The sequence below is a fragment of the Delphinus delphis genome, chromosome 2 (genome assembly GCF_949987515.2).
Source record: "Delphinus delphis chromosome 2, mDelDel1.2, whole genome shotgun sequence".
Lineage (NCBI taxonomy): Eukaryota > Metazoa > Chordata > Mammalia > Artiodactyla > Delphinidae > Delphinus > Delphinus delphis.
The window spans coordinates 169881347-169953435 of NC_082684.1; the positions used below are offsets into that span (position 1 = coordinate 169881347).

The window sequence follows — 72089 nt, forward strand, 5'->3', positions numbered from 1 at the left end:
GCCTGCAGCAAGTGCTTCTAGAGCCGTGCTGTCCAATAAATACGGTAACACTCCGTGGTGCGTTTTGAGTGCCTGGAATGTCCCGGCTGAGATGTGCTCTCTGTAAAAAATGCACTGGATTTTGAATACTTAAAATGAAAAAAGAATGTAAAATATCTTTGTGATTTTTCTATTGATTCATCTTGCAATAGAATATTTTGGATATGTTGCGTTACATAAAATATATCATTTAATCTCTTTACTTTTTTTTTTAATATGGCCACCTGACCATTTAAAATGACATAGGTTGCTCACAGCCTATTTCTACTGGACAGCTCGGCTCTCTATGATGCCCCAGTCCCCAGAGCCACAGACACAGGCATTCAAGTACTTACATGAGTGTTCCACAGACGCTTCAAATCGAGCATGTTCCAGACCAAAGCAATTCTTTCCTTCCAACCCTGCCCCCTCTCGCCCGCCCATCAGCTCCCCCTCTATTTGCCATCTTGGTGGATGGACCGGTATCTGCTGCACTGCACATGCTAGAACCCTGGTAGTCATCCCCAGCTCCTCCCTTTCCATTTCCAGTCTTCACTGTTACCTGTCAGTTCTACCGCCTTGATATTGTTCACATCCAAACCCTCCACTCCCCTCCCACAGTCCCTGTCTCTGTTCATGTCTCATCTCTCCCCTCAACTATTGTGGAAGTCTCCTAATTTACGGGCTTTCTGCTGTGATTTTCACCGGTCTCTGTTCAGTCCAAAGTGATTAATGCTACGGGAATGATATTGATCCAAGGCAACCCTGATCATGTTCTTTCTTTCCCTGCTCAAAACCTTTAGGCGGTTTCAATGCCTCTGGCTCCATTTCTCAAAGTATGGTACTCACTCATGGGTGTACGTGATTTTAGGGTGTACAGGGAAGAACATTTTATAGTTACATACACATCTTAACACACACTGGAAAGATATAACTAACATATAAAACCTGTGATTCTGTGGGCATTATTCTTTAGGACAAAAAGTGAGTCAACTTAAAGTTGTTTTTTTTTAGAATATTTGCTTTGTTTAATTAACTAATTTATTTTAAAGGATAATTCCCAAGGTTTATTTATTTATTTGGGCTGCACCCGGTCTTAGTTGCGGCACGCAGGATCTTTTTTAAGTTGAGGCATGTGGACTCTTATTACTTGCGGCATGCATGCGGGATCTAGTTCCCCAAGCAGGGATCCAACTGGGCCCCCTGCATTGGGAGCATGGAGTCTTTCCCACTGGACCACCAGGGAAGTCCCTAAAGAACGTTTTAAAGAAAAAATAGCACAGTCTAAAGTAATGGCATTGGCCAAGTAAATGCATTTCAGATACATTTCAGACTCAATTTGGTTTAAAAACAAAAAACTTCACGATCCAGCTTCTACTTTTCCTCTCTCATATGATCTCTAGAAGGTACCCTCTTCCTGTACTTCAGCCATGCAACCATGCTGGATGCTTACAGATCTCCAGGCTCACCTTCTCTTTCTACATTTAGCCTCTCGGCAGGCACTAGTCCTTTGCTTGTACCACCTTTTCTCCCCTTCTGGCAAATAAGAACTAACCCTATAAAATTCCCCTCCAAGAGTCTTCTCTCTGAAGAGTTGTCTGGCTGCTCCAGGGAGAGCTCCATCTCTGGTAGACAGCAGAGTGGTCCCCAGAGATACTCACATCCTAATCACCTGTGACTGTGTTACCTTACCTGGCAAAACAGACTTTGCAGATGTGGTTAAGGATTTTTTTTTTTTTTTTTTTTTGGCCGTGCCACACAGCATGCGGGACCTTACTTCCCTGACCAAGGATCGAACACATGACCCCTGCAGTGGAAGCGCAGAGTCTTAACCACTGGACCACCAGGCAAGTCCCATTAAGGATTTGTTTTGTTTTGTTTTGTTTTTTACAGTATGCGGGCCTCTCACTGTTGTGGCCTCTCCCGTTGCGGAGCGTACGCTCAGCGGCCATGGCTCACGGGGCCCAGCCGCCCTGCGGCATGTGGGATCTTCCCAGACCGGGGCACGAACCCGCGTCCCCTGCATCGGCAGGCGGACTCTCAACCACTGCGCCACCAGGGAAGCCCAAGGATTTTTTTTTTTTTTTTTTTTTTCTTTTTTTTTTGCGGTACGCGGGCCTCTAACCGCCACGGCCTCTCCCGCCGAGGAGCACAGGCTCCGGACGCGCAGGCTCAGCGGCCATGGCTCACGGGCCCAGCCGCTCCGCGGCATGTGGGATCTTCCCGGACCGGGGCATGAACCCGCGTCCCCCGCATCGGCAGGGGGACTCTCAACCACTGCGCCACCAGGGAAGCCCCCAAGGATTTTTTTTTTTTGATGAGATTTTCCTGGGTTATCTGGATGGACCAATGTAACACCAGGATCCTTATACGGGAAAAAAGGGAGGCAAGAGAGCCTGAAGAGTTGTGACAAAGGAAGCAGAGGTCGCAGTGATATGGGGCCACAAACCAAGCAACGTGCGCAGCTTCCAGAAGCTGGAAAAGGCAAGGAAATGGATTCTCCCCTGAGCGCCCTGAGGGAACCAGCTGCGCCTTCCTACTTTGGTCCTTATCGTAGAACTCATCCCCCTGATTTGCAATGATTCCATGTACCTAATCTCTCCTCCACACCTCCCCCCACCCCCCCCCCGCTCCCCCCTCCCACTAAAAGCCACGAGCTCCTGGGGAGACTGAATACCTTTGCCCCCCAGTGCCTAGGGCATTCTCTGGCCTGTGGTAGGAGTGACAGGAGAGAGTTACTCTTGAATTGGGGGACGAAAATTCTAAGAAGGTAGGAGGAGTCAACATTGTCACGTGCTACAGAAAATCGACATAAGGGCCAAAAATAAATCATTGGATTTAGTGGCCTTGGGGTACTTGAGTGCAGGTGGAAGACGGGGTGTAGGGGGCCGAGGAGTGAGTGTGGGTCGGCAAGTGCAGATAATGAGTATAGACTCTTTTAAGAGTCTTTGAAGAGTCTATACTGTGCCTCTTTTAAGAAGCGTGCTGTAGAAGGGGCAGAAGAAGAGAGACATTTACTTGAGGGGGAGAAGGGGGTTGTTTTTTAGAACCTGAGAAGCTTTGAACAGGTGCGTAAAGCAAAGCAAAGGAGACTAAAGATGTAGGAATGAGGAAGGGTAGCTGGTAGAACAAGGTCCTGGAAGGAGGGGAGAGGCGAGGCATTCTGGCAGCTGGATGGAGACAGGAGAGGAAGCAGGTACGGATGCTCCGGTAGCTAAGTTTAGTGGGTGGATTGTACAGTGTTTGTTCTGCTTTCCTCATGGGCTGTCAGTTCCACGCAGGCAAGGACCATGGCTGTGGGTTCAACACAGTGACAACAGTTAACACTTCAAATCGCTTGCTGTGTGCACGCCAGGCAGGCTTCTGAGAGCGCGGCATAGACAAATTCACTTAATCCTCATAACAACCGGATGAAGTAGGTACCATTATTATCCATTTACAGGTGAGGAAATAGAGGCACAGAGACGGTGAGTAACTTGTCCAAAGTCACAGTGGCAGAAAGTGGAGGGCTTGGATTTGAACCGGGGCCATCTGTCTCCCAAGTCCACACTCAAAGATGCAGGCACTCACTAAGTAGTTGTCAAGTGACTGAGAACGCACTTGACATGCTCCGCCCGCAAATCGCAGGATGGTTTACCCTCCTGCAGCTACCTTCCCCCTCCCCCAAGTGGGGTGTTGTCCAACTGCACTGTCCTCTCACACAAATGAGGGCTGACCAGAAGGGTCACAGTCTGCTGGACCAGGGTTGAGGTCACACAGATGCCTGAGATACTGTCCCTGACGCTCCACCTCGAGGCAGGGACTCCAAATGTTCGGTTCCATTAGGATGACACCTTCTGGACACCTTGCTCTCCCCTCTCCCTCTTTCTCAGCCCAGGCCAGACTAGGATCCACTAGGCCATCCCTTGCTCCCCAGCAGGGTACAGGAGTGTTCCTTCCGCACCGCCCATCACCCCCTGCAGGCCTGGCTTTGCAGCCCTAGAACTGTCTGCTAGCAGGGCTTAAGGCCTGGGGGCGAGTGTCAGAACCCCGACGGAAGGTAGGTTTCTGTGGGGGGCGAAGGGGGGCAGAAATTCAGATCCAGAAGCAGGAGTCCCGGAGGTAATAAATTCAGAGGCTGGAAAGGGAAGATGGGGCCTTGGCAGCTCTCATGGGAAAGCAAAGTAGCGCCTGTGCCTGGAACCACTCACTGTCGACCCCCTCACAGGCAGCATCGTCCTGGTGGGCAGGTTCTAGAACGGAACAAGATCCCTAAGGCAGATTTTAGCTGCATCCGGATCTTTTGGGGGCATTCTCTGTTTTCCCCTAGGCCTCTATCTAGGCTTATTCTTTTTTTTTTTTTGCACGCGAGCTTGTGGGCTTTCTCTAGTTGTGGTGAGCGGGAGCTACTCTTTGTTGCGGTGCGCGAGCTTCTCATTGCAGTGGCTTCTTTTGTTGCAGAGCATGGGCTCTAAGCGCGCGGGCTTCAGTAGTTGTGTCACACAGGCTCAGTAGTTGTGGCGCACGGGCTCTAGGGCGCAGGCTCAGTAGTTGTGGCGCACGGGCTTAGTTGCTCCGTGGCATGTGGGATCTTCCCGGACCAGGGCTCGAACCTGGGACCCCTGAATTGGCAGGTGGGTTCTTAACCCGTGTCCTACCAAGGAAGTCCCTAGTAACTACACATCTTTCTAGATCAATCTAACTCTCTCAAGGGCTAAGGCTGAAGATCCCTGTCTATATAAGAGAAACTGGCTCTTTTTTCACACTATGAAATTTTCCAGTGATCCAAATCCCAGTAAAAATGGTAACAGCTTACAGGCCAATCAGTTTTTTTTTTCTTGAGTGACATAAACATGCTTTCTCCCTGTTTTTAAATGTCATTTCTCTCATTTCACCATTCTTTTTTTTTTTAACATTTATTTGGCTGTGAAGGATCTTTGTTGCTGCATGCAGGATCTCTTTTTTTTTTTTTTAGTTGTGGCACATGGGATCTTTATTACCTCATGCGCGATCTTTTTTTTTCTTTTTAGTTGCAGCGTGGGATCTTTAGTTGTGGCATGCGGGATCTAGTTCCCTGACCAGGGATCAAACCCAGCCCCCTGCATTGGGAGCGTGGAGCTCTAGCCACTGGACACCAAGGAAGTCCCTCATTCCATCCTTCTTGCCTGAAAAGTCAGGTGAACAATAAGCCTTATCTTTGAGCAGCTATTAGTTTGCAGGCGCTGTGCTCAGTGTTGGGACTCTGTGAACAGGTCAAGATCCCAATCAATGAAAGAGAATTGCTGTAATACCAAGTGCTAAGTCAAGGTCTCAGCGATTTCTTTTTTCTTTTTTCTTTTTTCTTTTTTGGAGAGGAAGGGCAGGGGGAGATCTATGAACCTTCTGAAATTACGTGCAAAATTGTACCTACTTGTGCATTTCTGGGAAGAGAGTTCCTAGCTTTTATCAGCTCCCCGGAGGGGTCTGTGACCCCCCCCCAAACTGAGTAATATGGTGGCAAGTGCTGGGGGAGAACAGAATCTGAATTGAGAGGAGCAATTGGAAATATAGGGAGTGCATTATTATTCCATTAGTTCATTAATGCTACAGTCATTACAATAATCATTTATTTTCTTCAGTGGTCTTTTACAATCTTTGGTAAAAACCATAGCTTTTTTGGCAAGAAACAAAGGTCACAAGAAATTAGAGTCATGGTGTTTGAAGTGAATCGGTTATTTCAAAAGGAAGGAAGCTCGTTGGAGTAGACCCCATAGTTAAGAAGTCCCCTGCAGGCCCCCTGGAGGGTCTCCCCTCTCCCCACCAAGCCTGGGGCTCCCCCTGAGACCCACTTCCTGCAGCACCCCGCATGCATGGCTCTGAGTGTGATCGGCCGAGGAGGGTACTCTCCACTGAAATACAATTAACAATATGATGCTCTCCGAAATTCTGGCTCTGCACCACCCAAAATTTAGCCACATTCCACAAGATCCCACTATGCTGTGGTGTTGTCCCTGGTGAATCCCATTTTTCTTAAGCACAAAAGTGATTAATTTGGTGCTATAAAGTGAAGATTTCATTGTTTGCACCCCGAGAGTAGCAAAGGCTACAAAATTAATTAAGTTTTCCCTTTGTCTCTGATACATGAGAGATAATACGGAGGGAAGTAAAACCAGTTTATTTTCTTCAACTGCATTTTCACATTCCCTCTCTCTTCCTGTCTCCACTGATTAAAATGAGTGAGGTTTTGCACATAATTTCCAAAAATGCATAGATTACTGCCCCCCCCGCCCCGCTCCCCCTAAATCCTGAGACCTTGAGAGCCATCCACGCCTGATTCATTTTCCAGTTTTTCCCTCCACCATTCCATTCCCTCTTCCATTAAGGAAAGCTGCTCTTGCCTTCTAGCCAGAGATCCTATCCCAGCCATTTCCAGCTTCCTGCCCTTCAGGGCTTGGTTCTGCAATATAATAAATGAAGGGTCTTGGTTACTTGGTTCGGGTGCATTTCTTCCCGCTTTTCTGAATTACATGTAATTGGCTCTCCCCTGTCCCCTAGTGTCTAAGTCATATTGTAATGAACGATGAGTGTCAGAAGCCCAATTCTCCCTAGTATTTGGTGGGGGAGGAGAAAAGAGAGGAAGAATGAGGAAGGGGAGAAGCAGAGAACACAGGTAGAGATGACATGTCTGTGCAGATATAAGATTCAGGCTTCCTGTCTATTTCCTGCTCTCACAATTGGTTAAACAAAAATTGGCTCCAGAACCAAGCCCTAAGTGGACCAGAGTTCACTGTTCTGCCAGCAGAGGAGCAGCTATTTATTCACATTCTTTGTTCCCCATACTTAATCCGTGGCTGACTTCGCCCTTTGCTCCCAAATACACCATCTCCCTTAATTATCTCCTCTGCTGTGAGGCTGCTTGGGAAGAGAATCACAGATGGAGTCCATCCCACCCGAGGGTTCCTGTCCTTGTCTGGCACTCGCTCTGTGTTGCAACGTGTGAGGCTTGCGTTGGACACGGCTCAGAGGTGGACCCGGCCTCGGGGCCTCCAGACACGAAACTAGACATACAGGATACAAGTGAGGAATAATAAATAAATAACGGCAGAGGCAGAAATCGGTTTTAGTTTAAGTTTCTCAGGGCGCCCACATCTGGAATGCAGGGACCATGTCTGGTTTTGGATGTGGTTCAGGTTTGGCCCTCCTTGGCTTGAATTTCTCTGAGCTGAGCCAGTCTACCTGGCTGCGGTGGTACTGTTTTCTTCAAAGAGAGTGAGCAGACATGTTTCCATTTCCATGCTTGGTGACCGGGTCCAAACAACACGTGGGTGGTTGTACTGGATGAGCCTTAAGATCCTTTTCTACCTGGAGGTTCTGTGATTCATTTAAAATGGGGGTGCACCCCTGACAGTCTGTTGGTGGTGATTTCCTCTGCTGGGTCTGGCTTCCTGTTGATTCTACTTTACCGAATATTGCCAAATCCATTCATTATTTTCCTCCACCGGTTCTTCCTAAGTTCATATTTCAGTTGCCTGAATGACTTGCAATGGCCTCTGCTATGGACTGAATGTTTGTATCCCCCTAAAATTCATATGGTGCAGCCCTAATCCTCAATGTGATGGTATTGGGAGATGGGGACTTTGGGAGGTAATTAGGTTTAGATTCGGTCATGTGTGTGGGGCCCCTATGATGGGATTAGTCCCCTTATAAGAAGAGAAAGAGACCAGAGCCTTCCCCCTCTGTGATGTGAAGATACAGCAAGAAGGTGGCCATCTACAAGTAGGAAGAGGGTTCTCCCCAGATGCTGAATCTGCCAGTACTGTGATCTTGGACTTCCCAGCATCCAGAACTGAGAGAAATAGATATTTGTAGTTTAAGCCACCCAGTCTATTGTATTTTGTTATAGTGTCCCAAACTAAGACAGTCCCCAAACTGATGTCTCTGCTTCCACACTGTGGTCCCAACCCTCATACACATTAAAATGCATGTTAAAATGCATAGATTTAATAAATTAATGCTTTCCCACACATACTCACACACAAAAAAATCAACACTTATCAAAGAAATTATAAGAGTTTCTCTTTATGTCCTCAGAACAAGAAGGTGCTCTTAAATAAGTTGCTAAAAGCATCAAGTAAAAAGAAAAAAAAAATGATAAATTTGGCTATATTGAAATTAAAACTTATGTGGAATAAAAAAGATACTTACACCAAGAGGCAAGCCACAGACTGGGAGTAGATATTTGTAACTCATAATAACAAAGGAACACTTTCTAAAGTATGTAAAGAACTCCTATGAATCAACAAGAAAAAACAAACCAATAGAAAAAGTGGTAAAGGTATGAACAGGGAATTCAGAAAAGGGGACATTTGTGTTGCTAATAAATACGTGAAAAGATGTTCAACCTAACCAGAAATCAGGCGAATGCCAATGAAGGGCTTCCCTGGTGGTCCAGTGGTTAAGAATCCGCCTTCCAATTCAAGGGACATGGGTTCAATCCCTGTGGGGAACTAAGATCCCACATGCTATGGGGCAACTAAGCCCACGCACCACAACTACTGAGCTCAGGCACCTCGACTAGAGAGAGCCCACGTGCCGCAAACTACAGGGCCCACGCTCCCTGGAACCCGTGCGCCACAACTAGAGAGAAAACACCTGTGCGCCACAACTAGAGAGAAGCCCAGGCTCTGCAACGAAGAGACTGCGCGCCGCAACGAAAAATCCTGAGCGCCAAAACTAAGACACGACGCAGCCAAAAAAATAAAATACATAAATATTTTTAAAAAACTGCGTGCGTAGCTTGGTTTCACTTAAAAAAAGAAGGAATGCAAATGAAAATGTGACCCCATTTTATATCCACCAGATTGGCAAAAATTAAAAGTCCAGTGAGACTAAACGTTGTCAGGAATGTGGGGAAATTGGGGTTGTCTTATGCTAATGGCAGGAATAGAAATTAGTAAAGCCATTTTGGGGATGGATTGAATGCTCTCTAGTAAAGATGGATATATCCTCTGATTCTTATTAATTCCTCTCCCAGGGGGATGTATGTACAAAGAAAGAGTCATATATCAGGATATTTGTAATAGCTGCAAGTTGGAAATAATTTAAATTTCCATCAAAAAGGAGGTGGGGTAATAAAGGTTGCACAGTCCTATACTGGAACGCTATTATAGCAGTTACAATGATAGAACAAGTCAATGTATCCAGTTGAAGGACCGTGAAAACATGATGTTAAGGGAATTAGTGTTTGATGGGTATGGAGTTTTAATTCAGGAAGAGGAAAAAGTTCCAGAGATGGGTGGGCTGGTGATATTTGCCCAACAAAATGAATGTAGTTAATGCCATTGAACTGTATACTTAAAATGGTAAATTTTAAGTTATATCTATTTTACCACAATTTAAGGGGAAAAAAAACCCCATAATGAACAGAATTAGGCGCACCATGAAATGCATTGTATGATGTGCTCATGACATTTAAAAATATTAAAGAATCATAACTAACTAAATAAAGCATTAAACATATTGAATATGTATATATATGATCCGTTCATAAAGATGTGAAGGAATCACGGAATGCAAGATAGGCTTACCTGCTGGGAGGGAGAGGAGGAAAGTCTGAGGTCGTAGCTGTGGTAGAACTCTATCTGTGACATTTTATTAAAAACAAAAAATCTAAGAAAACTCATTAAATGTTAAAACAAAATAGGTGTTACACCCGTCTCGACATTGTTCCGTCTGAAGACGGGGGCGGTCTCTCCGTCTGTGATCGGGCTTTTATGTGTCACGTGCTCTCTGGCCTTGCATCTGTTCAGGACCAGCTCTTAGCCTTATATTTCTGGAGGTCCTTTTATGTCTCAGGCACATTGCTAGGCGCTGGGAACTCCATGATGAACAGCACAGGCATGGGTGCTACTCTTAGCATTTTCCTCCCAGGAATGTTCTTGCACAACGGTTTTCAGAGAGAGGCCCCTGGATTAGCAGTATCAGCCTCGCCTCGGAACTTACTGGAAATGCAACTTTGGGGGCACCACCCCAGACCTGTTAACTCAGGTGCTATGGGGGTGGGGCCCCATATGGGGTGCTTTCACGAGCCCTCCAGGCGATGCTGGTGCACGCTCAAATTTGGAAATCATTGCTCTTATATAAAGAAGAGAATGCTATCTCCTTTGTACACCCCATCTGAGGTGGAGGTAGGCAGGGGGTGTCCCAAAGTGTTCCAGAGGTGAACGGTTGCATACACCACCCCGGTTCTGGTGCCCGCTTTCATCACGGTTGCATACACCACCCCGGTTCTGGTGCCCGCTGCCCTGGGGCGCTTGGGACTCCCTCCCCTGTCCCCTCCCCACGCTCAGCCTTGGGGCTTGCCTGGTTTCCTAGTCAGACTCAGCCTCCACGGACCCTCCCTCGAAGCTGCTCACACCAGGTCCTCTGTCTACGTACGTCCAAACTCCTGGGGCCGACCGAGTTCAAGTCATTTTCCCAGAAGTACTACAGCGCCCAAGGGCAAGTTGGACACAGTTGGATACCTGGGTACCGGAGTGTCTGTGCTCCACGGGCCCACGGACACTCCATCCCAGCTCCTGCCTGGTCAAGATATCCGACTCCTCTCCTTAGTTTCACATTTAAGACCCTCAGTGACTTGACCCCATGTGCCTTTCTCTCTCTCCCTCCTGAAAGAAGACTCTGGAAAAAACAGCACTTTTCCTTTCTCATAGAAGATATTCACACTTTCCTGTCTCAGAGGCTTGTATTTTCTTTTATTTTGTTTGGATTTCTTCTGTCTGGAGTAGACTCTTTTCATATATGACAACTCCACTCTCCCCACTTCAACCCCCATACGTACTTACCATTTCAGAGCAGGCTCAAATGCCATTTCCTCCCTCTCTAGCTGAAGGCGATTGCTTCTTCCTTTGTGCTCTCCTAGTCCAAGGCTTTATCGGCTTCTGTAACCTGCCATTTCTCTCTCCCATTTCATTTTGTATTACAGTGTTTTATGTATTTGTCTTATTAAATCATGAACTTAACTTATTGTCTTATTCAGACATCTGAGTCGAGACGATTCCTTTAAGGATGCTGAGCACACTTTCAAGCTCAGGTGATATCAATAAGGGTATTGTTCCAAAGTGTCTAAGACGTGGTCTTCTGTCCTCAAATTACTGGAGGACTAGAGGGGGAGCCAGATACCTTGTTTATGCAAGGCGACAGAGTTCAGGACAGGGTGATGTGTTTGCCTGGAGGAGAGAGACACTGATTCTGCCTGTGAAGGCGTTGGAAGCGGGATGGGTTGATGGAGAAGTTCTGCCTGGAAGCTGTCAGAGTGAGGAGATCTCATTACAAGAAAGTGTAAGACGATGGGAGGCTGAAACAGGGCAAAGATGTCCTCTCCATTTTCGAGGAGACGAGACAGAAAGGCATAGATGGCAAAGAAGAGGGGTAAGTACAGTTTCACAGAAACCAAGGGAAGAGTATGTTTCTGTAGGAATGGAGTTAGAATCAGCACCAAAAGTTAAGTAGAGAGATGCCTTTGATACAAGGTCATCCTTACTGCCAGACTTTTTCTGCGGTACGCGGGCCTCTCACTGCTGTGCCTTCTCCCGTTGCAGAGCACAGGCTCCGGACGTGCAGGCTCAGCGGCCATGGCTCACGGGCCCAGCCGCTCCGCGGCATGTGGGATCCTCCCGGACCAGGGCACGAACCCGCGTCCCCTGCATCGGCAGGCAGACTCTCAACCACTGCGCCACCAGGGAAGCCCTACTACCAGACTTTGCAGGAACTACAGGAGGGACCTAACCTGAGAACAAAGGTAATTGCCTTGCAGGATCTCCCGTGGAAACTGAAGGCAACTCTTTGAATTTAAGGTTTGGTTTCTATTTGAACTTCCTTATTTGCAGGATTTAGAGTGGTGTTTTTTCAATCTACGGACTGTAGGTATATTTAAGATATACATTTTTCCCTTTAGAAAGAGTCTATAGTAATTAAGTTGAGAAGCGCTGAATTACAATTTTCCTCCCAGTGTGTTTTGCGCAGTCTCAGTCTGGCCGGTAGGAGGCAGCATAACCTCATGCTCTGAGTCAGGATCCTTGTTGCTGGAGGCGGCTCTGGCCCAGGGAAGGAGGCTTCCCTCCGTTCTGTGCTTCCGTTTCCTTCTTTACCTCCTGAAAAAGGTAGGAATTAACTAACAGCCAAACATTTTCAAAACGTTAAATGATCTGGGGGTGCCGGGTAGAAATCACAGCTGAATATAGTCCCAATCCCTCTCTGACTTGGCCCTGAAATCTGAAAAGCTCAAAGCTTGTCACAAGGGAGTCTTGTTCCTATTTCTGCAAACGGAAACTCTGGTATGTAAATTCACAAAAGACAAGGATGTCCAGTGTGTAGATGTAAGTAAACTAAAATAAACATCACAGCAAACTTCCACCTGTAGGTATGAAAAAGTGGAAAAGCAAGGGTTTTTCTGGCCGTTTCCATTTCCATTTTGTTACTTTAATGCTCTAAAATTGTTTAAAACAATTATATTACTTTTGAATATATTAAAGCAGTCATTTGTCTATTGCAAACACTGTATATTACTATCTGAAAGAGCTGAAATATTAGGTCTGATGTATTATATTTGCAAGTCCCTCCACTTCCCAGAGGCAGCAAAGCATAGTGGAGACGCATACCAGCCCCTCCCTCCAGCTGTGTGACCTCAGAGAGGTGGTCCAACCTCTCTGATCTTCCCAGCACCTATGAAATTGGACAGGTCATAATAGTACCAACTGGGTAAGCTTGTTGGTGAACATGAAACAAGAGCCTGGCACATAGTGGACATTCAGTAGATATTTCAGGAAATTATTAGTGGCTGGATATTTGGTCCCTAATCTAGAATATGACGTGAGGCATTGGATTGGGTACCTTCCAGATATCAGGTTCTATGGGATATGGTGAAATGATAAAATGTATTTTCATTTTGGTTTTGTTAAAACCACCCTCACGTTAAACACCTACAGAAAAGTTACTCTGCTGATCTTTTTTTTTTTTTTTTTTTTGTGGTACGCGGGCCTCTCACTGTTATGGCCTCTCCCATTGCGGAGCACAGGCTCCGGACGCGCAGGCTCAGCGGCCATGGCTCATGGGCCCAGCCGCTCCGCGGCATGTGGGATCCTCCCAGACCGGGGCACGAACCCGCGTTCCCTGCATTGGCAGGCGTACTCTCAACCACTGCGCCAGCAGGGAAGCCCTACTCTGCCGCTCTTGACCATGTTAAAGCGGTCAGGATCACGCGCTACATCCTCAAAAGGCCTCAACTGCTTTTTCTGTCCCCATAAATGAATTTCTTTGGGAGGTGCACTTCTGGGCTGAGCACTGCAGCTACTGTCATTCACTAAACAGGATTCCAAGCCACTCATGGGAATTAATGGACATGATTATGTTTGGGGGACCTGCGAAGGAGAATCAGTATGTAACTAGAACAAGAGCCATGTGAAAAATGGTTGTGTGGTCATATGTGTTTGGAAACCCTGCATACTACAGTCTCCTCCTAGAGATTCACCATGGGCTGCCATGGATTAAAAGCTCCAGGCAGCTCTGTCCAATAGAAATGGCATATGAGCCGCAGGTGCAACTTAAAATTTTCTAGCAGCCACGTGAAAAAAGGAAAAAAGGAACAGATGAAATCGATTTTAATAATATATTTTATTGAACCCCATTTACCCAAAATAGTACCATTTCAACCTGTAACCAATATTTTAAAAGAATTTAAATTATCTCAGTCTTTGATAGATGACATGTATTTTAACACCTAGCGCACTTCTCAGTTGGGATTAGTCACGTCTCAGTTGGGATTAGTCACGTCTCAAGTGCTCTGGGACCACACGGAGCTAGCAGTTACGTTATAGTATGACTCAGGCTCAGAGAATCCGTGCTTGGAGGGAACCCCAATAGAACCTGAAAAGGCCCCAAGAAGTTACAGGGAAAATAATGGAAAAGAATAGAAGGCGCATTTAGGTTACCTTAAAAGCCAAGATCTTAGAAGAGAGACTGTCCAGAAAAGGCTTAAATGACAACAACTTAAGTTAGGGTTAAAAACTGACCAATCTCAGCATTTTTCTTAAAACCCCTGGCGGAGATGGGCCGAGGCACCTACGGTCCAGATGAGGAGGTGGTATGGTCTTGTGTTTACTGACCGCTCTGAATTCTCCTTTAATCTTGTGCTCCTCTGCTTCTGGGTGTCTATAGGTGGAGGCTGGACGGTGTTGCGTGATTTTTTAAACATCTTCAAATCACGTACGTTAGCAGCAGCCCCTTCTCAAACTCTTCAGCAAGAGGCAATTTTTGTTCCCCGTCTCATCCCACTTTTGTGCTCCCAACCTTTTCACTGTGTCTGCGAGCTTCACTCCCCATCCTGACTCCCCCGACTTCGTCTCATCTTTGGGCCAGCTCTCTTCCCCCAGACAGAAGAAGCCACAGACTTGAAATATTTGGTCCCCTCCTGACCTGTTGTGAAATACTTCCTCTCACGTGCCTCTTAAAAAAAAAAAACGTTTTATGATCCCGCGTATTCATCCACGTGGTTCTTTATCAGTGCCGCATAATTGTACCATGAACCGCAGCCATAAGTTAAAGACCTTCTCTAAACTCTCAGTGATTGCCCTGGACCGTAGTGTAGGAGGGAAGATGGCAGAAGTTTAATCAGAGACTAGGAGTCTTTCAGGAGAACATCCAGCCTACCTCAGGACTCATCCAAAGGCTGCTTGCTTTTCCCTCCCAAGCTTTTCGCTTGATCCAAGGTCTGTTAACAATTTGAAAGTCAAATCCCCCTCTCGGGTTACGGAATGGGTATCTCCTTTTGTCGTGAAAGGGGGTGTGTAATTATTCCGTCCAGGTTCAGACACCTGATCCCAGCTGGTAGATCCCCCAAGGACACTCCTTCAGCACTAAGCTCCCAAGTTACCTTCTCAAGTGGGCAGTGCCACGAAACCAAAGCGGCCATCCGATTGCCCCTCCTGGAAGGCAGCAAACATCTGCTGGGCTCCAAGGACCGTGTTTTATGTAAACACACCCAGCTCACTCCATCATCTGGAGACGTGTGTGGAGAGACAGGCAGTTGAGCCGGGACCACATGCTTTCGATAATCTTTTGGCAAAGTGAGTGTTTCCCGAAGCCAGGATTTGTCATTATCCTTTCTCTTTCTTAGCTGTGAGAAAAATAGATACATTTTTTGTTGGTTGCACTTTTTGAAAGTCACTTGTCTGTGTTTTGGTGCCCGAAATGACTTCCAAGGCTATGAATGTCGATTTTGGTTACTTTCCCTCCCGTGGTTGAGGTTGCTTTCCTTCTACAGCGGGAGAGGAAAGATGGGCAGGAAAGATGACCTAAAATGACCAAGACAGATTGTAGTTTAGGGCAGAGGGCCCATTCCCCTGTCTGGGCCTGTCTACACCTCCAGCCTGGGCGCCTGCAACTTCCTGCTGCTTCACCCTCATCCTCCCAGCTAACGTTTGCTCTCAGGAGCTGATGAAGGTGATTTATACCTTAGCTTCAGGGTTTTTTTTGTTGTTGTTGCTGTTATCATACATATATCATAAAATCCACTCCTTTTAAGTGTTTTGTTAGTATATTCCAACAGTGTGCGACTATTACCGCTAATTCCAGAACATTTCCATCATCCCTAAAAGAAACTCTGTGTTGAACAGTCATTCCCCTCAGCCCCAGCGCTAAGCTACATTCTGTCTCTAGAGATAGGCCTCTTCTGGACATTTCCTATAAAAGGAATCCTACAGTATGCGAGTTTTGTGTCTGGCTTCTTTCACTTAGAAGAACGTTTTCAAGGTTCGTCTATGGTGCAGCATGAATCAGTACTTCATTCCTTTTTATGGCTGAAGAATATTCTGTGTTCCTCCCTTGGTTTATCCACTCATCCGTTGATGGACATTTGTGTTGTTTCCACCTTGCGGCTAATATGAATAATACTGTCGTGAACATTCCTGTACAGGTTTTTGTGTGGATATAAATGTTTTCATTATATCCTTTGGATATATCCTTTGGAGTGGAATTGCTGGGTCGTGTGGGAACTATGGTTAACTTTTTGAGGGACTGCCAACTGTTCTCCAAGTTGGCTGCGCCGTTTCACACTCCACCAGCAATATCCGAGGGAGCCACTTGTCCACATCTGCAGCAATGCTGGTCACCGTCTGCCTTTATGCTCGTGGTCATAAGTGTGGATGTGAAGTCCTATCTCACTGTGGTTTTTTTTTTTTTTTTTTCCCGTACACGGGCCTCTCACTGTTGTGGCCTCTCCCGTTGCGGAGCACAGGCTCCAGACGCGCAGGCTCAGCGGCCATGGCTCACGGGCCCAGCCGCTCCGCGGCATGTGGGATCTTCCCGGACCGGGGCACGAACCCGCGTCCCCTGCATCGGCAGGTGGACTCTCAACCACTGCGCCACCAGGGAAGCCCCCTAGCATAGTATTTTGAGGTTCATCCGTTTGCAGGTTGCCTCAGTACTTCATTCCTTTTCATAGCTGAATAATATTCTGTTGTGTTGCCCTCCTAATTTTTTAAAACAAAGTTCAGCTTAATTACCTATATCCATAAACGAGTAGACCAGCAGTCTCTCCCAGCCCTTCCCAGGGTTATGTGACCACAGCCTGACGGGCGGAATATTACACTAACAGGATTGGACCTCTTCATCACTGTGGTCAAAGCTGACTCTACTTAATCAGATAATGTAAGCTGTTCCAATTTAATTCCACTCAAATAACATCATGAAATTTGGGCACTAGGAAGGATTAGTGGCAGAAGAAAATAAATATGAGTGAAGCTTCTGAACAGACTTGATTCCGGCTGGAGGCATGTCCCACCCCGCTGGTCCGCCAACCTGTCACCATCATCAAACTCACAGCCTGCATGCTCTTCCAGTGGGGAAAACACTCCCTGCCCTAGAGCTATTCGGACTCTGAAAAGCTGTGATTCTGTAGGTCCTTACGTTGTTTCTGCCCCAAAGGACTCACATTTCTTGATATTGGAATGTTTAGGGAGAAGAATTGGGAAGAATCAGGGGGACCATGAGCTCAGGAGCACCCCCGGAGGCAATGAGGACAGGGTTTGAATTCCGTGGAACTCTCGCGGCTAAAGCAGGAGATGGTCACAAGAGCAAGCTTGTGGATGAACCACAGGGCACAGAGATCTGGGGCACGGGATGTGGGTTCTAACTATGGCTGCAAACGTTGAGCTTCCTTTCGGTCTCTCCTTGCTTCAGTGTCTTTCATTCTTCTGCTCGGGGATAGTGGGAGAAATCAGGGGGAAGAAACCAAGGGGTCCCCACTATGAAAGTTAAGGAGCAGAATATACTTTGTTTTTCCAACAGTTTCAGTGGCGGCTACATGAATGAGCTGGAGAGGGAAGAACAGTGAGATTACAGCACTGCACAAGGTAACTGAATCGAGTCATTTGGAGATTGGATCAGAGAAGGAAAAGCATTCATCTCTCAAAGCTGCAGTGTATTCAACTGAAAAATGGGAATGCTAATCGGAAAGCACTGCTCTCTGTAAGGCGCCAGCAGAAAACGTCAGCACGGCTGCACTTATTGGAGGAACCATTGAAGGGTATCAGGAGGTCCCTCCCGCCAAATATGCCACTTTGGCATAAGGATTATTTTGAGCTGAAGGCAACTGAGAATCAACAGATGCAGGAAGAATTCTCTGGCCTCCCCTTATCTACCTACAGCTGGGCATAAATTTCCCTTGGTGACAAGAGTCCCTCTCTCCTGTACCCGGAGGAGGAGAGCGACTCATATCACCGGAGAAAGAGAATCGGCACCGAGATGAGTCTGCATAAACAGACTTTACTGAAATAACCCTTATCTTCCATTAGCTCTTCCATGTACATCCTAGTCACTTCCCCACAATTTATTGTGCCTCGAAGCCCAAACCCCCTTTCCTTTGTTAAAATGATATATAAGCCCCCGAGTCTAATCACCTCTTTGAGTTTTTAGTTCTTCTCTTTTTAATAATTATTTATTTTAGCTTCGCTTGGTCTTAGTTGCGGCAGACAGGCAGCATCTAGTTCCCTGACCAGGGATCGAACCCGGGCCCCCTGCATGGGGACTGCAGAGAAGTCCTGAGTTTTAGTTCTTTTCTATAAATCCCCATGCATGTAAAATATTATTAAAAATTGTATGCCTTTTCTCCAATTATTTTGTCTTTTGTTAGTGTAATTTGCAGGCCCCCAGTGACAGAGTTTAAGAGGATAGAGGAAAGGTTTTTCCTCCTTGACACTATGTGTCCTGCAAGATGGGCAGATGACCCAGAGGAGGGCCGCGGTTTTGCCGTTAGAGGTGAGGGGACTCCTCGCAATTTGATTCAATGCCTTGGCATCGTGGGATTCTGCCAAGGCTATTTTTGTGGTGACTGTCCACCAGGATTGCTTGGTAAATACCTGTTGACCGACTGGCTGATGGCATGCTAACGGCAATTCGCAGAGAACGGCTGTCTTCTGATGAGTTTTAGTCCCAGACCCAGACTAGAAAAGCGATAGAAGCAGCCAGATGTTAAGGTGAGACTTGGGAGAAGAGACGAAAAACTGCTTTACTGAGAAGAGTCAGAGGTACGAAGTGATACTGAGTTTCTTGTTTTCCATGAGGAGAAAGGACTTAACACAAATCGCTGGCTGATTTGAGAGGAACTGATCACCCAGTCATTCAGAAAGGGCGTTTTGTCATCTGAAAAACATTCCAAGGCAGGAATTTTGTTTAGAGAATTGAGAGTACAAAGTCTTTGACTGTAATCCCAGGAGACACATTGGTGAAATTTAGTTCCCTAGAATAAGTGGTACTAAGCCTTCAGAGGAAGACAATACATGACACATCTTAAAAAGTATTTGGGGATTGATATGGGAGCCTGTGATTTAATTTTCCAGAGGCACAGCCCCAAGCAGGACAAGAAACAAATGCTTTTACGCCTAGACCGAGAAATAACGTGGTTACAAAAGATGCTAGTCTGAGATGGCTAATAAGCCACGACCATGAAATATGCCAGGACAATGAAATGAAATACACAGCAATGAAATACCAAGTGAAATACTGGGCCGGATTGGGGAGTGGACAGAGGAATGTTGCACGTGGCAGAGAGATGATGGAATGATCCTTCCACCTTTGAGAGCAGAGCAAGGTTATACGATTATGAAGAACCCGGGCAGTAAACCTGCAAACACAGGCTGAAGGAGCCCTTGAACACAGGACTCCTGAAACTGACCAGCTCAGGTGTGCAGACTGCAGGGAACTCCTTCCACGACGAGGTGGTACCTGTGGGACTGATGGACGATTCAGTTTGCCCAGCATCAGAATAAAAGAGGTGGGTAGGGGAAGCACATCGAGGTAGCTCCCGCAGTGGAGACCAGAGAGCAGAGAAAAAGGAAAAAAGATCACTGGGTTCTGAGTCCAGACATGAAAGGAAAAGTTAGGTCAACTAAAACAAAGGAGAGAACAGGGGAAACAAAAAATGCAGTATGGCCTGGCATTGTGGTCAAAAGCGAGAAACGACGGTGGAAACCAGTCCTTCTTATTCTCCATGGGCAAAAAGAATAAGCCAGGCCAAGGGCAGATAAAGGAATCCGAGGCTGCCTGCCAAAGACCGGAGGTAAAAGACGCAAGCAAGAAGAGTTCAGAAGTTCAGGAAAATAAAAGAGGATTATCATTCAAGGGTTCTGTGAACCAGAGAAAAGGTGAAATGACAGGAAGCTCTGGGAGTGGCTGGGGGGGTGGGGACAGAGGGGGTGGGGGAGGGGAGAGGAGCAGTCACTTGGGTGAACTCCACCGTGTGTGGATGGGAGTCTAAGTGCACTGATGCAGGCGGGCCGGCTTTCTTCTCGCAGAGCACCTAATGGACCAAGTAAACCCCCCCCCGAAAGACCGGACTAGATCTGACGGTGGAGGACTGATTCTGGGCTGGCTCCGTTTTTACATTCTTGGAGAGAAAATTCCTACTGCCTTGGCATTTCAAGCTTTTAAAAAAGTTTAAGTTTTTCTATTTCATTGTTTTGATTTAGTTATTTATTTTTGGCTGCATTGGGTCTTTGTTGCTGCATGCGGGCTTTCTCTAGTTGCGGCAAGCAGGGGCTACTCTTCATTGAGGTGCGTGGGCTTTTCATTACAGTGGCTTCTCTTGTTGCGGAGCATGGGCTCAAGGCGCACGGGCTCAGTAGTTGTGGCACTCGGGCACAGTAGTTGTGGCACGTGGGCTCAGTAGTTGTGGCCTTCAGGCTCAGTAGTTGTGGCTCACGGGCTCTAGAGCGCAGGCTCAGTAGTTGCGGCGCACGGGCTTAGTTGCTCCGTGGCATGTGGGATCTTCCCGGACCAGGGCTCGAACCCGTGTCCCCTGTAATGGCAGGCAGATTCTTAACCACTGTGTAACCAGGGAAGCCCAAGTTTTTCTATTTTAAATAAAACCATGCTAGATTTGAAAAAGCACTCAGAGGGCTGCTTGTAACAAAGGAAGACAGAGGAGTGGGGCATCAGTGGGGATGTCCAGGGTCCCCCTTTCCAGGGAATGGAGGATGATAGAAGATAATGAAACAGATGTAGAGGTAATAATTGCGGTGAGGGGCTTCCCTGGTGGCGCAGTGGTTGACAGTCTGCCTGCCGATGCAGGGGACACAGGTTCGTGCCCTGGTCCGGGAAGATCCCACATGCCGCGGAGCGGCTAGGCTCGTGAGCCATGGCCGCTGAGCCTGCGTGTCCAGAGCCTGTGCTCCGCAAAGGGAGATGCCACAACAGTGAGAGGCCCGCGTACCGCAAAAAAAAAAAAAAAAAAGTGCAGTGAAGGCAGGATAAATTAGAGAACTAAAATACTGCCCAGAATAGGATACAGATCTACAGGAAAATATTGACAGCAAGGAAGAAAGAAATCTCTGTAAATGATGGAGATGAGAGAAAAAATGAAGACATACAAGAATAAAATCCAAAGGGGAAAGGCAAGACAGGTTCTGTTGAAAGCCGGAAGCATGAAGGATCATTGAGGGAAAGGAAGGGAGTCAAAATGTTGGTAAAAATTAGGATAAATAAAACTAATGGGGCTTCCCTGGTGTCGCAGTGGTTAAGAATCCACCTGCCAACGCAGGAGACACGGGTTCGAGCCCTGGTCTGGGAGGATCCCACATGCCGTGGAGCAGCTAAGCCCGTGCGCCACAACTACCAAGCCTGCGCTCTAGAGGCCGCGAGCCACAACTACTGAGCCCGCGTGCCACAACTACTGAAGCCCACGCGTCTAGAGCCCGTGCTCTGCAGCAAGAGAAGCCATTGCTATGAGAAGCCCGCGCACCACAACAAAGAGTAGCCCCCACTCAGCGCAACTAGAGAAAGCCTGCGTGCAGCAACAAAGACCCAACGCAGCCAAATATAAAAATAAATAAATTAAAAAAAAAACTAATGAACAGAATTTTTAAAAGTTATAATTTTTTAAAATTTATTTTTTTCAAGTATAGTTGATTTACAATGTTGTATTAATTTCTGCTGTATAGCAAAGTGATTCAGTTATACCTATATATTCTTTTTCTTACTCTTTTCCATTATGTTTTATCACAGGATATTGAATAGAGTTCCCTGTGCTGTACAAATAGGACCTTGTTGTCTATCCATTCTCTATGTAATAGTTTGCATCTGCTAACCCCAAACTCCCAATCCATCCCTCCACCGCACCCTCTCGCCCTTGGCGACCACAAGACTGTTCTCTATGTCTGTGAGTCTGTTTCTGTTTCGTAGATAAGTTCAGTTGTGTCATATTTTAGATTCCACATATAAGTGGGATCATATGGTATTTGTCTTTCTCTTTCTGACTTACTTCACTTAGTATGATAATCTTTAAGTCCATCCAAGCAAATGGCATCGTTTCATTCTTTTTTATGGCCGAGTGATTGTCTGTTGTGTGTGTATATATATACACCCCATCTTCTTTATCCATGCATCTGTAGATGGACATTTAGGTTGTTTCCATGTCCTGGCTATTGTGAATAGTGCTGCTATGAACATTGGGGTGCATGTATCTTTTCAAATGATGGTTTTCTCCGGATATACGCCCAGGAGTGAGATTGCTGGATCACATGGTAGCTCTATTTTTTATTTACTTGGCTGTACCAGGTCTTAGTTGCAGCATGCAGGATCTTCATTGTGGCATGTGGGCTCTTTTAGTTGCAGCATTCGGGCTCTTGTTTGCAGCATGCATGTGGGATCTAGTTCTCTGACCAGGGATCGAACCCAAGCCCCCTGCATCGGGAGCACAGAGTCTTAACCACTGGACCACCATGGAAGTCCCTGGTAGCTCTAATTTTAGTTTTTTGAGGAACCTCCATAATGTTCTCCATAGTGGCTGCACCAATTTACATTCCCACCAGTGTAGGAGGGTCCCTTGAAAAGTTATAATTTTTAGTGTACTCAGAAGTTTAGAAACTTTGTTAAAATGATGCAGATGGGACAGAATATTTAGATTTTTAAAGACCAAAATTAGAGCATAAAGAATGTGTTCTTGTTTGGCTAGACTGTTGGTTTAAAAAAATGATTTTCAATATATTTGGTCATAGGGTTTTGATGCACTCTTGGAAATTTGAAATGACTGCAAAAAGGGAATTCAAAAATCATTTTGTGAAAATGGTATATTTTCTCTATTTCTTCCTTTCAGTCTCTTTCTGTACACAAACTTGAATATTCTTTTTCCTAAACATTTGCAGACATCATGATACTTCAGTATGCATTTCCTGTTAGTAAGAACATACTCTCACCTGCCCACGAAAACTCTATCACACCAAAACTTCTTTTAAAATTCACACCTAAGAAAACAAATAATAATTCCATAATATCTAATAGGCAGTCATATTTAAATATCAGCAATGCCAACAATAATTAAGCTCTTGTTTTTTTAAAGAAGAATCCAATTAAGTTTCACCCATCGCGTTTGATTGTTTTGTCTCTTGAGAGTCTAATCTTTTTAGCCCAAACTCATCATTTCTGACAGGAGAAAAATACTGTTAACATGAGGTGATTTGCCCATGGCTGATGCACAGAGCATATGCTCCATTTCACTTAAGTAGGATTTTGTAGTAAGATAGCTTTAAATTTTAAAATAATTTTAAAATGGTAAGTATCAAAGATGTCATCATCATGCAGGAATTGCTTCTCCTCTCTTAGCAACACTGAACCTTCAGGACAAGTCACATATTGTCTTGGACATTTGCATTTGTTAGCTTAGTTAACATGTCACAAACCCCACGATGATGACTCAGAGACGCTGTCCTGTCACACAGCGGAAGCTCAGAGCTGTTGCCATCCTGAGCTGGGTCTGGAGGCTGGCAGAAGACCTGGACGGATCTGCTGAGCCTTAACACCACTTTTCTGCTCTGACTCTCCAGGGCAGCAACACATGCTGCCTCTGAGTATATTTCGAGACTGCAGTGGGCCCTCTGTACCCACGGGTTCCGCATTCGCGGATTCAACCAATCGCGGATTGAAAATACTCGGAAAAAAAAAAGAAAGTTCTGAAAAGCCAAACTTGAATTTGCTGGGCACTGACAACTATTTACATAAAATTTACATTGTGTTAAATATTATAAGTAATCCAGGGATGGTTTAAAGTAGACAAAGGATTGTATGGTAGGTTATAGGCAAATACTGTGCTATCATTTTATATCAGGGAGTTGAGCATCCTCGGATTTTGGTATCTGCGGAGGTCCTGGAACCAGTCTCCTGCTGATACCGGGGGCGGGGGGGGGGGTGACTGTATATTTGCAAACTATATGTAACTTTTCGATTGAAGTCATAAAAATAAATTGTGCCCTCTCCCCAGCGAATTGCCTGCCAGTATTCTCAATAGCTGGTGCTGGAGAGTCAATCAGATGCCTCTTTGGAGAAAGGAAAAGTGGCGAGCAAGGCAAGGTGAAATATTCAGCCTTTGATGCTTTCGCCAACACAAACTAATGGGGTTCCTAGGACTCATTTTGGCAATAAAGGGTGACTGCAGAACACTTAGTAACAGTAAGAGGAAGAACAGGTGATACAAATGAGAAATACTGCTGCTAAATGAACCTGGATTGAAAGTAAGATTAATGAAAGTGGCTCTTTCTCTTGCTGCTTCTGTTTCTTTTTTTCTTGGTAAACTATATGAAGATGCCAAGGTAGATACCTTGGTTTATTTGCCTTTGCATTCCCTGGACTTCATGCATAGTTTGCAATATACATTGGTATTCAGATACTACATTAATTAAGCAAATATTTCCTGAATACATCTGTGTGCCAGGTGCTGTGCTGGTCCTGCCCCGAGATAAGAAACAGGCAATTTCCATCCTGCTTGGTAAGCTTGATGGACGATGGGGTAAGGGCTTAGTGTCGCAGGCTTGGGAGGGACAGGAGGCTTCCAGGAGGAGGTGCCACTTAAGTCGAGACTGAAGGTCGAGTAGTGATTCAAGTAGGCTGAACTGAATGGGTGAATTTTCTTTGAAGCAGCTTAAAGCCACAGGGAGCAGGAAACTATTAGCACAGATCGTTCTTGTTTGAAATGGCAACCAACTGGTGAGAGTGGTAGCCTGTGTGTAGGAAACCAAGGGACGGGGACAAGGACATATATACCCTTTTACACCTTTTATTTTTATTTATTTATTTTTAAAATTTATTTATTTTTGGCTGTGTTGGGTCTTCATTGCTGTGCGCGGGCTTTCTCTAGTTGCGGCGAGCAGGGGCTACTCTGCATAGCGGTGCGCAGGTTTCTCATTGCAGTTGGTGGCTTCTCTTGTTGCAGAGCACGGGCTCTAGGCTCACAGGCTTCAGTAGTTGCAGCACGAAGGCTCAGTAGTTGTGGCTCGCAGGCTCTAGAGTGCATGCTCAGTAGTTGTGGCGCACAGGCTTAGTTGCTCCGCGGCATGTGGGATCTTCCCGGACCAGGGCTCGAACCTGGGACCCCTGCATCGGCAGGTGGATTCGTAACCACTGCACCACCAGGAAAGTCCCTTACACCTTTTAAATTGTCTACGAATTTGTTTGAGTAATTAAAATGATTTTTTTGTACTTCTTGGCACCCCTTTGAGAAAATTTTAAAAAAGAAAACAATGAATTTATGTTCTAGATGGAAGATCACCGCAGGGAACAGAACAGGGAAGGACATAAATGCATCCCCCTTCAATTGAGCAAAATTTGAGGATGCTGTAAACTTGACAGTGGTCTAAGGGAAGGGGCTGTGATTTCCAATGTGTGAGCGTGTTGTGGGCTTATCCAGCGTCCAAAGACAGGAGACCAGGATGGTGAGGCTGTTAAGAGTCAGGGAATGAATGTGAATGGGTTCATTAAAATCTTGGCAATTTTTTTTTTTAAAAAGGAAACCTCTAGAAACAGAAACAGGGAGACAATCTGGAAAAAGAAGAGAAAAGAAGACTATAGGAAATATGGCAAATGCATCCCCTAAGCAATTAATCCGTTTCTTTTGATCCTTTGTTTTATATAATTGCTGCATTTCAGATGAGAAGCAGACAAAGGGCAGTTTTGATGAGGAATGTTTGTACAGGTGACGAAGCAAATACATTTACAAGAGGGTTAGTATTATCGTGCGAGAGTGTTCAGGTGCGAATTTATTTTATTTTACTTTTTTATTGAGGTATAATTGATTTACAATGTCAAGTTAGTTTCAGGTGTACAGCAAAGTGATTCAGTTATATGCATATTCAATAATACATGTATGCTCTTTTTCAGATTCTTCTCCCTTGTCGTTATTACAAAATACTGAGTACAGTTCCCTGTGCTATACACACTTCTGCTATATACACTTGTTGGTTATCTATTTTATATATAATAGTGTGTATATGTTGATCCCAAACTCCTAATTTATCCCTCCCCGCCCTTTCCCCTTATGGTAACCATACGTTTGCTTTCTACGACTGTGGGTCTATTTCTGTTTTGTATATGAGTTCATTTGTATCATTTTTTTGAATTCCACATATAAGCGATATCATATTATATTTGTCTTTCTCTGTCTGGCTTACTTCACTTAATATGATAATCTCTAGGTCCGTCCATGTTGCCTCAAATGGGAGATGTGAATTTTTTAATGGAGCGATTTGTTTTTACTTTTTGAAATTTGTGTTAGGGCAGCATGTTAAAGAAAATGTAAGTCTTCTAAACCCAGTGCAAACCATGAAGTTTGCGGGGAGGGTACACGTGTTGGATCAGGAAGGCTGCATTTGAGTCCTGGCTCTGTCACTCACTAGCTCTGGAACTTTGGAGATATTATTCAGTTTCTCCACATTGCGTCTCTCTCCGTGGTATCGAGGTAGTAACCCACGTGAGAGGGTTGTTTTGAAGGTTGACGATGAAGTGGCGGCTCAGAACACCATCCTCATGTTATTTCCACTGGGCAGGACGGCCAGAGTCCTGGGAGACCACCCAGCTCCTGGGTGGGGGGGTGGTTGCTCCGTAGTTCTGGAAAAAAGACGTATGAAGTGCAGGCAACCCACTGATCAGCGAGAAATTCCTGATGGCTTACTGGGCTGTTCACTTTCTCTGCAGCCTCCCACAGGAAAGGAGTCGGACCTCCGTAATAGGAACCAGAGAGCCCCAGACCCAGGTAAGTCACAGTTCGTTGAAACAGAGCAGTGGAACAGCTAAGGGAGGAAAGAGGGAAAATCCTCAAGAGAAAAGCAGACATGTCAAGAGGCTTTTACGGATTGGGGGGAGAGGGAAATTGGCAAAGGACGTTTCTGTGTCTGTGGAGGAGGGGTGAAGCATATTCCAGGTCTAGGTGGGAGATGACAAAAAGCAGAGGAAACACAAAACTATCAAATGTCTGCAGTAACGTTTTCGAGCAACTAGAGCAAGACGTGGGTGAATGAGAGGTCAAAAAAGGATTGTATGAGCGTATTTTTAAAAAAATACATACAAGAACGGGACTTCCCTGGAGGTCCAGTGGTTGAGACTTCACCTTCCAGTGAAGGGGGTGCGGGTTGGATCCCTGGTTGCGGGGCTAAGATCCCTCATGCCTCGTGGCCAAAAAACCAAAACATGAAACAGAAGCAAGGGCCTCCCTGGTGGCGCAGTGGTTAAGAATCCGCCTGCCAATGCACGGGACACGGGTTCAAGCCCCGGTCCGGGAAGATTCCCACATGCTGCGGAGCAACTAGGCCCGTGTGCCACAACTACTGAGCCTGTGCTCTGGAGGCCACGAACCACAACTACTGAGCCCACGTGCCATAACTACTGAAGCCCACGCACCTAGAGCCCGAGCTCTACAACAAGAGAAGACACCACAATGAGAAGCCCGCGCACCGCAACAAAGAGTAGCCCCTGCTCACTGCAACTAGAGAAAGCCCGCACACAGCAACGAAGACCCAACGCAGCCAAAAATAAATAAGTAAATAAAATTTATATAAAAAAAAACCAGAAGCAATATTGTAACAAATTCAGTAAAGGCTTTAAAAATAGTCCACATCAAAAAAAAATCTTAAAAAAATACATACAAGAACACAAAGTTGGATTTATATTGTTTCAATGCCTTCATCAAATAAGTGACAATAAATATATCTTTTAATGTTATACAAACAATTTACAGGTGCTCTACAATGGGTTTGGGCCCTGTTAAAAATATTTGGAGGGAACAGCCCAGGTAAAAATATTCACATGGAATTTGTACTTATATGTGTCTTGGAAGGGCCCTTAGCCCCTGTGGACCATCCCTGCTGGTTATTTGTACTGGCTCCTCCTACTGTCCTGTTGGACCTGATAATTCATATTTGCAAAACACTTTTGAAAAAAAATATCAATACATACAAGACAACTAGAGAAAATCATGTAAGGAAGTCACTTTCCGGGTCAAGGATCCGTAGGCGCTCCCCTTCTCTTGATGTTCAAGGTCTTCTATAACCTGGACCCAAACGTACTTGTCCAGTCTTGACGCCAACTACAATAAATAAATAAGTCATTTATCAAACCCTTGTTGACTTGCTTTCGGGGTCTGGGTACTGAAGGGAGGAAGCCCCCACTGCCCTGTCATCTCACAGGGAATGCCATCCTCTGTGGGTAAGCCAGGCTGCCTCCAGAAAAAAAGAGAGCTCCATCCTCCCTTCTGTTAAGAGGTGAGAAAAAAGAGAATAGCTCAGAGGAGCACAAGTGACGAAGGCATTCCAGAAACTGCTCCCCTGGTGAAGGACCTGGGATTCTTCCTGTTGCCTTGGAAGTTTCCTCAAGCTTCTTCTTCCCCATCTAAGTCCCACCTTCCTTCTCTGGCCACTCAACACATCTGGCCAACAGCCCTCCCCTCAAGGAGTTTGTAAGTTGGTAGAAGAGATTAAACAAGGACTTAGTAACTATGACAGCGGCCAGCATGTGGCAGAAGGAGTGCAAAATGCTACTGGAGAGAGGAGGAGGGTGGAAGAGGAGGGAAAGAAGGTACTAGAATGACTTTGAGAAGGAGGTAACATTGGAGATGGAAAAGCATGGATAGAATGTGGAGAGGTGGTCAAGTTGAAGAAGGGTTGGTTGAGAACCGTGCACGGCTGGATTTGGTTCTTTTTTGGGTGTTAATTTTCAGGTGACAAACCCAGAGAGAGTGATTTGGGCCATCCCGTGAAGAGCCTTTATTGGCAGGCTGAGAAATGCGTACCTAACATAGTAGCCAGTAGGGATCCATTGGAGGTCTTTGAGCAGCAGAGGGACACAGAACCGCGTGATCTCTGGGCTCAAAGGAACTTAAAGGCCTTTGGTTCCATCCAAAGCTTGACATCTCTGACTGTCAAGTCTAGACTTGGCCACTAGATTCTCCTTGTTGTGAGGGTTTAATGAGATGACACTTGTAAAAGGCTTAGCTCAGGATTTGCCAGAGAGTAAAACTCAGTAAATCTTGACTGCTGTTGTCAACATCACCATACATTGGGTTATAATTTAGGAACGTTTTCCTTAAGCCTTCTTCCACATTTGTCCTGTAAGACTTTGAAGACAGCTATCCCATTCCTATTTGAGCTTTTTCTTCTCTAGACTGAATGTTCTTGGTTTCCTCCACCACTCCATGTTCCTTTACCTGCCTGACTGTCTCCAGTTCTTATAAAATGTGGTACATAGGACTTCCCTGGTGGCTCTGTGGTTAAGAATCTGCCTGCCAATGCAGGGGACACGGGTTCAAGCCCTGGTCCGGGAAGATCCCACATGCCTCAGAGCAACTAAGCCCGCAAGCCACAACTACTGAGCCCATGTGACACAACTATTGAGCCTGCGCTCTGGAACCTGCAAGCCGCAACCACTGAAGCCCGCGCACCTAGAGCCCATGCTCCGCGACAAGAGAAGCCACAGCAACGAGAAGCCCGCTCACCGCAAGGAAGAGTAGCCTCCGCTGGCCTCAACCAGAGAAAGCCCGCGCACAGCAACGAAGACCCAACACAGCCAAACAAACAAACAAACAAACAAATAAGTAAATGCGGTACATGGAACCCAGTTGTCTGATCACAGCTGACCAGGGCAGACCCTTCCCTCCTCTCATTCTACAGAAGATGCCTGAAGTGGAAAAATAATTTAAGATTTTTTTGGGGAGTCACACTCAATATGATACTGGCGCCCATCACACTGAACTGATGAACATAGTACTGATTTCAACTCCTAAGCCATTCCCGAAGGCACTACTGCTAAGCTATAAGCTTTTCTATTCTCTCCTTGTACTTGGTCCCTGCAAAAGACCTCAGATTGCTTTATGATTGTTTCCTCTTATTGTCAGGAAAAATTGTGAAAGGCCTTGAAACGGGCAAAAAGATTCCTGAGTTTCCATTCAGTGGATTGCTGGGTATCATCTAACAGATTCTTCTGGGTTGTCTGGTTTTTACGGGGGTCTGTGTCTTTCATTGTTTTTCACAGAACTGTTTTGCAAATATACATTGTAGAAAACACATAGTAGTGATGCAAAAAATTCTTGTCCAGAAAGAGAAAAATGAATTTTGTCTGGTGGGCATGCAATTGATTTCCACCCCGTGAAAGAGGCTGCGAGTCTTGCATCGATTAGCAAATTTATTTCAACATTTCTGATTGCTTCTATACTTGTCCGTTCTTTGGATTCCCCTTGGAGCCAGTTGTAATGTTTTACTGCCTTCATGGTTAGTTAATGAGTTAATTAATGGACACATGTTCATTTTATATTAGTATGAGAACCCTTATTCTTAAAATTATTTTTCAGCACTGATTTTCTTATCCCTTCACAAATTGGAAAGGCATGAAAAGGGCAGAAATGAAGACTGATCAAGCAATAGAGACCTCATTTTAAATTGACATGGATTGCAATTGCCAAGATATGGAAGCAACCTAAGTGTCTATCAACAGATGAATGGATAAAGAAGATGTGGTACGTACACACACACACACACACACACACACACACACACACGATGGAATACTACTCAGCCATAAAAAGAATGAAATTCTGCTATTTGCTGCAATGTGGATGGTCATAGAAAATATTATCCATAGTGAAATGTCAGAGAAAGACAAATACTGTACGTTATTACTTATATGTGGAATCTAAAAAATAAAACAAACTAGTGAATATAACAAAAAAGAAACATTCACAGATATAGTGGTTACCGACTATGCAGACCGAAGCTATGGTTATCAGTGGGGACAGGGATGGAGGGGGTCACGATAGGTGTAGGGGATTAAGAGGTACAAACTACTATGTATAGAATAAATAAGCCACAAGGATATATTGTACAGCACAGGGAATATAGCCAATATTTTATAAGAACTGTAAATGGGGTGTAAGCTATAACATTTTTGAATCTCTGTGTTGTACACCTGAAACTGGCATCATATTGTAAATCAACTATACCACAATTTTTTTTAAATTATAAGTTTTTTAAAAAAGAAAAGAGATTGACATGGGTCTACCAACCCATATCTTTTGTTAAAGTTGTTCAACAAGTTATTAATCCACTGAACCATACCAACGTGCCTCTACTTACAAACAAGCTGTTCATAAGTCCATTTGTGCATAAATTCCACGTGATTAAGAGGGGTTAAAACTGCTGTCCCAGGACTTCCCTGGCGGTCCATTGGTTAAGACTTCACCTTCCAATGCAGGGGCTGCGGGTTCGATCCCTGGTCAGGGAGCTAAGATCCCACATGCCTCAGGGCCAAAAAACCAAAACATAGAACAGAAGCAATATTGTAACAAATTCAGTAAAGACTTAAAAAAACCCAAACAAACAGCTTCCTTTAAAAAACAAAAAAACTGCCGTCCCCAGGTGTATTCCCTCTAATGATGGATGCAGGTCTGACTTTGATAATTTTTAGATCCGTCATAGATTTCCTATTCCTTGCTCATTTACATTCGAATGGATACCCTTTGCCAAAATAGACCAGTTTTACCTGCACTAAAAGTCCTTAATGATCTTGTTGGAGAGTATTGAGTAGGAGAACTGTATTGCTTTGGAGAAGGGGAGTTCGGGGGTTGGTTAGTGGAAACAGAATGCGTTAAGTGAATGAAGTTAAGGTCTGTTACCAGCCTGCAGAAATAGTGCAGAAACAGCTAGGAGAACAAAGGTGGCTGCCATGATGACATTTTGGTCTCGAAGACAGTGAGACAGCCAAGATGCAGGTGGACAGAATGGAAGAGGGGCACTTCCTCATGCTAATGATATTAAAATGATAAGTAAACATGAATCCGGTCCTAAGGGAGCCCGTGTCTAGTGGATGCACCTTGGGAGAAGGACAGGAGGGTTTTGAGAGGATGCTCTTGAGCAGACAGAGGACGAGATCCTGGACAGGAAAGGACTGAGTCAGGAGAATGAGAGCTGGTGAAGAGGCCTGGGTGCTGGAGACCTTCTTGGGTATTACAGACTGGTATCCCGGGGTTGGTTCGGGTCTAAGGACATGATAAACCAGGATTATGCCTCCACAGTGCCTCGCCTTGGCCATCGCTACACTAAAGGTAAACTTAGAAGGAGCAGGATAAGTGAGGCAACAAATTGCAGTCACTTTGCAGGACATTGCTTAGCACTTACTGTATTCAGATTCACCACTCTTGACAGTGGAAGTGGCCATGCCCACTGCACCACAGTTGACGGTTGGTAGAGCCCCATCGTTGAGCTTTCACTCTGGACCAGCTCTGTTTGCATCGACGTGAGGTCTTCTGCTAAAATGCTTCTGGGTTATATCCACATCACTCAACCTTCTGTCCAAGGATGAGAGGCTTGTTAAATGACTTGCTCAAGTCCTGACCCAGTATATTTAGTACTTTTTCTAATTTACTGGTTTAGCCATAGAAAGAAATTAATCTTAGACAACACCTTAGAAAGATTATGCCTTAGAAAGATTAATTTGTCATCAGTGTGTAGGCTGTATCAGGAGGGTGCATAGAGAGGTGAGCATGGAATTTGAAGGAGACCACGCTTGCCAGTCGTTGTACAGATGACAGTGATAGTTGACAGTGTAAGATGCTACAGAGAGGATGAGGTGAGTGAAGGCTTTCAGACAGAGCAGGTGGAAGGTCACTGACAGTCCTGGAATCAAGGTAGAAACCACATTACAGGAAGTTAAGGAAAGAGTGAGTGGGGGGAGATATTTACAACAGGTGTAAACTTCTCTATCAATCAGATCGATATGAAGATGAGGGAAGAGACGAGATGGGTAGCATGAGTGGGAAGGAGGATTATTTGGGGGACTGGGTAGTTCGAGAACAGTCATAAAAAGAGGAAGGAATGAATGTATCTGGAAAAACTGAAGGTAAGAGTAGAGAGAGGAGATAACCATGGAGCAGAATCCTAGCGATGCTGGGAGGGGACATCATTAAGGTCACAAGTACCAGGAAGGAGGAACCAGGGGAAGGAAGGAGGATGTTTGCTCCTGAGAAGAGAAGAATAGGTGGAGAGTCAGGAAGACGTTGACGTAAAGCGAAGGTGTGTTGAAATAGGTCACTTCAGATGCTCTCAGACGTTTTAAGGCAAAGCAGATCTGAGGATGAGGAATAGAGGGAGCTGGAGAGTCCAGTAACCACCTGTTCAGATGCCTTAATTTTGCACTTGCTCCTTGATGCCCTCACGCCCTTGACCTTCCATTGCGTCCAGCCTGCTCAACCTTACCTCCTGGGCAACCCGATCACCTGTTCAAGTGTATCCGTGTGCACACCAGCAGCTGCATGAAGCTAAGGGGGAAAGCACATGAGCTGAGTGCACCTTTCAAAGGCCGTCAGCCCTGGCTGGAACAGTGATGTCATCTGTTCCCCACAGCTGCTGCTCTGAAACTCCCCCGAGAGGAAGGGATGTGTAGGTGAGTCCATCGGGCTCTACTTTTCAGACCATAAGTATTTCAGATATTCTCTTTGGGGCTCTTGGTAATAGAATGGTTTTTAAAATTAACAAAAATAATGCTTTATAAACATAATTTATGTATATAGGTGTTTTAGAAAAAAAAGATTAAAAGCTGATTTGTTTTTCTTTTTTTTTGTTGTTGTTTTTTTAAAATTAATTTTATCGGAGGGAGCTTCCCTGGTGGTGCAGTGGTTGAGAGTCTGCCTGCCGATGCAGGGGACGCGGGTTCGTGCCCCGGTCCGGGAAGATCCCACATGCCGCGGAACGGCTGGGCCCGTGAGGCATGGCAGCTGGGCCTGCGCGTCTGGAGCCTGTGCTCCGCAACGGGAGAGGCCACAACAGTGAGAGGCCCGCGTACAGCAAAAAAAAAAAAAAAAAATTAATTTTATTGGAGTATAGTTGATGTACAATGTTGTGTTAGTTGCTGCCATACAGCAAAGTGAATCAGTTATGCATAAACATACATCAATTCTTTTTTAGATTCTTTTCCCATATAGGCCATTACAGAGTATTGAGTAGAGTTCCCTGTGCTATACAGTAGGTCCTGATTAGTTATCTATTTTATATATCATAGTGTGTATATGTCAATCCCAATCTCCCAATTTATCTCTCCCCCTCTTTCCCCCCAGTAACCATGTGTGTTTTCTACATCTGTGAGTCCATTTCTGTTTTATAAATAAGTTCATTTGTACCATTTTTTTAGATTCTACATATAAGTGATATCATATGGTATATGTCTTTCTCTTTCTGACTTACTTCACTTAGTATGATCATCTCTAGGTCCATGCATGTTGTTGCAAATGGCATTTTTTCATTCTTTTTTATGGCTGAGTAACATTCCATTGTATATATGTACCACATCTTCTTTTTTTTTTTAATAAACATGGTTCTTTTTTTAAATCAATTAATTAATTTTGGCTCTGTTGGGTCTTAGTTGCAGGTACACAGGATCTTCCTTGAGGCATGAGGGATTTTTTCGTTGTGGCACTTGGGCTTCTCTCGTTGTGGCCTGCGGGCCTCTCTCTGGTTGTGGCATGTGGGTTTTCTCTTCTCTAGTTGAGGTGGGCTCAGTAGTTGTGGCGCACGGGCTTAGTTGCCCCGTGGCACGTGGGATCTTATTTCCCTGACCAGGGATCGAACCCACGTCCCCTGCATTAGAAGGCAGATTCTTTACCATTGGACCACGAGGGAAGTCCCATGTACCACATCTTCTTTATCCATTCATCTGTCGGTGGACACTTAGGTTGCTTCCATGTCCTGGCTATTGTAAATAGTGCTGCTGTGAACGTTGGGATGCGCGTGTCTTTTCGACTGTTTCTCATTTAACAAATATTTATTGAGCACTGTCTTTGGTGCACAGGGATGCAGATTCCCTGCCTTCGTGGGCTTCATGTTCTACTGAGATAGTCAGGCAACAAGCAACAACCACAACAACAGTAATAGTAATAATAATATAACAGGACTCTGAACCAAATTAAGGCAGAGTAAGAGTATAGAGGGTGTTAGCGCAGGGACAGTGGTATCTCAGGATGCTAAGATTACAGATAATTTGCCTTTTTTCTTCGTGTTTTTCTCTATTTTCCAAATTGTTTACAATAAACATGCATTCCTTCTGTAATTAGAAAAAAATAAAAGTGATTCGGAGAAATGTCCTGTTAAGTGGCAGTGACAGATTATCAGCCTTCTGTTCACTTTCTCCCTTGCTCTTTTTTGACAAAGGTCTTTGTTGTTTGCTGATCCGCTGTGTATGACTTGTGATTTTCCTGGGGAGAACAGGAAGAAAGAAAGGGTAGGTGGATTTACCGGCATTTCTTTATTTACCTCAGCCTGTAAGCAAAGTGCAAGAAACCAAACACTGATCAGGTCACTCTTGGGAGGAAGTGAGTTGGCAGAGCGCTAAATGCAGCCCTGGGCATCTGCCGTCCCACCTGGTTGCCCCTCCTCCTTGGTTCTGTGTCCATCACTGCAGTTAAAGGGCACCGCCGCAACTGGCAGAAACCCACTACCTCCACCATGGGCCACAGGTCCCTGGGGACGATGGTTGAGTCCATAACTCTGGCTGTGACACCCCCGCCAGCAGAGCCTTTGTACCCACCCAGTGCCACCACGTGAAGGACACCCGCAGCCCCTGGCTTGGAGCTCAGGTGCCGGAGCCGGCTGCACCTGCCTGAGACTTGATTAGCCATTATCAAGTTCATGGAGCAAAGTCATGTAAGGGTGATAAATGGATAAGAAGCAGCTTGGGAATTCCGCAGAGAATCTTAGAGATTGAACCAACTGTAGGCTGGTGTTTTTAGAGAAAAACCACCAGGATATGCCTAGGAATCAAGATGCTGGTGTTAGGAGAGAGGGTGGAGAGATGCAGGGCTGGGTATGACTGTTCTGTAGGTGCTGTGAAGTTAATCCTATTATATCTCTAGGTGTCTCTTACTAGGATGTAGATGTCCTTGGGACACGCTGGTTTTTCCTGATCTTTTCGGATACTCTCCAGAACTTCATCTCCCCTCCTAGTGGTTTATCAAAAAGAAAGCTTTTCATTCCGTAATTAGAGATAAGGATGAAAATGTAAATTCTGGCCTGGTCCCAGCCCTCAAGGGAACAGCGTGATAAGAGGCCAGGCCGGGTGCTACAGGAGTGTAAAGAAGGGGCAAGAAGACGTGGGAGCAGTGAACACAGAATTTGGTCTCTAAATCCAGTCCCCCTTGGGTCACACAGCTCTAATTTTCATAAATCACACAATTCACATATGCATGAATTTTCAGGGTTGTTTTTGTAGAAATATTTTTCTTTGGGATGTCGTTAATTGAATCCATTCCACAGCTTATCTTTTCAGGAAAGGGGACTACGGTCTGACAGCCCGGGTCGCTCAAAGAATCCCAGTCTGATCTATCGCACGTTGGTTAAACTCAGTGGGCCCTTCAGGCCAGTTCATCAGCTCTTCTACCCAAACTGTAGGGTGCTTTGGTGTGGAACTTTAAAAGTCACGTGGATCGACTAAACTGAATCCATGTATCATGTGAGTGAACTATAATAATATAATAAGGTTTTACATCCGTGATTAGTCTCCTATTGCTGCTGTAACAAATTACCACAAACCTAGTGGCTTAAAGCAACACAATTTATTATTTTACTATTCTGGAGGTCAGAAGTCCCGTAAGGGTTTTAGAAGGCTGAAATCAAGATGTTGGAAGCTCCAGAGAGAATCTGTTTTCTTACCTTTTTCTGGAGGCTGCCATCATTCCTTGGCTCACGGCCCTACTCCTTTGTCTTCAAAGCACGTCACTCCAATCTCTGCTTACGTCCTTGCATCTCTTTTCTCTGACCTTGACCCTCTTGCCTCCCTCTTTATTTTTATTGTTGTAAAATATATATATCATAAAATTTGGCATTAAACCTTTTTTTAAGTGTACAATTCAGTGGCATTAATTACAACCACAATGTAGTACAACAGTCCCACTATTTCCAAAACCCTTCCTCGCCCAAGCAGAAACCCTTTACGTGTTAAGCAATAACTCCCCGTTCCCTCCTGCCGGCTGGAGTCCATTTGCTGTTTCTACGAGTTGCCTATTCTACATATTTCATGTAAATGGAGTCATGCAGCGTTTATCCTTTTGTATTTGTCCTTCTCACTTAATGTAATGTTTTCGATATTCATCCATGTTGTAGGATATTTTAGAACTCCATTCCTTTTGTGGCTGAATAATATTGCATTGAATGCATACACCACGTTTTGTTTATCTGTTCATCAGTTGATGGACACTTGGCTTATTTCCACTTTTTCCATGTTGTGAATAATGCTGCAATGAACATTGGAGTATGTTTAAGTTCCTGTTTTCACTTCTTTCAGTTGTATACCTAAGAGCAGAATTGTGGGATTATATGAAAATGCTACGTTTAGATTTGGAGGAGCTGCCAAACTGTTTTCCATGGTAACTGCACCATTTTACATTCCCACCAGCAATGCGCATGGGTTCCAATTTCTCCACATCTTCACCAACATTTGTTATTGTCTGTCTTTATGATTATAGTTATCTTCATGCATGTGAGGTGGTTTCTTGTTGTAGTTTTGATTTCTTTAATGACGAATGATGTTGAGCATCCTTTCATGTGCTCGTTGGCCAATTGTATATCTTCTTAGGAGAAATGTCTATTTAAATCTTTGGCCCATTTTTAGTTGGGCTGTTTGTCCTTTTGTCATTGAGTTGTAGGAGTTCTTTATGTATTCTGGATATTAATCCCTTATCAGACATACAATTTGCAGATATTTTCTCCCACTGTCGTTTCACTCTCTTGGTAGCGTCCTTTGATGCCCAAAGTTTTGCCTCCCTCTTATAAGGATCCTGTGATTACACCTAATAATCCAAGATAATCTCACTATCTCAAGATCCTTAATTTAATCACATCTGCAAAGTCTGTCCCTTTTGCCGCGTAAGGTAATGTATTCACAGGGTCTGAGGCTAGGAGGTGGACATCTTTGGGGGAGCCAATATTCCGTCTACCACGATTCATTTCAAAATGTCTACAAAGTCAGAAATTGTGAATGTATTTGTGCAAAAAGATGTAAGCAAGCAACTGTGAAAGAAAGCAACCTGCCTGTGTGCAGCTGTCATTTAGGGCTTCTGCCCTGAATCCCCGTTTCGCCCTGTGCTGGGTTACTTAACTTCTCTGGGCTACTGAACTTCTCTGTTCATTCTTCAGATGAGACCAATTGTCCTTCCTCTTTTCCTCCTGTGGGTCTTAAGGGTGAGCGAGGAGTAGACCCAGTTGGGGCTTTTTTGTCATCTGCATGAACAGAAGTCCTAAATATAAAAGTCACTTTAGGGAACATCAAGAAAACTGGAGCACAGTGAGTGCCTAAATGCAAGCCAACAAATAAGGTTTATGTTTGGATCTGTATCAGAAGGAAAACTAACAGACCTAAGAAGATTAATGAGACCATGTCTCGGAAAACCTTTGAGCTCTTTGGAGGAAAAGTGCTTTGTAAATGCAAGCATTTCTACACCCCTCCTCACCATTTTATCCCCACGAGCAGCTGCGGTGCTTTTTATTCCTCGTACCTATCACAGCAGCCTGTAATTATTGGAAGTAATAATTGTGCTTGGGTGGAAAGGTGGCAGAGGGCAAAGATACCTTGGTAAGAACATAGGACCAAATGCTGGATTAACATCAGGGGAGGGCCTGACCCACGAAGTCACAGAATCTGAAAAGACAGCTCTTTTCCTATGTTCCCAAAGCCTTCAAAATAAGTGTATGTACATTAGATAGAGTAATTTCACTAATAGGAATCTAGCCTAAAGAAATGCTCAGAAACACAGGCTGGGATATAAACCAAAGATGTTTGTCATCATTATTTGTAATTGAGAAAGACTGGAAACAACCTAAATGTTGCTTCCAACAGTTAGAAATAGGTAAATGACATCATGAAACACCACGTAGTATTATGCAGCCGTTCAACATGTCGATGAATAATTTTTAACGATGTTAGGAAAGGAGTCTGATCAAGTGTAACAGAAAAAAGCAAGACTGATTTCAATATGAACTGTGTTCTCAGCAACGTAAGGTACTGATAGGTAGGAAAAAGGAAAACAGAAAACAAGGAATGCACTAGATGTTGCCACCTGTTATTTCTGCTTGGTGGAATTCTGGTTGTGAGTCCAGTGACCCAGGGAGGCTGGGTTCTTTTGCTTACTGGGTTGCTGTTTCCTGGGGATGAGGCTAACATGTTGGGTTGTTTTTTGATATTTGCGTTGCTTTGAGGAAGGATCAGAGAACTGAAGTATTAAAACAAAATTTAGGAGAAAACCATAGCTAACGAGTGCTGAGATTTACTGCTATAGGTGTTGTTTTTGAAATTTCCTTTAAAGGTGGTGAGAATGGAAATGAAGATAACAAAACATAGTTTCTCTGCCTCCTTGCTATAAATTTAGCTATTTCCGATAAGTTAAACAAAACATCTTTGATGGGCCTTGTGCTAACGCTGGATTCAGCAGAACCTCCTCGGTCATTTCCATACTGTATGGGCTGAATTGTGTCCCCCCCCCTCCAAATTCATGTATTGAAGCCCTAACCCCCAAAATTTCAGAATGTGACTGTATTTGGAGATAGGGCCTTTAAAGAGGTAATTTAGGCAAAATTAGGAAATATGGATGGGCCCTAATCCAATACAACTGGTGTCCTTATAAGAAGAGGAGATTAAGACTCAGACACCTATAGATTGAATGTTTGTGTCCCCCCAAAATTCATATGCTAAATCCTAGCCCCCAATGAGATGGTATTTGGAGGTGGGGTCTTTGGGGGTGATTAGGTCATGAGGGTGGAGCCCTCATGAATGGATTAGTGCCCTTATAAAAGAGACCCCAGAGAGCTCCATCACCCCTTCTACCATGTGAGGACACAAGGGAAATGGCTGTCTATGAACCAGGAAGTGGGCCACACCAGACACCAAATCTATCCTCATCTTGATCTTGGACTTCCAGCCTCCAGAACTGTGAGCAATGCATTTCTGCTATATACAAACCACCTAGTTTGTGGTATTTTGTTACAGCAGCCCAAACAGACTAAGACAGACTCATACAGATGGAAGATGATGTGAGGACACAGAGAGAAGGCAGCTGTCTACAAGCCAAGGAGAGAGGCCTCTGCAGTAACTGACCCTGCCCACACCTTGAACTTGGACTTCCAGCCTCCAGAACTGTGAGAAAATACATTTCTATTGTTTAAGCCCCTCAGTCTGTGGTATATTGTTATGGCAGCTCTAGCAGACGAATACACATACATATATATTTAAATGTGTTTATGTCAAGTGTTGAGGATCCCAAACACCGCAAGACAGCAATAGTTATGGAGCAGTTAGCGTTAGGAAGATGGGTGTGTGCTGGGGTGGTGCGTGGAGATGAGTATGTGCTTAAAACTTGTATTGGGTTGGCCAAAATTTCATCTTTAACATCTATGGAAAAACCCAAACAAACATTTTGGCCAACCCAATATTTAGTAATGAAGGAAGGAGGTGCTGATTTTTTAAAAACTGGAACTTAAAGTAAGTTGCCCTCCTCAAAGTTGGGACCAGAGAAAGGAACCCTGTTTCATTCTCTTTCTGTTGGTGTGAATGTCACTAGGGCAGGGCCCCCTAACCAGGAGGAGCCTTGGCCGTGCTCACCCACAACATCTGACCCAGGTCGCATAGCTGAGGTCAGAGTCCTTCCCACCTCAGAAAGGGCCCTGAGGGGCTTCCCTGGTGGCGCAGTGGTTAAGAACCCGCCTGCCAATGCAGGGGACACGGGTTTGAGCCCTGGTCCGGGAAGATCCCACAGGCCGCGGAGCAGCTGGGCCTGTGAGCCACAACCACTGAGCCTGCGCTCTAGAGCCTGCGAGCCACAGCTACTGACTAGAGCCCGTGTTCCGCAACGAGAAGCCACCGCAATGAGAAGCCCACACAATGGGAAGCCCACGCACCGCAACGAAGAGTAGCCCCCGCTCGCTGCAACTAGAGAAAGCCCAGGTACGGCAATGAAGATCCAACGCAGCCAAAAATAAACAAAAACAAGTAAATTTAAAAGGGGGGGTGCTGAGAGGTAGGAATACTTCAAAGGCAATGGCGATGGGTCAACTTAACTTCCACCTGGAAGGGGGGTTTAGGAAGCGGGCTGCCTGCTCACTGCTCTGGGGCCTGGGCCTCCCTGCATCTAAAGGATGCATTCAGATCTGGGGATGCTGCCTCGAGGTCAATCTAAGGTCGCTCACCCTCTTCCAACCGCCCAGGACTTGAGCCAAAAGGACACTTTGCCTCCTTGTTGTCTGGCCCTTCCTGCTCTCCGTCCACTTCAGTGACCCAGGCTTGCCCAGCGCCGACACTGGCCCCTGGGGTCCTGACAGTCTGGGGTGTGTTTCTGAGTGAGGGAACTCTGAGCTCTAGAGGGAATCCCCACGAGTGGTTTGCACCTTCCCTCTGCCAGCCAGCTCTAACTTTGCTTCATAAATAAGAACTTCTGTACACCGCGGTCCAGCCACCGTGTTTCCCCAGCTGCAGGCCTGGAGTTTCCACGGCTTTGGTACTGCTTCTGCTTGAGAGGTTTAATTGACAACATAATGAAGCAACTTAAATACAGCCCAGTAACTGCCTCTCTCCAAAGCCAAGGAACTGCACATCTCCTCCCCAAGCCTACCTGTCCTGGGATTGGGGCCCTGACCTGGCCTCCTGGGCTGGCTGAGTCCACACCGTATCCTCCTAAGGACCAGGAAAGGGGCCATGGGTGATCCCGGCCTTTTCTCATGCAGCAGGAGACCCTCTGGTACATGTTTCCTGGGCATATCTCTGGTCATTGAACAGTTTCCTCAGAGATGATACAGTGGTCATCCCTGGATGGTTTCTCTTCACTTCTGCAGTGCCAGGCTCCGTGCTGGGAAGTGATGTTGGAATACGGTGAAAGGCCAGGACCTAGCTGCTTGTGGGCTGTAAATTCAGCCTTTCATTTTAAAAATTAGTGTTTTATTGTGAAACGTGTATTCTTATAGCATATGACATAATCTCTGTTGGCAGGTAGTACAGTATGTTAAAAAAAAAAAAAAAAAAAAGCTTAGGCTCTGGAACCAGACCGCTTGAGTCTAAATCCTACCCCAGCCAGTTAGAAGCTGTGTGAGCTTAGGTTTGTTCCTTAACATCTCTGGTCACTAGTTTCCATGTTTGTAAAATGGGGTAGATAATGTCAGACCTACCTTAAAGACTGTTGTGAAGGGTTATATGAGTTTTAAACAAGGAAAGCACTTAGATCAGTGCTGGGCATAGAGAAAGCATTCAGTAAATAATAATAAGTTCTTTTTTATTGTGGAAAAATGTACATAACATAAAATGTACTATTTTAATCATTTCTAAGTGCACAGTTCAGTGGCACTAAGGGCATTCACATTGTGCAGCCGTCACCACCATCCACCTCCAGAACTCCTTCATCTTGCAAAACTGAAACTGCACCCATTAAGCAGTAACTCCCCACCTCCCTCTTCTCCCAGCCCCTGGTAACCACCATTCGTTCTATGAATTTGACTGTTCTAGGTTCCCCATATAATTGGAATCACACAGTATTGTCCTTTTGTGACTGGTTTCTTTTACTTAGCGTCATGACCTCAAGATTCATCCATGTTGTAGCCTGTGTCAGAATTTCCTTCCTTTTAAAGGCTGAATAATATCACTTCTACGTCTACACCACGTTCTGTTTATTCATTCATCTATAAATGGACATATGAGTTGTTTCCACGTTTCCGCTACTGTGAATAATGCTACTATGAACATGGGTGTACAAATAGCTGTTGGGGTCCCTGCTTTCACTTCTTTTGGATACATACCCAGAAGTGGAATTGCTGGATTCTATGGTAATTCTATGCTTAATGGTTTTAGGACCAATCCTACTGTTTTTCACAACAGCTGCACCATCATTCTCATGGTTTTAAACACTATCTACAGGCTGATGAATTCCAGCTTTATATCTATAACTTCATACTTTTCCTGAGCTGTAGGTAGACTACGCAATTGCCCACTTGGCCTTTCCAATTAGATGTCTCACAGGCATCTCGAGATTAAACACGTCCCAAATTGCACTTCTTACCCCACCCTACTCTTCCCCATTTTGGTAAGTGACACTAATTAAAAATCTGGCTGCTCAAAATGCAAACCTTTAAGCGGGACCAGCTACACGATTTGCCAGACCTGGTGCTAAATGAAGATGGGGGGAAGCCAAATCCCCCTTCTTACAGTTCTGTGCCCCAGCCCCCAGTGGACCGGCCGCCCTGGGGGATGGCAGCCTCCATGCTGGAATGTGCCCAGTACCTGGAACCATGGTGTCCGAGAGCCACCCTGAGGTTCCCGCCAACCCTGGGTGGGGACGGCTGTTGGCACTGACTACACCCCCATGAAGCTGGCCGTGAATCCGTCAATGAATCCTTTTTTTAAAAAATATCTTTATTGGAGTATAATCGCTTTACAATGGTGTGTTAGTTTCTGCTTTGTAACAAAGTTAATCAGCTATACATATACATATATCCCCATATCCCCTCCCTCTTGTGTCTCCCTCCTATCCCACCCCTCTAGGTGGACACAAAGCCCTGAGCTGATTTCCCTGTGCTATGCGGGTTGTTGTTTCTTAAAGGTAACTTGGTGATGTTTTATTTATTTATTTTTATAAATTTCTTTATTTTATTTATTTCTTATTCGCTGCATTGGGTCTTCGTTGCTGCACGTGGGCATTCTCTAGTTGCGGTGAGCAGGGGCTACTCTTCGTTGTGGTGTGTGGGCTTCTCATTGCGGTGGCTTCTCTTGTTGCGGAGCACGGGCTCTAGGCACGCGGGCTCAGTAGTTGGGGCACGTGGGCTCAGTAGTTGTGGCTTGTGGGCTCTAGAGAGCAGGCTCAGTAGTTGGGGCTCATGGGCTTAGTTGCTCCGCAGCATGTGGGATCTTCCCGGACCAGGGCTCAAACCCGTGTCCCCTGCATTGGCAGGAGGATTCTTAACCACTTCGCCACCAGGGAAATCCCTGTGCCACATCTTCTTTATCCATTCATCTGTCAGTGGACACTTAGGTTGGTTCCATGTCCTGGCTATTGTAAATAGAGCTGCAATGAACATTTTGGTACATGGCTCTTTTTGAATTCTGGTTTTCTCAGGGTATATGCCCAGCAGTGGGATCGCTGGGTCATATGGTAACTCTATTTTTAGTTTTTTGAGGAACCTCCATACTGTTCTCCATAGTGGCTGCACCAATTTACATTCCCAACAACAGTGCAAGAGGGTTCCCTTTTCTCCACATTCTCTCCAGCATTTATTATTTTTAATGATGACTATTCTGACCAGTGTGAAGTGATACCTCATTGTAGTTTTGATTTGCGTTTCTCTAATAACTAGCAATATTGAGCATCTTTTCATGTGCCTATTGGCCATCTGTATGTCTTCTTTGGAGAAATGTCTACTTAGGTCTTCTGCCCATTTTTCTTTTTCTTTCTTTCTTTTTTTTTTTTTTTTTTTGCGGTATGCGGGCCTCTTACTGTTGTGGCCTCTCCCGTTGCAGAGCACGGGCTCCAGACGAACCCGTGTGCCCTGCATCGGCAGGCGGACTCTCAACCACTGTGCCACCAGGGAAGCCCTTTTGCCCATTTTTAGATTGTGTTGTTTGTTTTTTTCTTATTGAGTTGTATGAGCTGTTTGTATATTTTGGAAATTAAACCCTCATGAATTCACAACACTTTGAAACCCGTGTTTGTTTCTGTGTACTTGTCAGGCCGTTTTCATTTCTTTCCAGTTCTTTCTCTTCTTTCCTTTTTATAGCCTCTACTTTCCCTTTAGGGTCCCCATTTGTGCTCTATTGTCTTTTTTTCCTTCTCTTCCTCTTAGCACAGGTGATAGTTCCCACATTAATTTGATTCAACATCTTTCATAACAGAAACACAGGCCAGTCAAACATGACACAGATAAAGTCTCAGTGAAGTTGAACTAAGCAACAGGATCTCATGGTCAGTGTCATTGGACTTCACATAGTAGGAGGGTCTCCCGGACACAGAAGATCCCAGGAGTTGCCTGGAACTAGAGAGGACAGCCCTGGGGGGAATCCCAGGGGCCGCTTGCTCAGTCTCTTGTCCTTCCTTCACTCTGAGTGTTGACTTCACTCTTCCCTCTTGTTACAGCCCAGATCCCTGTGCCTTTTGTTCATCTGGTGAGAAACATTATTGCCATCAATACTTCCATAGGCTTTATTGAAGAAACCAGGCAGATTGAGCTAACCTGTCTTCATCTCAAACTCAAACAAACCACTGGGGAAAGGATTCCTTGGCTCAACTTGGGAACGAGACTTTGTTGAGTGTCTCCAATGTGCCAGGCACCTCTGGGTGATGAGGATACAGTGGAGAACACAACAGACACAATTCTTTTTTTTTTTAATTAATTAATTAATTAATTTTTGACTGCATGGGGTCTTCGTTGCTGCCTGCGGGCTTTCTCTAGTTGCAGCGAGCAGGGGATACTTTTCGTTGCGTTGCGCGGGCTTCTCATTGCGGTGACTTCTCTTTGTTGCGGAACATGAGCTCTAGGCACGTGGGCTTCAGTAGTTGTGGCATGTGGGCTCAGTAGTTGTGGCTCGTAGTCTCTAGAGCACAGGCTCAGTAGTTGTGGCGCATGGGCTAGTTGCTCCGCAGCATGTGGGATCTTCCCAGATCAGGGTTCGAACCCGTGTCCCCTGCATTGACAGGTGGCTTCTTAACCACTGTGCCACCAGGGAAGTCCCAACAGACACAATTCTGATGTCATGGAACTAACATTCTCTGACACTGCACTTGCCATATGTTTATTACTAAATGCCTATCAAGAACCAGGCTCTAACCTTATACCAAGGATACAGTGGGTAAAACCACAAACATAATTGCATATGGTGATAGGTTAATTCATTTAGTCAATAGTCTGCATTTCTATATGAACCTACAGGAGGGGGGACTTGATTTGGTTTGAGAAACTGGGGAATTTTTTTTTAATGTGATTTAAATGAACCTTATTTTTTTACAACAGTTCGAGATTTGCAGAGAGATCGTGAATGTAGTTCAGAGAGTTCCCGTCTATCCCAAACCCGTTTTCTCCCATTATGAACATCTTATATTACTGTAGCGCATTTGTCACCAGTAATGAGCCTGTACTGATACATTATTATTAACAGAAGTCCATACTTTGTTCAGATTTCCTTAGTTTGTACCTGATGTTCTTTTTCATTCTAGGATCCCACATTGTAATCATCATGTCTACTTAGGCTCCTCTTTGCTGTGACAGTGTCTTGGAGTTTTATTGTTTTTGATGACCTTGACAGTTTTGAGGACAGCTAGTTAGGTATAGTGTAGGTTGCACCTGTACTGGAGTTTTCCTCATAATTAGACTGGGGTTATGGTTTCTGGGAGGAAGACGACAGAGATAAAGTGCCGTTTCCATCATGTCATATCAAGGGTACATCCTGTCCACATGACATCACTGTTGATGTTGACCTTGACCATCGGGCTGACATAGTTTGCATCAGGTTTCTTCAATGTGAAGGTCTTTCCCTCCCCCTTTACATACTGTAAAGCAGCTGCATTTTAGGGGGGAGGGTTGGTATGCGCCACCTCCTTGGAAATGTGTTTTGTTTTTCATGGCTTTACTGACGTACAGTTTACATGCCACAGAATTCACCCATTTTAAGTGAACAGTTTGACACGTTTTACTAAATTGATATAGTTGTGCCTGAGGAAAATGGTCTTGGAGCTGACAGCCAAAGGATGAGGAGGATTTAAATAGGCCAAGACGGGGCTTCCCTGGTGGCGCAGTGGTTGGGAGTCCGCCTGCCAATGCAGGGGACACGGGTTCGTGCCCCGGTCCGGGAGGATCCCGCGTGCCGCGGAGCGGCTGGGCCCGTGAGCCATGGCCGCTGAGTCTGCGCGTCCGGAGCCTGTGCTCCGCAACGGGAGGGGCCACAGCAGTGAGAGGCCCGCGTACCGCAAAAAAACACACACAAAAACAGTAAGTAGGCCAAGGCAGGGAAGGACTGTTCTAAGCAGAGGTCACAGCATGCGCTAGCCCCTCAGGGGAGGAACCTGGGGGAGTCCTGAATCACCTAGAAAGCGTAGACCGTGTCACGCTCCTTCCCTGAAAATGCTTCGTAAATATTTTCCCCAGAACACTTAAAAGTCAACAGCATTTTATTGCCTGTGTAAATTCCAGTTCTGTGAAACACGTGTCTGTCTAGAACAACTCCATCCCTGTTGGTTTATCCAAGGTTTTACTGTAACGATGAGTAAATATTAGGATAGTAAAATTCAGAATGGTCCCTGTGCCTACTCTTAAATCTCCCAGTTGCTGGATACCTACTGACGTCTTAGGATCCACAACCAGAGACCAAGGCAAGTGGTATTTAAAATGTGCACAGGGTTACTGAGAAGCTGGGGTAACCGGTTATGAAGCCAAGAGCCCTAAGATGGGGAGGAAAGGAAGAAAAATATAGACTTGAAAACGTTAGTGGGATAAGGTGGATTTGGAGTACTCATGTTGGAAGGAAGGAAGATATACAGGGAAATGCAGAGATTATTAGGGATATGTTGAGACTGACCAGGCGCCCAATTTTCCTCTTCGTTAGTTATGCATAGCTCCCATCGCCAGGGTTAGGGTCCTGCTGAGGCAGACCTTTCTCATTAATGACCCAGTGGAATAAAAGGTTCAGGGGAGCCCCCAGGTGTCCCCAGAGGGAGGGATTGGGTCTGCCCAGTGCTTAAGTTTGTTCTGCAGTTTAATACAACAGTGGCCTAAAAGCAGAGGAGCCCAGTTAGGGCCAAGCAGCAAAGTGCGCCAATGTTGAGAGGGTGGTGGGAAGAAACACTGACAACTGAAAAAATTAAAAGCAGAAGGTACTTGTCAGAGAATTCAGCCAAGTGAGGACAAAGGACAGCGCCCAAACATGAAAAGTTGGGTGTTTACAGGTGTACTTTGGAATGTTGCGAGTTTGGTTCCAGAACCCTGCAATAAAGCGAATATCAATAGATTGAGTTGCACACAGTTTTTGGTTTCCCAGTGCATGCAAAAGTTATGTTCACACGGCTACTGTAGTCTGTTAAGTGTGCTATAGCATTGTGTCTAAAAAAATACTGTATGTACCTTAATGAAAAAACACTCTCTTGCTAAAAGTTACTAACCATTATCTGAGCCTTCAGCAAGCTGTGGTAGTAACATCACAGATCACGGATCACAGATCAGCATGACAAATATAATAATAATGAAAAAGTTTGAAATTTGCAAGAATTGCCAAAATGTGACTCAGGGACACAGCGCGAGCAAACGCTGTTGGGAAAATGGCACCGATAGACTTGCTCGATGCAGGGTTGCCACAGACCTTCAGTTTGTAAAGAACGCAGTATCTGCAAAGCACAATGAAGTGAAGCACAATAAAAGGAGGTCTGCCTGTCCACAAACATCCAAAAGAAAAAGAATATTGAAGAAGGATTCATCGGTAAATGCTTGGTCATTAAAACCAGAAATCACTTTAGGCATTTCAAACAGAGGGATTTAATATAGGGAATTGAGTCATAAAACTGGTGGAAGGGCTGGGAGAGCAAAAAGGCAGAATGTGGTATTACCCAGGGGTCAGAAATGCAGGGAGCTGGGGACACATTCCAGGCAGTTAATTCTGGATGATGAAAGCTGTTTATCACCCAGTGTTCTAAGAACAGCTCTGTAGCTTTTCTGATCTTTGTGCCTCCCTTAGGTATGGGTTAGATTATAATCCCAAGACTTAATTTTTTTTTCACATCTTTATTGGAGTATAATTGCTTTACAATGTTGTGTTAGTTTCTGCTGTACAGCAAAGTGAATCAGCTATACGTATACATATATCCTTATGTGCCCTCCCTCTTGAGCCTCCCTCCCACCCTCTCTTTCCCACCCCTCTAGGTGATCACAAAGCATCGAGCTGATCTCCCTGTGCTATGCGGCAGCTTCCCACTAGCCATCCATTTTACATTTGGTAGTGGATATATGTCAGTGCTACTCTCTCACTTCGTCAAAGCTTCTCCTTCCCCCCTGTGTCCTCAAGCCCGTTCTCTATGTCTGCGTCTTTATTCCTGCCCTGCCACTAGGTTCATCAGTACCATTTTTTTTAGATTCCATATATATGTGTTAGCATACGGTATTTGTTTTTCTCTTTCTGACTTTACTCTGTATGACAGACTCTAGGTCCATCCACCTCATTACAAATAACTCAATTTCGTTTCTTTTTATGGCTGAGTAATATTCCATTGTATATATGTGCCACATCTTCTTTATCCATTCATCTGTCCATGGACACTTAGGTTGCTTCCATGTCCTGGCCATTGCAAATACTGCTGCAGTGAACATTGTGGTACATGTATCTTTCTGAATTATGGTTTTCTCAGGGTATATGCCCAGTAGTGGGATTCCAAGGCTTAATTTTATGGCCTATATGACATGCAGAGCCCTGTAGGGGCTCAAGGCCACGGCAGTGATCTTGTAGTAATGGACAGCCTGTGAAAGCTTGTCCATGGCGTCTTAAACTTTGGCGAGCAGGCCATTCATACGGCTGGGCTCCCTTGGTTTTGCCCTCCTCTGATTCAGCCCAGGGTTTATTTGCTGTGAGTGATGGGCTGACATTTATGTAAATCAAGGGATGGTATGTGTGCCTTTTCCTCCTGAGTGTGTTCCTGGGGGAGGAGGGCATCTGTGCTCCAGGTGTGAGTTTGATGTACCTAATAGCCTGATCTTATGGCAGGGTTGGTGAACATTTTTGTGGACAGTCAGGGTTCCGTGAGTTTTTGAAGGAAGCAGTTTGGGAGGAGCTCAATGGTGACTTTGCAGAAAGATGGAGCGAGGGGGCTGTTTTGGTTTCTAGAACGCTGTGATGGTCTCTCTCAGGGGCCGGCATACTGCGGCTCCTTCCTCAGGCTCCTCCTTCGTCCTCCCGCCACCCCGTGTTGTCCCTTCCTCCTTTGCTCTCTTGGGTCAGTCCTCCCTGCATGTGGTAGGAACAGGGATCCCAGACGTTCCCCAGCTGATCTTCTCATTGACAATAGCCCTGCTGACAGAGGCTGTGGTGCTAAGTGACAAGTCTTCCTGTTCTGAGGCCCCTGCTTGCTACTCTAGAGTAGGTTGATGGGTCAGTTTCCACAGACTGACACGTGTCTCTTCTTTGGTGTTTACTCTTCACTTAAGTGGGAAGATTCTGTATCAAAAACCAAATGTTTCCACTGAATTCTATCCCTAAGAGCTTTCCAATCTCCCTAAAGTAGGGTCAAGTTCGCCAACGTAAGTTTGTCCTGAGCTCGGCTGGGTATCCCACTTGTTCTCCCCCCAGTAAGCACTGGGCTGTTCTAATCAAATTACTGAGTAGGACTCTCCCCCCAACCCCATCCTCTCTGTCGCCACGTATAGCTCCCTCCTTCACACTCTGCCACTGATAAAAGCTGTCTCAGCAGGGAGGGTCTTACTACAATGGTCTCCCAGCATCTCCTAATCCCACCCTGCCCAAGGAAGGTGACATTCTGGGCAGCTTCTTAAGGAATATGATCAGAAAGGCTGCGATTACCTCTCCTGCATATGATCCCCAGGAATGCCCAGACTCAAGAGTCCAGCCAAGCTGATCAAAGGGCCACAATTTCCCCCATGCACTGTGATGGGCGGTTTGCAAAGCATTTACTTTTTTTTTTTTTTTTTTGCGGTACGTGGGCCCTCACTATTGTGGCCTCTCCTGTTGCGGAGCACAGGCTCTGGACACGCAGGGTCAGCGGCCATAGCTCATGGGCCCAGCCACTCCGCGGCATGTGGGATCTTCCCGGACCGGGGCACGAACCCGTGTCCCCTGCATCGGCAGGCGGACTCCCAACCACTGCGCCACCAGGGAAGCCCTCATTATAGTTTTGATTTGCATTTCTTGAATAATTAGCAATGTGGAGCATCTTTTCATGTGCCTGTTGGCCATGTGTATGTCTTCTTTGGAGAAATGTCTGTTTAGGAATTCTGCCCATTTTTTGATTGGGTTGTTTGTTTGTTTGTTGTTGAGTTGTATGAACTGTTTGTATATTCTGGATATTAAGCCCTTGTCAGTTGCATCATTTGCAAATATTTTCTCCCATTCCATAGGTTGTCTTTTTGTTTTGTTTATGGTTTGCTTTGCTGTACAAAAGCTTGTAAGTTTGACTAGGTCCCATTTGTTTATTTTTGTTTTTACATCTATGGCCTTGGGAGAGACTGACCTAAGAAAACACTGGTACAATTTATGTCAGAAAATGTTTTGCCTATGTTCTCTTCTAAGAGTTTTATGGTGTCCTGTCCGCGGGCCTCTCACTGTTGTGGCCTCTCCCATTGCGGAGCACAGGCTCCGAACGCGCAGGCTCAGCGGCCATGGCTCATAGGCCCAGCCGCTCCACGGCATGTGGGATCTTCCCGGACCAGGGCACGAACCCATGTCCCCTGCATCGGCAGGCGGACTCTCAACCACTGTGCCACCAGGGAAGCCCCTTTAAGCCATTTTGAGTTTATTTTTGTGCATGGTGTGAGGGGACTGTTCCAACTTTATTGATTTACATGCAGCTGTCCAGCTTCCCCAACACTACTTGCTGAAGTGACTGTGTTTTTTCCACTGTATATTCTTGCTGAAGGGCAAGCTTTAGCACAGCAGGGCCACACATCATCCTCCTGAATGCTCCTCACAGCATTAGGAGTGTTCAGAAACGTACACAATGGCCCAACATGGGGAGGATGGGGCGTGTGATTCAGGCTTCTCTCCTCTTTAGGGAGAACGGGCATTAGCAGGTGGGCTGTCTTGATGTCCAGGGCCTTGAAGAGAAGCCTCAACCTGAATGCAGACCCCTGAGCGGCAGGAGACAGGACTGGGGGGAGGAACCTTCCTGGGACCTTCAGGCCTTGAGAGGTTGGGGCAGTGCCTAGCCTAGCAGGGAACCACAGTTAGACTTGGAGAAAGAAGTGTGTGCCACGTGGTTGTGAGAGGACACAGATACCCGTGAGATCCCCCCATGAGATGTCCCAGAAATGATGACAGAGGCTTTTGGGGTGGCCGGGGAGTCCTACAATGGTAGACAGGGTCGGAGCTAGAGAACTACTTCATATAATTTTACTGTGTAATGTCTTGTTTGGGGTCTCTCCTGGGCCAACAAGCAGCGCTCCCACCCTCCTACTGAGTGAATGCCCAGAGGTGGAACGGCTTGAGGCCACCAATGAGAGAAGCAGCCACAGGTGGCCTCAGGGCTTGGAAAGCTCACCGCGTGAGCACCCGTGCTTGGCTTGGCTCACGAGAAGGGCATCGTCTCTGCTCAGTAAACCCCAGATTCAGGGCTGATCATCTAAGGTACGCGAGGCAAAGGTGGCAGGCAATCTTGCATCAGGTTTCCTGGGCTAGGGCCATGCCTGGTTCACCTTTTTATTACCTTCTCACCTCTCATTGGTGCCTAATCTATGTTATCTGTAGACTCTGACTGAATCGGATGACAAGCCAGAGCTCCTTCTTGGCCACACTCTACCACCCTCTCTCATCCCTCATCTTTAGCCCTCCAGAGCGCTCCCGGGGGAACCCTAGTAGGTTCCACCTAATGGATCCAGAGTGAGAGCCAGAGAAGTGAGGGATATAGTTTGCATGGAGGCAAAAACAGAAGGAATGGAGGGAGTGTGCTCAGTGAATGCCGGGAAATGGGGGAGGGGGCTGGTCACCTAATTACCAGCTAGATTACAGCTCCCGCTGTATCCCTGCTAATCCCCGTGGCTCCCTCTGTATCCCTGGCTGCGCACGTCTGCCCTGTGAACGGCACCACAGGGTCAAAGTAGCATAACGGAGGTCAGAAGGAGGAGGCAAAACATCCCGTGAGCACTGTCACCTCCAGGGCCGACACTGGCAAGTCTCCTGAGCTCTGCATCTGGACGTGATATTAGGAGGCCAGCGAGGGCGTGGCGGGTAGCAGGAAGGTGAGGGCTTGCGGTGTTTACCATCCTTGTTTGAGCACAAGAAGATTCTGGAGGCTGGGCACTTTGAGGAGGTCTTCAGTGACCCAGAGGCAGCGCTCAGTCTCCAGAATGCGGCGTGACACCCACATTTGGGGGTCTCTGTCCTCTTGACAGAGCTGGCTTCCCACAGAGCCCCGTGCTCAGAAGGGCCCTGCACGTGGCTAATGCTCTGCTGCTACCATCTTATTTAATCACTTTTCTACCGTGGCAAAGTATATATGTCCCAGTGTTGTACGATAATTAGAAATAGAACACACCCACACACTTCATAAAATTTGTCATTTTAAAGTATACTATTGGGACTTCCCTGGCAGTCCAGTGGTTAAGAATCCGCCTGCCAATGCAGGGGACATGGGTTCGAGCCCTGGTCCGGGAAGATCCCACATGCCGCGGAGCAGCTAAGCCCATGCGCCACAACTACTGAGCCTGCGCTCTAGAGCCCACAAACCACAACTACTGAGCCTGTGTGCCACAACTACTGAAGCCCGCACGCCTAGAGCCCGTGAGTCACAACTACTGAGCCCACGTGCCGCAACTACTGAAGCCCATGCATTCTAGGGCCAGCATGCCATAACCACTGAGCCTGCGTGCTGCAACTACTGGAGCCTATGCGCCTAGAACCCGTGCTCCGCAACAAGAGAAGCCCCTGCAATGAGAAGCCCACGCGCTGCCACAGAGAGTAGCCCCGGCTCACCGCAACTAGAGAAAGCCCACGTGCAACAATGAAGACTGAGCACAGCCAAAACTAAATAAAATAAATAAATAAATAAAAATTGTAAAAGTATACTATTGAGTGATATTAATTACAGTCACAGTTTAGTACAACCATCACCACTATCTATTTCCAAACCTTTTTCCTTACTCCAAATAGAACATCTAAACCCATTAAGCGATCGCCCTCCCTTTCCCTCTCCCTTCAGCCCCTGATAACCTCTAAGGCATTTTCTGTCTCTATGAATGTGCCGATTCTGGGTATTTCATGTAAGTGGAATCATACAATATTTATCCTTTTACGTTAAGATTATTTCTTGGGACTTCCCTGGTGGCGCAGTGGTTAAGAATCCGCCTGCCAGTGCAGGGGACACGGGTTCGAGCTCTGGTCTGGGAAGATCCCACGTGCCGCGGAGCAACTGAGCCCGTGCGCCACAACTACTGAGCCTGCGCTCTAGAGCCCGCGAGTCACAACTACTGAGCCCACATGCCACAACTACTGAAGCCCACGTGCCTAGAGCCCGCGTGCTCCGCAACAAGAGAAGCCACTGCAATGAGAAGCCTGTGCACCACAACGAAGAGCGGCCCCCGCTCACTGCATTTTCATTTTGCACTGGGCTCTGTAAGTTATGTTGCTGGTCCTGCCTTTCAGGGCTATTGTCAGATACTGAAGTCTAAGGCATACTTGAATCACCTCTCCCTCGGATGGTTTAGCATGTGTCCCCTCTATTTAACCAGAAATTAGCCACCACACCTACCCTAGAGCCCACTTAGGTTTGCTGTACTCCTGTGGGCAAACATGGTTTTGACTTCTCTGTATATGTCACAGTGCAGAAGGAGAGTGGTTTACTCAAGCTCACTGGCTCAAGGAAAGCATCCATGTCCACAGAGCTTACTTACGTCTGTGTTAATGTGACCTGTACCACGCAGTCTTCACCAACATGACTTGATTCCGCTGTCTTTACCAATGTGATTTGAGCATTGTGGAAACGCTTGCCCAGGAAGATAAAAGCTGCAAATAATTTTATTATTTTAGGAACTTCCCCCAAACCCACTTAAAACTGCTTAGCCTTTCAATAGATAACATCGAATGACTGTTAACACACCTTGCTGTTTCCACAATCCTGAACTATTACATCAGGAGACTTAACACAGTCCTTATGATTCCCACACTGAAAGACCAGCTGAATATCCTGACTTCACCTGCCTGACTCAGAGACGCTGTCAAGACTGCCAGGTAGTGACCTCTCTTACTGCTGGGAGCTTTGCTTTATCAACAGGCTGTCTTGGTGGTATTTTATGGGAGCCTGTATTCAGTAAGCTACGATTTTACTTTCTGCACAGTGCAGTTGTTCCAACCCTATTTGATCCAATGTACACCCACCCATCCCTCTATTCATTGATTTATTCACTTATTCAACACATGTTTATTGAGTGCCTACTATATGTTAGGCACCCTTAGACACTAGCTCCATGATGACTGAGACAGATGTGGCCCTTGTTTTTGCAGAGCTCACCCTCTGCTTCATCCTTCTGTCATGTTCCTGCTGCTAGAGAAAGAGGAGATTAAGAGCCAGTTTCAACTTGAATTTACTTAAAAATGGAGTTTTCTGCAGCAAACAAGTTCAGTACCTGAGGGCCTGCGAATTTAACCAGCGAAAGACAGATTAACAGGAGAAAAAGAAGATGAATTTGATTAATATTTTACATGCACAGAGTTCACAGAAAAAAAGTGAAACTCAAAGAGGTAGACTCAATTTGGGCATTTATATCTCATCTTCTTCAACAAAGGAAAGGAGGTTTAAGCTTCTAGAGACGATACATTGTGGAGAAGTGACTAGGAAATATAAGGAGGAAACTAATGGAAGATAATGGTTTTTGTTTGTTTTGTTTTTTAAAAATTTTTGGACATCCCGAGGGGCTTGTGGGATCTTAGTTCCCTGACCACAGATCGAACCCATGACCCCTGCAGTGGAAGCGTGGAGCCCTAACCACTGGACCGCCAGGGAATTCTTGTGGGTTATTTGAATAAGGTCTGTTTCTGCAGATTCATCTCAGTGACAACTCTGTCTTGGTGCTAAGAGTCTCTCTCCTCTTTCTAGTACAGGAGAGGGGGAAGCCTTCACCAAGGGAATTTTATGCCCTGCTTTTAGGCAGAAAAGGGGAGGAAGAACTCATCCTGTGTCTTGTTCATTCTCACTTGCCTTCAGTTTAAAATAATCCTTACGCCACAGTGGCATATTTGGGGATGGTACATCCTGGTCCCTTCAACTTGACCTTTAGAAGGCCAGGCACCAAGATGGTCTTAGGATGAGTTTGTCACTCCCAATGATTACCTACCTCGTCAGGCCTGTGTTTCCTTACCTCTAAGGTGAGTCTTGTGTCCTGGTGCCACCCTGTGCAGCCAGTGCAGGGACAGAGCCCAGGGCTGGGAAACCATAAGGTGGCCCGAGTCCCCCAGCACAGCCCTTTCAAACCCAGCTCCCAGTTGGTGAAATGACCCAGCGGCCCATCCCAGGGGAACCCCCAGAGGGATGTTTCCAGGATATGTGATCAGCCTGGTAAGGAAGGGGCCCTATTAGAAGGTATGACGGACCAAACCGGTTTGTAAAGCAGCCCCAGCCACTTGGGGGTGGGGAGTGGACTGTTATGTGTCTAGATGAACGCGAATCCGGACGCTCAAACCGTTCTCTCGATGTTTGGTTTGCTTTTAACTTGAGATGGGCTTTCACTTTTCTTCCCTTTTTATCTTTTCTGCAGCCGGTGCTCGAGATGCTCCAGCCCAGCCTGTTTATCTTGTGAGCTGCGGCAGCTCCGTCCCCGTGTGATTACATCTTTCCTTGGTAATGGGGTTTTGACTGGCCTTTTGTATAATGCCAAGCCACCATGGGACTGGAATATTCTCCCCTTATTTTTATCCGGCGCTTTTATTTCCTGAGCTGTTTTGTTAAGTGTGCCTGTTTCTGGTTTTGCTCCTGGTCAGGAAAGGGGCCCAGGATTCAGGGAGAAGATCAGATGCCCTGGTGTGTGAACTGGTCTTTCAAAGAACGAAGCAGGAGTTGATCACCTGCTGAAGCTCAGGGCCAATGCGGAGCTGCCTCCCAAGAGGCCAATCAATTTCAATTAAGGAGATTAAAAGCCCCGAGCGCAGGGAGGGCTGGTCACGGGCTTCTGAATGCCTTGCTTCTCCAGCAGCCTGAGAGCAGGCCATGGGCCCCAGAAGCGCTGGACGGTGTCCTATGGGCCAGTGTCAAGATGGCAGTGAGGGGTCAAATGCAAAAGGAGAAGCTGGCTGAAGGGGCTCGTGATTCTTCAGGGGCCCTAGTGGCATTTGGGGCAGGACGGACCTGTCAGTGTCCTCAGCCCCATCAAGTATCCAGTGTCCCTAGTCACTGAGCTGTCCCAACTCAACCCAGCCCAATCCCCACCCCCGCTTCCTGGTGGGACCACCCTGGGCTCCCGGCAGCTGCCTCTGATCTGCTGTGTAGGTGAAGGGCAGGCCTTCTGCGGCTTCCGGGTGGAGAGCTGGTTCTCCTCGTCTGGACCCTCCTTCTCCACTGGGCATCCCAGAGGCTCTGTGTCTGCTACCTTTCCGAGCTGCTCGGGCATCCTAGAGGCCACACCCCCGAGGGGTAAGGGCAGAGGCCAGAGTGGGACGTCTGGTGGAGGAGAGGGGCTTTGGCATCACACAGACCCAGGGCTGAGCCCGCCTCTGCCCCTTACTGGCTCTGCGTTGGCCCTGAGTCAGCACGTGACCAGCCTGTGCTTTTTTTTTTTTAAAAACCAGTGGACACCCCAGGGCATCCAATCTGTGCCCAGGCAACCAAGTGAGCCTCACTTTCCATGTTTATAAAAGGGAGCTCTCCACCCCGGGCTCACAGGAAGAACGGCCTGTACCTACAGTGTCTGATGTCCCCAACCCCCTCTGATTGTGGTGGCCCAGGGTAGACAGGGGACCGGAGGCAAAAATTACACTCAGCTCCCCAGACCTGGAGATTTTTGTTCAGAAGCCAATAAATCAACAGCATCGCGAGGATTCGATGCACGTGCTTTGTACGCTGTAAGCGCTAGGTAGGGGTCGAAGGGCGGGGGCGGGAGAACTGGGGCCGTGGGAAGAGAGTGCACAGGATGCAGGGGAGGAAGGAGGAAGGAACCTCCAGGAGGGGGAGCGGCCTGAGGCTGATGGGAACCACGGTGTCTGTTAGGCAGGAAAGAGAAGCCAGGTCCAGCTTCGCGGGCAGCAGCAACTACAGAGACAAACACAGACTTTGCTGGGAAGCCCAGGAGGCTGAAGCCGCCGTCCCCCCGGCCCTCGGGGGTGAGGTTCCCTCGAAGGACTGGCTGTTCGTCCGGGGGGGTCTCTTCCTTCTATCGGCTGCTTACCCTTCTGGCTACTTTCCTATTAACAAGACAGCCTGGGGAAGGAAGGGGGCGGGGAGGGAGGCTCATTTCAGGCCATTTGGCTTCTTGTTTAATCTAAAGGACAGGATGGCCACTGTAGAAAGTGTCCTTATCAAGAAGGATGGGGTCACAGAGCTCCAAACCCTTGTGGGGAGCCAGGTACAGGGCGGGTCACAGACTTACCCAAGGTCACCCTCGTTAACAGCAGGGCCAGTCTCCTGCTGTCCTGCTACACCCCCCAGCCTCCCGGGCCTGCTTTCATCCCTGACCTACTTCTCCCAGGATAATTGAGAAATGAGTGATGGGAGCTGCAGGCTTCTGCTTGCTGTCGAGAGCTGGGTGGCTGTTCATAAACTTTTAAAGCATCTGGACCTTTCTCTAAAACAACAACAAAATCAGTCTCAGGCACGTTGCGTTATATAAAAATGGTCTTATTCTTGATACAAATTTATTTCACAAATGCAGAGAAGTGGAACGTACCATTTGTACCGAAGAGGAGGAAATGATTGCTATAAGGAGATTTAAGGTTGCTAAGAATGGGGTAGGAGAGTTTCCAAAAGGAATCCCACCTCGAGGTGGGACTGGCTTTGTGGGAGGGATGGGATTATGACCCCCAGCCCTTCCTTCCTGAGATGGAGACCTGAGGGATGGCACGAGGGCAGGTTGTGGCCCCCAAGTTAGGCAGTAGGAAGGGGATGGCGTGTCATGTGTCCTAGGACCTGCCTTCAAACCCAGCACCTTGTAGGGACAGGTTTGTGTCCTGGGGAACTGGCTTTGTCATGTCATGTCATGGGAACCCTGCCAATTTTGCTAAGGACCCAAGGGAGGAAATGCTGCCAGTAAAGGAAGCACCAGACGGCAGGAGGCTCAGCCTCAGCAACAGGGCCTTGGGTTGTCAGTAGCAGAGCCAGAGTCTTTGTCCGTTCGGGTTGCTATAGCAAAATACCACAGACTGGGGGGCTTAAACAACACACATTTATTTCTCACACTTATGGAGGCTGGAAGTCTGAGATCAAGGTGCCAGCAGACTTGGTTCCTGGTAAGGCCTCTCCTCCTGGCTTGCAGACGGCCACCTTCTCGCTGTGTCCTCACAGGGCGGACAGAGAACATTCTGGTGTCTCTTCCTCTTAAAAGGGCACCAATCCCGTCATGGGGGCCTCACCCTCATGACCTCATCTAAACCTAATTTCCGCCCAGAGGCCCCACCCCCTTATACCATCATACTGGGGGTCAGGGCTTCAACATGTGGATTTTGGGGGGGACACAGACATTCAGCCCATAACACCTGGGCTCCATGCCTCCCCATCATCTCTTTGTCTCCCTATTCATTTATGCTGGCCTCTGGGCAGTGCTTCTCAAGGTGTCCATGGTAAGGAACCAGTTTTTTTTTTTTTCTTTTGGCCGCCCCCCTCAGTTTTCAGAATCCTACTTCCCCGACCAGGGATTGAACCCAGGGCCATGGCAGTGAAAGCGCCGAGTCCTAACCACTGGACCGCCAGGGAAGTCCCAAGGACCAGTTTCGTTATTTGCAATGAAGTATGATGTGTGCTGAGAAAAATGAGATGACTGTATGAAATACAAGCTCATTTTTTTTTTTATGATTGGGTTCCATGCCGTAGCATTGCTGTTGAATTGGCATGAATGCCCCTGAATGCTCCTGCTTGCTTTCTGTCTCCGTCTCATTCTGGAGCAGGGACTGAACCTTTGAGGGCCTCCTGCTGCAGACCACCCTTTCAGTGGCGCTCCTTAGAGCTCCATAGAAGGTACGCCATCAGCCGTGGAGAGGTGTTATCTGAAGCTTCCAGAGACAAAATGTCACGAGCCCCAGCTCAGCAAGGTCCTCACTGGGCCTTTTCACCTTCGTTATCTTGGGATGTGTGGGGTCTGTAAGGAGGATGGTCATCTGGTTGCCTCTCTCTCAATGGCATTCTGAGGTAGCAGAAGCACAGGCCTGAGTCAGAGAGCGGAAGGCAAATCTACCTCCCCCACTTGTGAGCTGTGTGAATTTGGGGTGAGTGATTAACTGGTATGTGCCTCAGTTTCTCCATCTAGCAAATGGAGGTGATGGTAGCTTCCCCTCAGGGAGCTTCCCCTCAGGGAGGTGAAGATTAAGTGAGACGTGCCTGAACTAGGCACGGTGCCCCATCCCTCTCTCTTCCTCCTTCCTCTGAAGAAGGGCCCCAGTGGAGAGGTAGGACTCTGCCCCAGGGGAGAGAGGCGTGCGCTTGACAAGAGCAAAGGGTCGTCTTTCACAAAAATCACAGGATGTCCAAAAAGAGGGTCTGAGTCAGCACAACTGGGAATCCAGACAGGAATGAAGATTTCCCTGGAGAAAATTTCCCCAGCAAGAGCACTGGAGCAAGAAAGGTCGGATGTCAGCTCAACCTCAGACCGGTTGACCAGATAGCTCAAATCCTGCATTCAGATTTTCTGGGGGATGATGCTCTGACCAGAGAGGAGACTGACCTCCAAGGTATCTAACATAAATACGACGCATGTGAGCACCAAACAGCTGGTATGTCTGTGGTTTCTGGGTTTCGCTCAGTAAGCCTCCAAAGCCCGATCTTGGGGCATTGAGATGAATGTCATGAGACCCGGGGCCTGACACTCATCAGCAGCAGAGTGGCAGCAGAGGGCCCTGTATTCGTTTGCTCAGGCTGCTGTAACGAAGTCCTGCGGACTAGGCTGCTTAAACAACAGAAATGTCTTGTCTCACATCTGGTGGCTAGAAATCTGAGATCAAGGTGTGGGCAGAGTTGGCTCCTGCTGAGGGCTGTGACAGAAGGGTCTGTTCCAGGCTTCTCTCCTTGGCCTGTGGTTGGCTGTCTTCCCCCTGTGTCTTCACGTCGTCTTGCCGCTGTACGTGTCTTGTGTCCCAATTTCCCCTTCTTATAAGGACACCAGTCACATTGGATTAGGGCCCGCCCTAGTCATGTCACTTTAAATTAATTACCTCCTTAAAGGCCCTATCTCCACATACAGTCACATTCTGAGGTCCTGGGGGTGTATGGATTCAACGTATGAATTCTGGGGCCAATTCGGCCCGTTAGAGCCCTTGAACCAACTGGTCTCAGTTTCACCAGCAGAGAGATAATGGGTGAGCCTGTGGGTTTCCAGATTTCTCCTGATTTTAAGCAGATTCAGGTTCAGCCCAGAACTGTGCATCAACCTGCCAAATGCAGCTGAATGTGTGACTTAGGCCATGTCATCTTTCCAGGTTAAAATTTATTTATAAAGCACAGATAATGAAAATAACATCTATTTATCTCCCTAGGTGTTCTGAGCCTTAAGTTACAGATGCAGGGGTGATGCGTTACAAAACCAAACAAATGAGTCCTTAGGACAGGCGACTCAGGCAAATAAACCGTCACCACCGCAACAAAAGAAGCTTTCAAACCCACAAGACAAGACAAGATTGTAACGCCTTCCTAACAACATTGCTTTATTGACGCAAGGCAAGGAAAACGACATTAAATTCTATTGATTCTCTTTGAGATCTAATAATATGCTTTATTCAGATCTTATTCACATCCCTCTTCTTCCACGGGTCTATCTCAGGAGCTGACATTGGCCAGTTACAAAACAGAATTGGTTCTGCTGTCATTGGAAGTCACAGAGGCGAACGTGTTTTCGAACACAAAATCTACCATGCTTTCTTTGGGAAATAAGGCACAGCTGGAAAAAAAAATCTCACTTCAAAACAAAATTGAAAGCGTGGCTAACTTGAGATTTATTTGATTAGTCTTTCTCTGGGCTAATCAGTTTTAGAACCCATTCCTATTGGCACCAATGCGCCGATAAAATATCCAGCAGGAGAGAAGTATCACATCACTCAGAGAAACAAGGTTGTTCTTTTTTTTTTTTTCCGGCGCCGGGGCCGCTCCAGAGCCGGCAGCCTCAGTGAGGCCGCCCTCCCCTCGGCCTCCGGGGCACTTCCGTGGCGGCGGAGGGAAGAGACCCCGAGCTGCGGGAGTTCCAGCTCTGCGGAAACGCGGGCTCCGTTCTGGGCGCGGGGGGTGGGACCCGCTTGTTCATTTTTTTAAAAAGCATTGAATCAATGTTTACACTGCTGAGTCAAGTTATTTATACATATGCTATAGGTTTTGCATCTCCAGAATATGTTTGCATTAAGAGTATGATAAATTGTACCTGACTTACTTGTGAAAAATCATCTTGAGAAAGGTTTCTTTTTCCCTGGGAAAATATGGAAATGACACATGGTGTGTACAGCCAGAAACACTCAGCAGAAGGAGAGGCGGGTTTTTAGCTGTCACAATGGATGGTTAAGAATTTCGGATTTGGGTCAGTGTCATTACGCTCAAGTCACTTCACCTCGAAACCTCATTCTTCATCTCCAGAATAGGTTCCAAACTCAGTGTTTTCTGTAAATATTCAATAGGATAATACGTGCACAGAGTTCGACATTAACCCTCCCAGAGGCCAATAAGAATCCAATAAATGCCAACTTCTCTATCATATCCTTACAGAAGAATGCTTGCCTGCTTTACCTTTCGTCTGTGGAAAAATCACAAAAAGGATTAAGTTTGTTGAAAAGAAAGGTGGGTCTTGGGCCCCCTTAGCACACGTTTTCTCCATCCTTTCTAAAAAGTGATGCTAACAAGCGAACAGGTGTTATAGGGAGAAGGTGGAGTAACCAGAACATTCCTACGTTGCTGGTGGGAATGTTAAAGAGTGTAGACCTTTTGGAAAACTCTTTGGTGGTGCCTCAAAAGTTAAACAGATATGGCCCAGCAGTTCCACTCCTAGGTATATACTCAGGAGAATTGAAAACATGCATTCATACAAAAACTGGTGCATAAATGTTCACCACAGGATTATTTGCCGTAGTGGAAAGGTGGAAAGACACAGCTCAAGTGTCTAGCAACTAATGAATGGATAAACAACATATGGGACAGCCGTGCCAGGGAATTTTATTGGGCAACAAGGGACAGTGAGGTACGGACACAAGCTACAACATGGATAAACCCTGAAAACATGATGCTGATGGAAAGAAACCAGTCGCAAAAGGCTACATACAGCATGATTTCATTCATACGGAACATGCAGAATAAACAGCTCTATAGAGACAGAAAGTAATTCGTGGTTGCCTAGGGCTGGGAGGGAGGGCAGGAATGGGGAGCGACCGCTAATGGACACAGGGTTTCTTTTTGGAAGGATGAAAATTTTCTGCAATTAGAGAGTGATGATGGTCATACAACTTTGTGAATATTCTCAGGACACTGAACTGTACCTTCTAAAGTGGTGAATTTTATGCTTTATGAATTGTATCTGGAAAAAAAAATCAATGAATGCTTAATGTGGAAAATAAGAAAACAAGGAAACAAAAATTGTCATTGTAGCATCCAGAGATAAGCACTGCAAATGCTTTGATGTAGATCCTTCCAGACTGATGCAAATATATACATTTAAAAAATAAAATAAAATGGGATCATACCAAACATACTGTTGAGTGAAAGGTGTTTTTTTTTTTTTGTATTACTGTTACTTTTCCCCTCGATATTAAGAAATTGCCTCTCTAAACATAGGCGGCATCCACCTCAGAGTCTTCTCAAATGTCTTGCCTTTCCACTTTCCTCGGCCAAGCTGTGCTTCTTCTCTTTCCAAAGCTCTTCTTAGGACTTTTCAAGCGAATCTATTCGCCTTGGATCACCAGAGTGCTTTCAGTTGCTTCCTGTCACAGCTTGACCTGTTACAAGCTATTTCATTCATATCCATGATTTCAGTGGAATTGTTCCCTAAACCCATATTTCTACCTTGACCTCTATTCCATACACTAGTCCTGCATCTCCAAATGCCTACTGGAAATTCCCACTTGAACATTCATCACTGACATTATCATAAGACTAAACTCGAACTCATTATATTTTTCAATGCCCCAGCCAGGCACAGCGGAAGATTTGAATTTTGAAGTGGACGTTCATGCCCACACTTGACCTTTCTCATTCAAGTCAAGCTTTTTAGAAGCCGTGGAAACCTACTCTGGCTAACTTAGAAAAGGTAGGTATGGAGGGAGATGGGGTAGCTCACACAATAGGCAGGGGGGAAGGCCGGGGAACCAGATTTGGAAAAAGGGCAGGAAAATGGCATTCCGGGGGCTGCACGGCAGTGACCACAGCCAGGTCGGCCCCCGAGCGAGGTCTGGGCCGGTGCCTGCTGCTGGTACAGGCATCCCTGCCGCTGCTGCCGGGCATGCTAATGGTCCCGTGTCACTCTAGCAATTGCTCAGAGTGAAGAGAGCAGTCAGATATGGGACAGTGTAAAGAAAAACAAGTGCCTATCCACTTAGTCTTGGTTTCCTTAAACCAAGAAAAATGGAGATCATTTTCCTAACCACCTCGTGGGGTTGTAAGAAGGTCAGCTGGTATTTTGGAAGATACTTTGTAAACCACGAGCCCCTCCACAAGTGTGGGTTGTTTCTACTAAGAAGTGAGGTTTTCCTTCCAATCTCTGTTCTGTTCCTGACGGCGTACCTCTCCTCCCCCTCAGGGTTTCCATATCCCCTCATGGCCCCCATATCCCCTCACTGCCTCCTGTTGGCTGAAAAAAATGCACAACATGAGAATGGTGAGTTAAGTTTTATTTGGGGCAAAATGAGAACTATAGCCCGGGAGACGGGATTTCAGACAGCTCTGAGAAACTGCTCCAAAGAGCTGGGGGGGAAGGTCAGTATATATGTGATTTTGGTAAAGGGAGAGTACATGCAGTCAAGCACATTTTTTTTGTAGAAGGTTTCTGCTAGTCTCGTGAAGGTTACTGCTAGTCATGAGGTGCAGGCGTCACCATGAAGGATTTTAGTGCTTTTCTAGATACGAGGAGATGCAAGAATTGGGCTCAGAAAATCTTCACCTGAAAATACCTATCTGAAGATCTGTTCTGCCAGTTTTCTCCAGAGCACAGAGTGCCTCATTTCTGATCTTCACCCTGAGCTCCCTTCAGGGGGTGTTGAAGGTCAGCAGCTGCAGTGGCTCGTAATTGAATCCTTGTAGAGGTAGATGGCAAGTACCAATTTGTAGGTGACACTCCAGATCCCCTCACGGGCCCCACGTCTAAGCCATGCTTATTATTCCTTCTTCTTCCCACCTGTCCCTTCCCATCATCATTGGCCCATAGCATTCAGCTGCAACAATGGAAACCGCTCATTCCCAAGCTTGATGATACATTGGACTCACCTGGGGCAGTATTTCTGCTTCAGAGGAGCTGTGAGATCTCCCAAGCCATATTCTCAACAAGCTACTGAGGAGATCACAGCGGGAGCAGACCCACCAACCCACCAACTGAAATCTACAAACTGAGATTGTTACATGGAGCATTAGTCCTCTGAAAAAGGGTTCTATATTGAAATGTCTGTAAAACGCAGCCTCCAGAGATTCACAATTGAAGAGGTCCTGCAGGTGAGATACCTGTGAAACTGTCCAATCCAGAATGTCTAAGACCTATGAGCTTGTGAGAGCTTCAGAGGTGTCTCTTGTTATGCTAATGAGGTAACTTTTGGAAGCACCTGAGGATGGGGGGGGGGGCTGGTTGCCACGCAGCCAACCCTGTGATTGGAGGGTTGCACCTTTGAGTCCCACCCCTTCACCCAGTGGAGAGGGGCTGATGGCCAATGATGCAATCACTTATGCCTACGTAAGGAAGCCTCCGTAAAAAATCAAAAGGATGGGGTTCTGAGAGCTTCTGGGTTGGTGAACACATGGAGCTGCTGCAACAGTGGTGCCTGGAGAGGACATGGAACCTCCCAGCCCCTTCCCACTGCCCTGTGCTGTGCATCTCTTCCGTCTGGCCGTTCCTGAGTTACAGCCTCTCGTAATAAACTGGTGATCCGGTAAGTAAAATGTTTCTCTGAGTTCTGTGAGCTGCTCTAGCAAAGTACTCGAACCTGAGAAGGTTGTAGCAACCTCTGATTTATAGCCAGTTGGTCAGAAGCATAGATGGCAACCTGGACTCGTGCCTGGAGTCTGAGTGGTAGTCACCTAGGACTGAGTCCCTCGCCTGTGGGATCTGATGCTGTCTGGGTAGGCACTGTGGGAACGGAGCTGAACTGCAGGACACCCAGCTGGTGTCCCGAGAATCGCTTGTTGGTGTGGGATCCCCTCCCCACATTGGATTTGGTACTAGAACTCATTCAGTCCCATAACATCTGTTAAAATTCTACCAAGAGAATATTCTGAGAAATATACTAACACTTTGGGGAAACCCTGGCCTATGGAATCAATTTGGAATTCCTTACTCTGGTTTCCAAGGTTTTTGACCACCTGGCTGCAAGCTTCATTTCCTCCCGTGCCTCTATATATACAGTCAGCCAGGGGATTGGTTCCAGGACCCCCGCGGATACCCAAATCCTCAGATGCTCAAGTCCCCTATATAAAATGTCCTAGTATTTGCATATACCTCATCTAATACAATTAATACCTAATACAATGTAAATAGTTGCCAGGCATGGGGCAAATTCAAGTTTTGCTTTTTGGAACTTTCTGGAATTTTTTTTCCCCGAATATTTTCTACTGGTGGTTAGAGGAACTGCGTATCCAGAGCCCCTGGAGCTTGTCCTGCCTCTGCAGTTGTGCTGGGTTGATGTCCTGCCTCCTCAACCACCCCCTAAAAGCAGTAACCAGGTGCTAGGTACTTTTAGTCCCCTTTCCTGGTGCAGGGCCCTCCGAGGTAGGGGCCTGGTAAATAGCTGTCGGTTTGCTGAGTGTCTTGGGATTTGTGGGTTTGGTTTCTTCTCAGCTGGTGCTTCCCCACCTCCTGGACATCCTGTTTGTGCGGCTTGGGGTCACCCTGGAGGGCGGAGTGCCGGTCAGGGCTGCTGAGTGGCTAACATGACTGTCTAGGGCAACCATGGAAGGGACGGAGGGGAGGTCCGGGGGGAGGAACACAGCCGCCGAGAGGGTCTTGGGAGGGAGTGACCGGCTGAGTATGTGGCCCAAGGAGGTGAGAGTTCTGGGGTTAGTCCCTGCTCTCTAGGGGCCTCAATCCAGCAGCCAAAAAAGAGGGGGCTGGGTCTGAACTTTTCCCTACGCTTGTCCCGCCTCCACCAGTCACTGGGGAACTGGCACTTCCGGTTGCTTCTGTAATGCCTTCCCGTTCTCTCCAATGAGAATGCAAGGGGCAGTGATGCTATCACAGGGAAAGCTTTGAATCTGCTCTGACGCACTAAGGGAGCGAATTCACATTGTTATCCGTACTCACAAGTTACTGGTCATCCATGTCGTGCTCTGAGGTTGGGGCCTTGCCGTACTGCCCAGGTCTCCTAGGACTGTGGCTTCCAAACTTCCCTGTGCGTCTGGTTGGCCTGTAGGCCGTGTTCAAAGGCACCGGGCCTCACCCAGGAGCTGCTAGGTCAGCAGGTCCGGGGCGGGGCTGGAGGTTTTGCAGCTCTAACAAGTTCCCAGGTGATGCTGATGCTGCCGGTCTGGGGAATCACACTCCGAGAACAATTGATTTGGGGCATCACGCCCTTCCGGCTTCCCCAGCCCTGCCACCTGCAGCAAGTGTCTCCCCACCGAAGTGAGGGGCTTTCAGTGGCTTTCATTATGCTGGGGATAGTCTGACCTCCATTTCAGTCTGTCTCCTCTAATTCTTTTGGTGGACGGATGGACAGCGGAGAGGGGAGGAAATTAGGGATAAAAAGATCGCCGAGCTTAGTAAATGGTAGAGCCAGTATTTAAACTGTGGTCATTCTGATTACAAAACTCCCTCTGTGGACCACTTTGCTATGTGCTTTTGGAAACCTTTTAACAAAGAACCTGTTGTCAGGTTAAGACACCAGCTACTTCCCCGGCTCTTTCTGACAGTGTGTTGGGGATATTTCCAACGAGATGATTCAATGAAAACACTTAAAACAAGGCCTGACATAGAACAAACATCCAAGACATGTACACAGACGTACGTCCTGTAGCACAGAGATTAGAAGCATAGGCTCTAGGTCAGAATGCCTGCGTTTGAATCCTGGCTCTGCCACTTATTAGCTCTTTGGGCAAGTTAGTTAAGCTCTCTGTAACCCAGCCTCCGCATCTGTAAAATGGGGAGGATAATAGTAGTACTTCCAGGCTTAGAACGGAGATCCACTGAATTCTTATCTGTAAAATACTTAGGACAGTGTTATCATTTCTGGTTCAATGCTTTTGTGCAAACTAAAGTATAAAGGGCATGGTAAAGGCAACTCAGACAGGCCTGGACTTTCAATGGGGTTATTCTGAACACTTTACTGAATGTCTAGATGAATGCGAGCTGGAGTCACACTCCCTGGACTCAAGTCTTGGCTAAAAACGACTCCTTAGTGAACTGGAACAAACAGCCTCACGTTTTTCATCTGTTCAATTGGGATAACCGCAGTAGTTCCTTCACAGGATGGCTTTGTGGACTACATGAATTAAACTGGACTTTAAAGCATTAGAACAGTGCCTGGCCTGGACTCTGTGCCCAATACGTGTCGGCTGGTATTCACAGAGAGTGGGCAGTACCTGTGGGCCTGACAGCCTTCAATCTGTTTTCCAAAGCACGTCTCCGGTTAGGTCCCTGTCACCTTGCACAGAGGGATAAGCATGTGAGTGAAGACTGTCGTAGTCTTGCTGCCTGTGTCTCAGTTTCATTTGTTATAGGAACCCACCCGTTTGCTTTTTCTTAGGTAGCCATTCTCCCCAAATCCCAAAGGCCCTGGCGGAATTGTTTTTTGAACTGATGTGTCAAATGCACTTAGACCTCAGATGGGTTTCTTATCTTGCAGCTAATACATTTTTTATAAATCATCAGCTCTGGTTTCCTTTCAAGCTGCAGAGAGGATATCCTTTTCCTGTTAAGCTGCAGAATGATTTTTCCCCCCTTCAAAGTAAAGCATTAACTTCCAGAGCCCTGTAAATCAGTTCAAATGTACATATTATTAGAGTAACAAGCTGAAGTTTTTGGAGCTTATACGATACTTTGGAAGCCTGTATTACAAGGCTTTACATCGATATTTCAGGCATTCCTAACAGTATCCAAACAGTGCACATGACATACAAATACAAAGACCACTGAGCCTTTTCTTCCTTTACCTTTATTTTTTTCATTTTAGAAAATGATAAGTGTTCATTTTAGAAAACTTACACAAATAATTTTTTAAAATCACATATTATTCTACCACCCAGAGCTAACAACTCTTAACAACTTCTATTCTTTTTTTCTGTGCATGTGTATAAATATTTCTTTTACTGAATGTGATCAGGCCAATGGGTGATACATCGTCTATAACTTTTTAAAGGTGTAGGAGGTTGTTGATGTCGGTATAGTCTGGACATGCTGCAATTTGTCTGTAGTTACACACAATGACCATTAAACTAACTTTTTTTTTTTTTTTGGCGGTACGCGGGCCTCTCACTGTTGTGGCCTCTCCCTTTGCGGAGCACAGGCACCGGACGCGCAGGCTCAGCGGCCATGGCTCACGGGCCCAGCCGCTCCGCGGCATGTGGGATCTTCCCGGACCGGGGCATGAACCCGTGTCCCCTGCATCGGCAGGCGGACTCTCAACCACTGCGCCACCAGGGAAGCCCCATTAAACTAACTTTATAAAAATAAATGAGTTTCTGAAATTAAAAAAGTATGATCAGAGGGGCCTGCGTGTCCGGAGCCTGTGCGCCACAAAGGGAGAGACCACAACAGTGAGAGGCCCGCGTACCGCCAAAAAAAAAAAAAAAAAGTATGATCAGGCTGAACATGCTATTTAATAGCAAATATATTGTGAACATTTCTCCATGCTATAAACATTTTTTTACATTACTAAAATGTTTAAAAAATAACTTCTCTTTTCATTGCAAAAGCAACACATATTCATTACAGGAAAATTAATTGAGGTAAAAAACAGGAAGAAAAATTTAAAGTACCCATAATCTCACTATTCACACGTAGCCATCAATAGTTGGGTGCATGTCCTCTTAGACTTTTTTTTGAGTCCAATTATTAAAAAAACCAAAAGATCCTAAAGTACCTATTGTTCTGTGACCTGCCTTTTTCAATCAATTGACTGGTGATCTCTGTGTACACCACTGAAAATGGCTGTGCGGTATCCTTTTTTTTTTATTTTCTTGAAGTATAGTTGTGTTAATTTCTGCTGTACAGCAAAGTGATTCAGTTATACACACACATATATATATATGCATTCTTCTCCATATTCTTTCCATTATGGTTTATCACAGGATATTGAATATATTTCCCTATGTAGGACCTTGTTGTTTATCCATTCTATGTAATAGTCTGCATCTGCTAATCCCAAACTCCCAGTCCATCCCTTCCCCACCTCTCTCCCCCTTGGCAACCACAAGTCTGTTCTCTATGTCCGTGATTCTGCTTCTGATTTGTAAATAAGTTCATTTGTATCATATTTTAGATTTCACATATAAATGATATCATATGGTATTTGTCTTTCTCTTTTTGACTGACTTGGTATGGTATTCTCTAGGTCCATCCATGTTGCTGCAAATGGCATTATTTCATTCTTTTTTATGACTGAGTAGTATTCCATTGTATATATTACCACATCTTCTTTACCCATTCATCTGCCAATGGACGTTTAGGTTGCTTCCATGTCTTTGCTATTGTGAATAGTGCTGCTATGAACGTAGGGGTGCGTGTATCTTTTTGAGTTATAGTTTTGTCTGGATATATGCCCAGGAGTGGGATTGCTGGATCATATGGCAACTCTTTTTAGTTTTTTGAGGAAACTCCATACTGTTTCCCATAGTGGCTGCACCAATTTACATTCCCACCAACCATATAGGAGGGTTCCCTTTTCTCCACACCTTCTCCAGCATTTGTTATTTGTAGATTTGTTAATGATGGCCATTCTGACTGGTGTGAGGTGGTACCTCATTGTAGTTTTGATTTGCATTTCTCTAATAATTAGTGATGTTGAGCAGCTTTTCATGTGCGTGTTGGCCAACTGTATGTCTTTGGAGAAATGTCTATTTAGGTCTTCTTCCCATTTTTCAGTTGGGTTGTTTTCTTGTTGTTGAGTTGTATTTTGCAAATTAAGCCCTCGTTTGTCACATCATCTGCAAATATTTTCTCCCATTTCGTAGGTTGTCTTTTCATTTTGTTTATGGTTCCTTTTGCTGTGCAAAAGCTTGCAAGTTTGATTAGGTCCCATTTGTTTATTTTCGCCTCTATTTCTACTGCCTTGGGAGACTGACCTAAGAAAACATTGGTATGATTTATGTCAGAGAATGTTTTGCCTGTGTTCTCTTCTAGGAGTTTTATGGTGTTGTGTCTTATATTTAAGTCTTAATTCAGAAAATGGCTGTACAGTATTCTGATTTAAGAATGTATTATGGTTTAAACTATTGTTGACATGTAAATCATTTTAATTTTTAAAAATATTAAACAATGTGGTGATGAACACCCTGTAGCTTGATCTTTGGACAAATCTTTATTTCTTCCAGATAAATTCCTTCAAGTAAAGTTGCTGGGTCAAAAGGTTTAAACAAATTTAAGATTTATTGGCAAACTGCCCTCAGAAATATTGTACCAGTTAACATGCCTATTAGTAGTAACTAACAGTTCCCTTCATCATAAAAAAACACTGGTGCTACCTTTCTTTCAATATTTTCCAACTGAATAACTGAAATTTTCTTACCTGTTTTAATTTGCATTTCTTGGTTTAATTTTAGCATTTTAATGTTTATTGGACATTTGATTCGTAAGAGTTGGATATATGATAGGTATCTTCTTTCTTAAAAGATTTATCCTGCAAATGTTTTTCTCATTTTGTCACTTGCTGTTTACCTTTGTAAAACTTTTGAAGTATGATTTAAAAATTTTAATTAATTTTTACTTGATCATTTCTTCCTATGGCATCACGTTTGAGAAATCCTTTCTCTCCTCAAGCTTATATAAATATTAATTACAAAATTTCTAGTATTTTTATATAATTTATATAATATATAAAATTTATATATTATATAATATAAAAATTTATATAATATATAATTTATATAATTTTATTATTTTCTAGCATTTTTATTATTTAAATTCTTGAAATATCTGGAATTAATTGTCACACAGAGAGTAAGGTAAGAGGGTCCAACTTAACTATAATTTTTTAACAGCTTTATTGAGCTATAATTCACATACTATAAAACTTGCCCTTTTAAATTATACAAGTCAGTGGTTTTTAATATATTCAGAGTTGCACAGCCATCACCACTATCTGATTTTAGA

General features: G+C 45.7%; 1 long non-coding RNA gene across 1 annotated transcript; it reads left to right on the plus strand.

Moving 5' to 3' along the window:
• The first annotated feature begins 11593 nt into the window (after nucleotides 1-11593).
• Nucleotides 11594-56362, plus strand: LOC132419907 (uncharacterized). The gene is made up of 3 exons (XR_009518275.1): nucleotides 11594-11776; nucleotides 26488-26545; nucleotides 56238-56362. It is a non-coding gene; the product is annotated as an uncharacterized lncRNA (long non-coding RNA).
• The last annotated feature ends 15727 nt before the right edge of the window (nucleotides 56363-72089 follow it).